This window comes from Ahaetulla prasina, chromosome 8 (genome assembly GCF_028640845.1).
Source record: "Ahaetulla prasina isolate Xishuangbanna chromosome 8, ASM2864084v1, whole genome shotgun sequence".
Taxonomy (NCBI): Eukaryota; Metazoa; Chordata; class Lepidosauria; order Squamata; family Colubridae; genus Ahaetulla; species Ahaetulla prasina.
The window spans coordinates 56,435,847-56,498,868 of NC_080546.1; the positions used below are offsets into that span (position 1 = coordinate 56,435,847).

The 63,022-nt window shown below is 38.7% G+C and overlaps 1 protein-coding gene across 1 annotated transcript; it reads left to right on the forward strand.

Moving 5' to 3' along the window:
- Positions 1-25,640: 25,640 nt before the first annotated feature.
- Positions 25,641-58,968, forward strand: AGA (aspartylglucosaminidase). Its single transcript, XM_058192998.1, has 9 exons — positions 25,641-25,885; positions 27,732-27,885; positions 41,040-41,152; positions 46,333-46,445; positions 50,427-50,544; positions 52,897-52,972; positions 55,921-56,028; positions 57,320-57,453; positions 58,053-58,968. Exons 1-9 carry the CDS (start codon positions 25,741-25,743, stop codon positions 58,151-58,153), a joined length of 1,062 nt encoding a protein of 353 aa, XP_058048981.1. The 5' UTR covers positions 25,641-25,740; the 3' UTR covers positions 58,154-58,968.
- The last annotated feature ends 4,054 nt before the right edge of the window (positions 58,969-63,022 follow it).

Consider the following 63,022-nt stretch of genomic DNA (forward strand, 5'->3'; position numbering starts at 1 on the left):
CATGTGGCCAGCATGACCATATACCAAGGCATACGAAACACTTTTACTTTTCCATCAAAGTGGTACCTATTTATTTACTAGCATTTGCATGCTTTCAGACTGTTTAGTTGGCAGGAGCTGGGGCAAGAACAGGAACTCATCCTATCATGTGTTCTCAAATTGCCAAGCTTCCAGTGGACAAACCCAGCATTTTAAAAACTAGAACATCGCTTTGCTTTGTTTTGCCTCTATCAAGCATCATGATATAGTTCATTCAATTTTGTTCCTTACTTTGTCTTCCCTGTTCCATGCAGCTACCTTTCTTCCTTAACCTTTTTCTATTCTCTGCTTTTTCTATTTTTTCTGGAACAGCAGAATGTGTATGTTTGTGGGCATGTATCTAAAAATAGTTGCATCTGAAAAAGATAATAGATTGTGAATCTATGCATAAATGGTTGAACCAATTAATTTTATAAACGGAATATCTTATTTCGCAGCCAATTAATCAGTAATTCTTAATTCATTTAATTTTAATTTATTTTGTCCTAGCTCAATTCTTGCTTGAAAAGTGATCTCTAAAGAAGATCATATAGTAGATCTTATTCTCAGATTTTGCCCTTGTAACTCCTAACAACAATAGATCTAGTCTAACTTTTATAAAATGTATTTAAACAGTTTGGGTATTATGTATTTCTTGATGTATTGTAAAATTGATCACTCTGTTTGATTCTGCCTTGTACAGAATAAGCCTTGTCTGTTTTCTTTTTGAAGCCACTAGAATTGGTGGGGATTACCATTTCTGAGGCCCACCTTTCATTATTTAACTCAATACTGGATAAAGAAGCACTTCTCTTTATTGATCTTGAATCTCCCTATACTTATTTTCAAGAAAACAGGAGATTGGCTGATAGCAATCACTTACTAAGAAAGAAGAACAAGAAAAGAGAGAAGTGTGGTGTAATGATTAATGTTTAGAGATCAGAAGCTGGAAGACTTAGGTTCATATCATTTTTGGTCATAGAAGCTCACTGAGTCCAAGTCCTTCTTTGTCAGTTTAATTGTCTCAACTTTGGGAAGAAAAACTGTAGGAGGGATGCTATGTACCTTTTTGCTGAGCTCCTGGAAGAAAGGTAGAATATAAATCAAATGAATAAACAATAAAATAAACATATGTAACAATGATGCTTTAGATCCGATCTTGTTCTGGAATTGAGCCAAAGCGTGTTTGACTTGTGCTTATAAGACTCATGCTTATACTTATATATATTGTTGTGTTTGACAAATAAATAAAAATGGTGGCTGTCTCTTTTACACTTTGATTCGCCTTGAGCAATGTGGGAATCTCATTCTAGTCCAAGTAAGACATGCACTGACAGGAATCAAGGAGAAGCACATAGTTAGTATAAGCTTTCATTCCCTTATATTTTGAAAACTATTGATCTAATGTGAAGCTGGTTTTTCTCACCAGTTCTACATCTTCCACTTACATGCCTGAGGTTTTAGTAGCTGCTCTTGTTAGAGATGCATGACATCCTAAATAGATTTGTTTGCATACTGTGCTATACTGCTCCCATGAAATGCAGAAAAAGGTTTGCAAATTGTGTTTCTAGGTGCAATATGCCATGACATCCAAAGATACTTTTCCTCCCTACACACTCAAAGAGGAATCATATATTTCATTAAATATGTCCTGACACAGCTTGATCAGCAGGCAAGCAAAAACAAACTTAAACAACAACCCACTTTAGTCCTGACCTCAGATCAATGACCGACCTGACATTCTGCTTCTCTGCTGGTAAAGTGCATTCTAAAACTGCAGGGAAAAGCAATGTGGCACAGTGATTTATAATCATAGTTCTGAACAAATGAAAGCCCACCACTTTTACACTTGAGTAAAAATTAGGCTGGGACAATGGGGAACCAAAAACTCATTTGGATACATGTGGAGTTCAAAAACGCATCCCCTGGATCTTAAAATCAATGTGGTATCTAATTGGTAGGCAGTACAGAGATCTCCATGCTGAAACATGTGATGACCAGCTACTGTGCATACTTAAAGTTACAGTAGTGAAATTACTCTCAATGCCACAGTCCTCAGGAGAGTGGAGCAACTGATACCCGAAAGCTGTGAATTACAGTCATTCAGACAGACTGTCACAAAGCACGAATTAACATTTTGGTATCTGCAAGGCAGAAGTCTCAAACTTGCTACACTTCTAAGCTAATGACAGGACTTTTCTTCTCCTAGAATGCACGTGATCTCTAAAGAAAAACCCTAAATTAAAGTCTACTCCAGAACACGTCCAGAATACAAAATAAAATTAAAATTAAAAAATAGAAAGAGGGGGACTTTCAGGCACCATGTTAACAGTATTATTACTGCAATTATGAGAATTAGTTGAAATATATCACAGTTGATATATTTACAAACAGCCAGAAGAATGAAATCACATGTCAAAAAGGTAAGCAGGACATCAGGAAAAAATAAATCAGAATTCGAAACACAGACAAAACTAGCATTAGCTATTAGAGTACATATATAAAGTATTAGTTAGAAATAACACAGAGAACAAGCAAAAAACTGCATGATAAAATGGATGCAAAACTTCAAAGTAAAAGTCACAACATACCAATGGGAAAATTATGAACTAAATTTATAAATTAATTCCAGAATATAACTGAAAGGAAAATTGGTACAAAACATTTTATAGATGGTATTCAACTCCATCAATATTTAAGATACCAGCATCTAAGAAAAGGAGGGGCAATAAGATTGTAAAAATCTGTTGAAAAGAAGGTTTGAAATCATTAATATGTTGTTTAACTATAGAGCTTTTTTCTTCATCCTCTCTTTTTTTCTTGCAGTTTCTTTTTTTATTTCAAATTTGCTTTTTATACTATAAAAATAGTATAAATTCAATATAATATTTAAGATAGACAGATGATAAAGATGATAAATGTCAGAAATGTCATGAAACAGAAGGAATGTTTTATCACATGTGATGAACATGTATAAAACCCAAAAGTACTGGAAAGACAGACATAGTATAATACAGATAATTTGAAATGAAACCACAGTTTTTCTGATTAGCTGTAATCTCAGAAAAAAAATTAACAATAAACATTTAATGACATATATACTTAAAGCAGTAAGAATAACTTTCAGTCAACATTGGAAGGAAGACCCAATTGTAACAATATATAATTAGCAACTTAAAGCTGGAAAATATGTAGCAATGGAATTGTATCTGTTCATATTTGTATGTATAGGTTGGTACACATATAGGTTGGAGGGGAGGGGCAGAGAGAGAGGAGGGAGGGAGGGAGGGAGAGAGAAAGAGAGGGAGAAATACAAGTTTAACTAAATTTAAGCAAGAATGATTCCCATATATACAACACATTACACAGTATGGCAAATATAATCACTTCTAAGGGGGACTCAAAAAGCCAATCGGGTTTTTTTTTCTCTTTTTCTTTTTTTTTATTTAATTGTTGTTAAATTTGCTTGGTTTTTTTTTTTTCTTCCATTAATATGTGTGTAAATGTATACACAAAATATAATTAAAAAATAATATTAAGTAATGTTTAAGATTGGAACCTCTATTATACAGCACATACTTCAATGTGAATCATACTGATCTTTTTTCAGTTTTATACTCAACTTTTGATGATGAAACTAAATACAACTAAATTGTAACTAGCATTGACAAAATATTTTTTTCTCTTCCCTATTCTCAGTACTCTATAATAGAATGTTAGCAATATTTAATCATATTATGTAAACGCCACTGTATTGAAACAGTACAATGTATCAAGATTTCTAACAGCATAATTACAATTTTAAAAAGCTATTAAGGCTCATCTTTTCCTTTGCTGAGGCTATTTTCAGGTACAAAGAGCCTGAAAGTAGCCAGTCTGTATAAGATAAGGTGAACCAGATGCCACTACTGTTTCTGTCGCAAAATAATTTTAACTATTATTTCTAGTACCGATGCCAACTTTTCCATTGGGCTGCCTATATCTTTTCCTCCTCATCTATCTCGTCTACAATACCAAGACAAAAATATAATAATCCAAAATTATAAACAGCATCCAATGCAGGTTTCATTATTTACTATTTTTTCTAATGAAAGATAGGTAGCAGCAATTCAGCAATAATGTCACCAGAAGAACAAATATTGAAGTGATCACTTCATAATATTTCCTAAGCAAATCTGTGTTTTTTCACTTTCTCAATCCCACACACAAACTTACTAAAATTCATATACCTTTGCAGGGATGGGAAGATTTCATTAGGCAAGGGAAACAGACTTTTCACCTGAATGCTCTTATATACTAATTTATGGCATAAACTATTTGCAAAACAAATTTATCTAGTCACATTTATTTTGCCCCAAGTTACACAACTTGGGATTCAAACCCTGGTCTATCATGTCAAAAATGGTGTTCTAACCATCACATCCTATACCTGCTGTCTCTATATAACAAATTTGCTTTGTGGGAAGAATGAGTTTGCACTTGAATAATGTTGTTGTTGTTGTTGTTGTTGTTATAAAGAACTTAGCAGAAGAACATATGAGACTGGAACTAGAATTACAGAAAAAAACCAAACAAGAAGATTTTAAAAAATCAAATGGACCTAGTAAAACATAAAATAAATTTACTAGAGAAAGAAGAATTGGCACAAAAAAAATCAAAAATGCTAAACAGAACTTTTTTGAAAACCCAAATAAACCAGGAAGGTGGTTGGCATACAAATTAAAAACTGAGAAAGAGAAGAAATTGGTACATAGGTTGGTAGATGAGAAAGGAACTTTATAATACCAAAACAAGGATAAAAAAATAATTCAAGATGATTATGAAACGTTGTATGAACAAGAGAAAGTTTCAGAAGAGAAAATTAAAGAATATTGGAAAAAGCGGAACTACTACTACTAAAGTACTAGAAAAAGTAAAAGCTATGTTAAATGAATGAATATCAATGATGGAATTGTTAGAAGTGATTTAAGAGAGAAAATAGCAATAAAACACCAAGACCAGATGGGATTGTTGTTGAAGAAAAGGCTAAAAACCCTCTCCCCTAATATCTTTATATTAAGATGCTAAAATTTAGAAGCATATAGGCCTTGATACTAGCGTATAGATGGTACAATTGAAGGAGTGACCTTTGCACAGGCCTAGTGGGAAAGAACCTCCTGTGGGGTTTTTTCTGTGCAGAATAAAGTCTTTGAAATCTCCACCTCCGTATCTGTTTCATTGAGCGTGGCACACCAGGTACGAACCCAGCTTTTTGGGACAACAGTTAAGCATTTACCTATATGTAGCATGCCATGGCAAACTTGAGCACACATGCTTCATATACAATAGCAATAGCACTTAGACTTATATACCTGCTTTACAGTCCTCTCTAAGCGGTTTACAGAATCAGCATATTGCCCTCAACAATTTGGGTCCTCATTTCGCCCACCTTGGAAGGATGGAAGGCTGAATCAACCTTGAGCCTGATGAGATTTGAACTGTCAGATTGCAGGCAGCCAGCCAGCAGTCAGCAGAAGTAGCCTGCAGTACTGCACACTAACCACTGCACCACCGTGGCTCAAGATATTAGAATTGTAGCAAAATTAATGCCCAAGCTGGGCTGTGCAGCAAGCTCTCTTCTGCTTCCTTTATCACCAATCAAAAATAAGATCTGTATTAGGGCTGATGCTTTTTACCTTTTTAAAAAATATTTCAGGCTTAAAGATGATATTTTTAGGAATAGAAAAAAAATGGAAAAAGCTCTCCCTCAACTGGGTAGATAGACAAATACAATATTAGCTCAGCTTTCGGTCTAGAGTAATGTAATATGCAGTTTAAGTATGTAGTGATATACACGGGGATAGCTATCACAAAACCAATCCTACTATTATAGATAATGAGCCAGATGTCAGTTTTCATTTGGCTGCTCATGCTATAAGAGAGGGCATTAGATAACTAAACCTTTGGTGTTTTCCATCAAACTCTGCTTAAGATCTTAATTGATTTTTATGATGTTTATCTTGACTTTCCTCCAAGACTTCAATGCAACATGCATTGTATTCCTTTTTCCAATTAAATCTTCATAACATCAGTCATGTATGGTTAATTATTCTGAAACTGGTCCAATGAGCCAGGAAGCTTCTATAGTTGAGTATGGAATTGAACTTAGTCCAACATTTTTATTCTCCAAACCATCAAGAATATAAAAAAAGTAAAAATATTTTTCCCAGATGCCATTTACCAAACTAGGAATCCTCCAACATGTGCTTAAGTGTTTGGTTCCCTAACTGAAGAAATTGTAATGTGTTTCTCTTAAATCTCATTCTACTAGTTTCTGTTCATTTCCTAATCTATCCAGATTAAATTTAGTTTAAATCTGTTGTTTAGGTTATTAGAATTGTGATCAAGTTTTTAAAAGCCGTTATTTTGTCAGGAAGGCAAAGTGGAAATATGCCGTATTAGTCTCCACTAAATAGAAGGTATATCATAGCATTCTAGCTTTATTTAAGACAACATTAGCAGTACTAATAAAGTTTAAATCCTCTTCTCTTGAGCTGATTTAAAAAAAAAATACAAGTAATCCTCATTTAATTAACCTAAGTGTCAGTAAGTGACACGGTCATTAAGCAAAATGTCACTTAGCAACAGCTATTATGGCAATCCCAGTTGCTGTCATTGAGAGAATCCTGTGCAGTCATTAAGTAGAATCTATCCAAATCAAAGTGGTTCTTGAAAACCCTCCCTTTCCCCCATCTGTCCTTTTGCCCATCCACCTTCCCAATGCTATCATTTGCCCTCACTAGCCAACCCTGCCTGCCACCACACCAATCAGGACTGCTGCCCTGTGTGCCACTACCAGTCAATCTTTTTGTGCTGCCTTTTTTTTTTTTTTGCTCCAGCCTCCTTTTGTGCAGTGGTTGACTCCTTCTTTTGCAAAAGGAGGCTCTGCCCAGCATGTGAAAGGAAGACCCAGGTGACACGTGAAAGAAGTTAGTGAATGAAAGAAGGACCAGTACTGATACTTGAAATTGTTAATGAATGGACATTGAGTGAGGACTGCCTGTATCAACTATTGTACTTAGGGCTTACAGATAGAATCCATACTGAAGAGTTCTGCTTCAGAAGAAGCACTTTAAACACAGGATTGCCATCAAAAAGGAAAGTTGCTTGTGTAGCCTGGGCTCAGCTGATAGTGGCACATAGAATAGAATAGAATAGAATAGAATAGAATAGAATAGAATAGAATAGAATAGAATTGAATTGAATTTTTATTGGCCAAGTGTGATTGGACACACAAGGAATTTGTCTTGGTGCATATGCTCTCAGTGCACATAAAAGAAAAGATACATTCATCAAGGTACAACATTTACAACACAATTGATGGTCAATATATCAATATAAATCATAAGGATTGCCAGCAACAAGTTATAGTCATACAGTCATAAATGGGCCTCTGGTGGCTCAACAGGCTAATGCAGCCTGTTATTAACAGCAACTGCCTACAATATTGCAGGTTCAAGTCCCACCAGGCCCAAGGTTGATTCAGCCTTCCATCCTTTATAAGGTAGGTAAAATGAGGACCCAAATTGTTGGGGGGCAATAAGTTGACTTTGTATATAGTATACAAATGGATGAAGACTATTGCCTGACATAGTGTAAGCCGCCCTGAGTCTTCGGAGAAGGGCAGGATATAAATGCAAATAAATTTTTTTTAAAAAAATGGAAAGAGATTGGTGATGGGAACTATGAGAAGATTAATAGTAGTGCAGATTCAGTAAATAGTTTGACAGTGTTGATGGAATTATTTGTTTAGCAGAGTGATGGCTTTAGTGATGGATTGTTTAGGTGAGATTCTGCCAAATACCAGAGGACAAATTGTCATCATTATTACTACCATCAATGGTACATCAATCCTTTTGACTGTACCGTGGAGAATAGAGTTCTCCATAAAGCACTGTTAAATTTTTACACTATTTTCTCATAAATTTTTATTTATTCTTTTATCTGTCTTATTGTATTTAATCTGATTGTTTTGATATGCATGTTGGATCTGTGACCTGTAATAAACAAATTCATTTGCTTAGCTGGCTAGTTCCCTCATGGGTCATCTGCATTTCTGCTTAACTTTCCATCTACCAAATGATCCAAATCATGAATAAAAAATATTAAATAGTACAAATCCACAAACAAAGTAATCATACATGAATAGAGGCTCCAGCTCCTCAGCAGTAGTCATTGAGCAAAAGACATTTTCCACATACAGATAAAGAGCTCCTGTAAGGGAAAAGTCAAGAAGCATAGCATCCTTGTTGTGACCCAGGTTCCCAGACTCAGATTCCTGGAGGAGGAGGAGCTGGCAAGGCCTGCTTCCCCTGGGCCCTCTCCCTCCCTGGCACTGACCCAGGAGGAGGAGGAGGGGCTGGCAAGGCCTGGTTCCCCTGGGCCTTCTTCTGATTTGGCAACACCCCAAGAACAATCTTGGCTCGATGTGAGACTGCGCAGACGTGACCGGCGCGCGCAGCAGAGGAAGCTTTGGAACAGGCTCAGGGAATGATGAGTCACGGAGCGACACCCACAGGGTATAAAAGCAGGAGGCGGAGCTTCTTGGCTTTTTGTGTTGGTCAAAGCAGTGAATTTGCGCAGGCAAACTGTTTCATGGATGGAAGAATCTGTTCATGAGTGACTCTTGCTTTATCTATAATTTTCTAGTTATCTCCAGAGATTTTGGCAGGCGCGTGGGGAGACGTGGCCAGAACATCTCTGTGCCAGAAGGAATCCAGCCAAGTGTAAATAAACTTGAAGAAGGCCTTTGACTGACTTTTTGTTGGTAGTGTTGGGAGGGGGAAACAGAACAATCCTAATGGGTGGTTTTCTCTCAGCCATTCAGTCCCTCCCTGACTGACTGAGGAAATAGAACAGTGGAGTGTCAATTCCAGAGCTGGCAGAGTGAGACCTCCTTCTTGCAATAGTATGGAAAAGGACCAAGAAGAATACTAGCAGAGGTGAAATTCAGCAGGTTCTGACAGATTCTGGAGAACTGGTAGCGGAATTTTTGAGTAGTTTGGAGAACCGGCAAATACTACCTCTGGCTGGCCCCAGAGTGGGGAGGGAATGGAGATTTTGTGGTATCCTTCCCCTGCCACACTCACCAAGCCTCGCCCACCAAGCCACCTCCTTCCTCCAGGAGTGGAGAGGGAATGGAGATTTTGCAGTATCCTTCCCCTGGAGTGGGGTGGAAATGGAGATTTTGCAGTTTCCTTCCCCTGCCATGCCCACCGTGCCATGCTCATCAAGCCACACCACGCCCACCAAGCCACGCCCACAGAACTGGTAATACAATTTTTTGAATTCCACCACTGAATACTGGGACTGTCTTTTGTTACTTGATGTCATTGGACCAGTGGTTGGTTGCCCCCAGTTTGGACCGGTAGTAAAATTGGCATGAGGCTCCGCCCACTGACACAAATGTCATCAAAACTCTTCTGCGCATGCTCAGAAGAGCGTGCATGTGCATGCGTGTAGCAAGTGCGTGTGCGCATGCACGATACGAACTGGTAGTAAAGGTAAGTAGAACCCACCCCTGAATTGGACTGCTGAAAAAGACTAATCCTGAGTTTCCTTAGCCGAAAGGTATGGTACCCACTTCTGGAGAGTTTCTAGAGTGGGAGGCAAAATGCTAATGTACCATTTTAGTCATACACAAAACAGGGCAGATACTATTGTGCATTTACACAAAAAAATGACTAGTCTCTTTGTCCTACAACCCCTCCATCAATCCTGCATTCTATAGTTCACATGAAGTGGAAATATGTTTGCGAAGTCCTAATAAACCTTTTTAAGTTACTCTTCAGGATATTGGACATTACTGGCAAAAATGTTAGGGGAATTAAAATCCAGAGTACTCAGCAACTGCACAACTTTTATAAAAGGTTAAGTACAAGTAGCTTTAAACCATTATATTTCTAAAAGAACTAATCAATAAGCACTGGAAACTTGATCATGTACCACAAGCCTAGTCTAACAGTAATTAACGGGCCAGACACATCAAGGCCACTGAGGAATTAAAACTTCATTTGACAATTGCAATAGGGGCTCAATTCACCAATGTAATATAGGCCTAATTGAAACAATTTGACAAAGCATTAATTCCAAACTAACACTGGGAATGGAAAGCCAATGTTGCAAAGTCCTCAAAATAGCTTCTAAACATAAACACTATGTTTGTTTTGTCTTAGAATCAGAAATGAAAAATTTAAAACAACCCTTTAACAAGCAAAATCACATATTTCAGAAAACAGAAAAATAGTTACAGAAGCATAGGCAATCATTTATTTTCCTACAAATCTAAATTTAAAACAAAACAACCTGCAAACAATTTTTACATCTGTTTCTTCTGCAGCATTTTACACTTAATATTTTATATTTAATATCAAAATGGGATCTTGGAAAATAACACTGCACTTTAATGCTACCGTGTAATAATCTGGGTTGCTACAGAAGAGCTCAGGAAGTTGAATCCTTGCAGTCAGAACAGCTCAATAGAATTCAATGAAGTTGATTTCCAGATGAGCGCATTATAATTATGGGATGGAAGCACACTCACAACTGAATTACATTTTAGCCTGCTGCATTTCTTTTTCAGGATGTTCCTTTCACTCTACTCACAGTTTATCATTTTTCTTCCTAACAGATACTATACATTGTGTTTACCGACCATGTGCAGCCTTGAACAGGTTATTTCTTTAGCTCGAGGCTGCTGCTTAAATATTACATACTTCTCTCTTGCCTCTCAGAAGTCTTTGTCTAAATTGCAGTTCCTTCTGCTTCAAAAGGGTTAGGGTTGCTCAGGGTTGAACTGTGTAGTTCCTGGTGCCCTCCAACTTTGGTTACTTGTTTGCAGACATTTTATTACCCTACTAGGTAACATGATCAGTGTGAGTGTGTATGGAGTTTACACTTTGTTTTTATAGAATATCTTACCCTGCCAGTATTGGTGGGGATATGGTTTTCTCCTTGGTAGTTTCTTGATTAAAGTATTGATGCTCTGTTCATTGAATAGAGAATTGATTCATTTAAAGGGGTACACTCACACACACTGATAATGTTACCTAGTCAGATAGTGAAATGTCTGGAAACAAACAAGCTCAAAGAACACCAAGGATTTCACAGTTCCTTTGATTTTTTTTTAAAATAATGTTTATTTCCATTTTCCAACATCATATTTATGTACAAACTATTATCCATCATTAATCATTAATTTTTATTTATTACTAATTCAGGCCTGCCCGATTGCCACTTCCTTTCTTCACAACCTCCCTCTCTACCCTCTACTACTTTCCCATCCTTCATCTCCTTCACTTTACTACTTCCTCTCCTCCTTCTCCACTCCTCCCTTCTTCCACCCTATCTAACCTTCTTATTCCCCTCCTCCTTCTCTACTCTTTCCTACCTACTTTCTTCCCTCCTTCTACTTCTCTCTCCTTTTCTTTCTGAAATGGCAGTCGAGCATCCCCAATATCATTTTAAATTTTAATTTCATATCTTCAAAAATTACTGTACATTAATAATCAATCCATGTATCATTTTCCCCCCCTTTCCCCCCCCCTTTCCCTCCCCAGACATCCCAGAGCAAATACCGGGTATTATGACCAACAATCACAAGCTAAAGTATACAAAATATACATAACCTCCCACCTTTAAAAATTTGAAACTTTAGATCCCCTCACAATAAAAATAAAGAGATAGGAAAGAATAATAAAAAGAAAAGAAGAAAAGAAAAGAAGCAATACCAACTTCACATATTACTTCTTCTTACAGTCCATTTTTAAAATTAATCCATCTTCTCAAATTCAATTATTTTTTCCACTTGTATATTCCTTCAAATTTCATAAATCCATTTCTCAAATTACAGTCCATCTTCTCGAACTCAAATTTTCATCACTTATATATTTCTTCAATTGCCATAACATTTAATGTCCGTTCTTCTTACAGTCCATTTTAAAAATTAGTCCATCTTCTAAAATTCAAATTTTTTTCACCCACTTGTATATTCCTTCAAATTTCATGTCCATTTCTTAAATTACAATCCAGCTTCTCAAATTCAATTTTTTATCACTTATATATTTCTTCAATTGTCATAACATTTAATATCCAATCTTCCAATACTAATCCCAATCAAATATCATTTCGAATATAATCTCTCAAATATAATATTTCCAGCTTAACTTCATAACTTTTACTATCTATAAACGTGTCAATTAAAACAAATAATCATTTAAACTACATCCACAATATAACAGCAAACAATTAAAATCATTACATCCACATTATCTAAATTCATAAATTTCACTTTCCATCCTTCACAATTAAATAATATCATCCCATAGATTTATACCATACAAATAGCAAATAACAAAAATCCTATAATTTATATCCTAAACAAATCAATTCCAAAAATTAACCATAATCATCATATTCACATCTTAAACATTCCTACCCTCTCCCATTCTATTTTCCATCATTTCCAAACCAATTAACTTAGCATCTAACAACAAAGGATTCCCACTCTTTAAAACATTAATATAAAAATGTCTCGCTTTCATAACTGGATTAAGAAAATACTTTCTGCCTCTAAAATTCACTGACAAACCCATTGGAACTTATAAAATATATCTGACGTTTCTTAAACTCATCCACTAAAAAAGCAAATTCTCTTCTCTTTCTTAACATTTTAGGAGGAATTTCCTTCATCATTTTTATATCTTGTCCCAATATTTGAAATTTATTTTTATAAAAGGCTTGCAAAATTTCATACCTAACCTTTTTAGTTGTAAAATAAATAACCACATCCCTCGGTACTCTATTTTGTCTTGCCCACCAAGAATTAACACGATAAATTCTTTCAATATTAATCTCAAAATCTTCTGGCTCCACACCCTTTATCTGAGCAAAGGCTTGCGTAAAAATCTCTTTTAAATTTTCCTTCCTATTTTGCTTCAAACCCCTCACCCTTATAGCATATTCCATTAATCTATATTGTAATATTACTCTTTCTTCATCTGCCCTATCTACCTTTGCCTGTATATCTTCCATCTTATTATCTAAGTTCCAATTGTTTTGATTCTTTTGAATTTCCTCTATTTTCCTTTGCAACTCTAAATTAGCTTTATTAATTTCTGCAAGATCATCTTCCATCTGAATACAAGAGCTTAATATTTGCGCAATTGCATCCTTTACCATTTTCATTTCCCTCTTCTGCTCTTCCACCACTTCCTTAAAATCCAACATCTCTTTCTCTATTTCATCAAATTTTTGATCTATTTCTAAAAAATGACTCTCCAAAAACTCCTGTAAAGAATTTCTTAATTCCTTTTTGATTTCTTCTTTTAATTTTTGAATCTGAACTGAAGAAGTTCAAAGTTTTTAATGACTTTTGGTACTATTTGCTTAAAAGCCATTTTTTAAAAATATAACCTAAAAACAGACCAAAAAAAAATAATTCAAAAAGAAACATTCAAAAAACTTTTCTTCTAAATCACTATAATCCCAAAGAAGAATAAAAAATATAAATCATAAAATTCTCGTTTCTTCCATTTAATCAGTATCTTCCTATATATCTTCTAATTCGACACTAGCTATTAGTAAGCATTTCTTTAACTTTCGTTTCTAGTACACACATTCCACAAAACCGCCATTTGCTTTCTTCTCTCCTATCTTCGCAGCAAATATATCCTCAGGGGCTTGCAGTCTTCTTACAAACAAGTGCTAGAACTCCAGTTTCTGCTCCGTCCACGTTACAATCCATCATAAATCAATTCCTGCCGTGGAAATTGGACGCTACGTTTTATCTGCCATGAAAGGCAGATACCCTCCCCCAGCCAGGAGCTTATCAGGCTATGGAAGGAGAGCTCCCCGCAAGCCTCGGAAGCTTTTTCTGTGGCTATATTTGGGTGTCTCAACTTCAGCCTGAATGCTCATCTCTCCCTCTTTGCCCGAGGGAAGAGATTTCCAAGCTGTTGGACCAGATTTACGATGTCCTGACAGCTCTACAGACTAGGGAGTTAGCAGCCTAATCAAAGCTGCTTCTCAACGAGCGGAGCCATAGTCAGTTCCTTTGATTTTTCTCAGCTACATTTGTCTGAAGGCAGGGGGGGAGGGTTCTGTTCCAGGACTAGGGGCTGTCCAATCTGTACGGTAAGTGGGAGAGGCAGATATGGTGGAGGGGGGGCCGTATCGAGTGTTGGGAGCACGTGCTCGATGTTTGACGGCGATCACGTGCTCCGGCCCCTCAGTCCCTACCCGTTCCTCAGGCGGCCATGATCCTCAGAGCCTGGATCTTTGGTTGATGTTATGTAATGCCCGGTCCGTGGCTAATAAAGCCCCCCTGGTTTGCGATCTTATTCAGGGGAGTCCATGGACCTTATGGGCATTACGGAGACCTGGTTGGGTCCGGAGGGGTTCCCCTCGTTGAGCTGTGCCTCCAGGTTTCGAGCATTTCATCAGCCGAGGCCCAAGGTAGGGGTGGGGGTGGCGGTTGTCATTAAGGAAGATCTAGAACCGAGGGAGGCCACTGTTCCTCAGATTGCCGGTTGTGAATCTCTCTATGTGAGGTGGGGCCATAGGAATCAGTTGGGCTTGTTGATCGCGTACCTGGCTCCTTGCTGCGTGACCACAGCCCTGCCCGAGCTGTTGGAGGTACTTGCCTCTGTGGCGGTTGAGACCCCCAGACTTATAGTCATGGGGGATTTCAACTTGCCATCGGCTGGCTTGCTATCGACTGCAGATATATTCCAGGCTTCCATGACGGCCTTGGACCTGATTCGGGTAAATGATGGCCCCACGCACATGGGGGGAGGCACACTGGACCTGATTTATATCTCTGGTCAGTGGTTAAATGATCTGGAATTAGATGATTTAGTAACAGAACCGATGTCATGGTCCGATCATTTTCTCCTTCGACTAGACTTCCGAACCGCCATCCACCATCGCAGGGAGACGGAACCTATACGGTGGTTCCGTCCCAGGCGCCTGATGGACCCTGAGAGGTTCCGGATGGAGCTTGGGCCATTCCCTGAGGATCTGGCCCACGGCACGACTGAGGAACTAGTTGCGGCCTGGGAGCGGGCCGCGGCTGGGGCCTTGGACCGTGTCGTGCCTTTGCGACCTCTGACCCGGCGCAGATCTCGTTTGGCCCCTTGGTTCTCCGAGGGGCTGAGGGAGATGAAACGCTGGAGAAGACGTCTAGAGAGCACCTGGAGGTCCAGCCGTTCCGAAGCTGATCGGACACTAGTTAGGTCCTATTCTAGGACCTACCTAGTGGCAATGAGGGAGGCGAGGCGCTCATATGCCTCCACCCTCATTGCGTCGGCAGATAACCGCCCGGCCGCCCTGTTTCGGGTGACCCGCTCCCTCCTTCATCAGGAGGTGCGGGATGACCCGTTGCAGGGACGTGCTGAGGAGTTTAGTGGTTATCTATACGATAAAATCGCTCAGCTCCGGGATGGTCTGGACCGAAATTGGGATGATCCAAGCAAGGGAGAGGAGACACGTCTTGTTGAGTCCATTTGGGATGAGTTATTGTTATTGTGTGGAAGCCGTATGGGTCTGGATGGGGAGAAACAGGCTCAAGCTTAATCCCTCCAAGACGGAGTGGCTGTGGATGCCGGCACCCCGATTCAGTCAGCTGCAGCCGTGGCTGACTGTTGGAGGCGAGTTATTGGCCCCAAAGGATAGGGTGCGCAACTTAGGTGTCCTCCTGGATGAACGGCTGTCGTTTGAAGATCATTTGACGGCCGTCTCCAGGGGGGCCTTCCACCAGGTTCGCCTGGTTCGGCAGTTGCGCCCCTTCCTTGACCGGGATGCCTTGTGCACGGTCACTCATGTGCTCGTTACCTCTCGCTTGGATTATTGTAATGCTCTCTACATGGGGCTCCCCTTGAAGGGCACTCGGAGGCTACAGTTAGTCCAGAATGCAGCTGCACGGGTGATAGAAGGAGCTCCGCGTAGCTCCCATATAACACCGCTCCTGCGCAGACTGCACTGGCTACCTGTGGCCTTTCGAGTGCACTTTAAGGTGTTGGTTACTACCTTTAAAGCGCTCCATGGCTTAGGGCCTGGGTACTTACGGGACCACCTGCTGTTACCACATGCCTCCCACCGACCCGTACGCTCTCACAGAGAGGGACTTCTCAGGGTGCCGTCCGCCAAGCAATGTCGGCTGGCGGCCCCCAGGGGAAGGTCCTTCTCTGTGGGGGCTCCCACCCTCTGGAACGAACTTCCCCCGGGTTTACGCCAAATACCTGACCTTCGGACATTCCGTCGCGAACTGAAGACACATCTTTTTATTCGCGCGGGGCTGGCTTAAATTGATTTTAACAAATTTTTAAATTCTTAGAAATTAATTTTAAATGGGGTTTTTTAGCTTATTATATATTTTACTTCTCAGGCCAATTTTAAAATAAGTTTTTTAACTGCATTTTAAATTTGTATATTGTACCGTCTGTTTTATTCTTGCCTGTACACCGCCCTGAGTCCTTCGGGAGAAGGGCGGTATAGAAATCAAATAAATAAATAAATAAAAATAAATAATTAAATGATACAGTAGTATAAAAGGTAAAAGGTGAAGCATAATTGCCTAATGCCAGGGATGATCAAAGCCCTCAAAGGAGTCATGTCCAGGCCTCAACAGTCTGGAGTATTATGGTGGCTCAAATAATCAACTTGGTAGAACATGTCTAAAAATATCAACAACAAAAGCTTTATATGGTATGTGGATTATCCATCCCCATGATAGAGAAAATTCTGGAATTATAGCAGAATATTTCGCCAATAAATGCAGCAGAAATTGATGGAAAAAAATGCATAGAAGTGTAATGAGGTTAATTATATCATACAGCATTCTACTGCCCTACATACTGTATATGTGTGCCATTCAACATAGCATTATGGTTATATGAATTTGAGTACAAATCAGTTTGAGATCCAAATAACGTGTGCATATATAGGCTTTATTATTTTCATTAATATAAACTAAAATGATTTTTAGTTCAGCAAGTTTTACCACATTATATTATTCTCATATTTAAATAATCTAAGTTTCAGTTCCAATACAGAGAAGTTACTCTACAAAAAGGGTGAATTTCCCTCCTTCCCCATAAGTAAAATTTCTGGAGCAGAGTTGATTACTAAGTTTTTTATGAACAATGAATGGAAATATTCAGCCAAGCAGAGATGCACTTTCTGTTCATATTAAAATGCCACTCAATGAGAAATCCCAATGGGGTGATTTGAGTGGAATAATATGCACCCCTCTATTTTAGTTGTCATGGGTAGATATGAATTCAAACTCTCCAGCTGAGATTCAGTCAAGCAGAACCAGGCACCAGATGGTTATCTGTGTAATATCCTGACATATGTGTTCCTGGTTACACAGCTGTTCTTGAAATTTGAAAGGAATATTTAAAAAGCACAAATGTAGAATATTAAAAAGGTAACTAAAGAGACAGAGTAGTGGCTGTCTCCAAGTCCTCAATAATAATATACCTACTGGTCCTGTCTACAAGGCTTTTTCCCATCGTAGAAGTGTACTAAATCTTAGTAATATACTACAGCTTCCATTTGCAATGGTCCCTCCGGGTAATCATTATACTATGGTTTTCCCCACAGATGAATGAGAAGAGCGCTGCTTCTATTTTAAAGCCTGAGTGTTTTGAAAATGAATCCTAATAGATTTCAAAGCCAAGCTGCAAGAAGTGAAGGGATTTTTCAAAAGCAGCTTTTAGGCTACCTTCAATGATTCCGACAAGCCTGTGAGCTTTTTCTGAATCCCTCATGCTGAGTACCGAAATATGTATAGCATTATATTTAACCATTTTTAATCAATAGATTAATCAATAGATTTTCTTGACCTTAGTTGCATAAGAATGTAGATTTAGATACTGAAATCCATTTCTAAATAGAAACAAATTATTTGTAGTTTCCTTCAGACACATCCAAGCTACTTTCTGTTCAGCAGATGGCAAAGTATATTCTATACTGCACTATAACTGGCATGATAGTAATTACTGTATGTATTCTCTGTCTTCCTATGTAACACACACCAACACTTTTATAGAAAATGGATCTTTATAGAAGATATTTCAGAAACATGGTGCATAACAAACTGATGTGATTAAGCCTAAGGCTGCAAGTCTAAGCATGGTTATTTAAGAATATTCCTCACTGAACTCAGTGATACTTAAAGAAAATGTGCCTAGAACTAAATTGTATCATTATGGCAAATGATTTCCCCGTTCTTAAAGCATTTTTCTTACAATCTATAAGCAAGAAAAACAGGTGCCAGACCAACTTATCACTATCAATTTAAAATACTCCTATATGTCAACCAAATTTAGCCTTTTGGTTTTGAGAGAGGACAGACATAATCAAGTCCTATGAAACTAAATATCAAATATCCAACCAGGGATAGGAAGATCCTCTCTAAGCAGAGGTTTTAAAAAGCAGGGGCATCTTCATTTGGCCTTTTAGCCTTTTCTCTCATGAGAGGGACTAACATCTTTTTCCTTTCCAACTTACAAGCAGAAACTTGGAATCAGAGCATGGAGATCTGTTAAAAATATAGCAACCTAGGGAATAGTAGAGTAAATGTGCAATACACTTGGGAGAAGGGGGATTTTTATGTTATGAAAATGATTTCAACTGTATGCTTTTGTTATGCATTGTAATTATTTATTTGCTCTGCCATTGTTTCCCTACAAGTCATATCCCTGATTTTCTCCAATAATAGATCTTGGTTGAAGTCTCTGAGAATTTCATTAAACATTTAACAGGCTGCAATTTTATAAAGGGGAGCTGTCCTTTTTGCCTACTATTATACTATAAAAGAGCAAGCTTCTGTTTTCAGAAGAAATTAATGAGATGAAAGTTTGTTTCACCAGTTCAAATAAAAATTGGCTGGATCAGTTCAAATGTTTATTGTGACACATTGCAAGTTTTATTATTACCAATAGTACAGCCTCAGAAGAAAACAGACTGGCCATTATCACCTCTCTATATATAGCAATTTGCTGCACAATGAGATTTATCTGTAGAAGTGCCTGGGCAATGGAAAATAGAAGATATTATTCTTAGAACTTGAAATAAGACTAAGTAAATATTTACACAAGCATCTAACCACAATACAAACAAGTCCTGATAGCCACTTTTACCTTCTATTTCTTCAGGACATGTGTCTCATCTTATTGTTGTCCTATACTCCAGCCAAATCATCTTCAGATGGCCTGCTCTTAAAACAGTTTCCCCTTTTGGCATAAACAAATAGAATAAGAAAGTTGGAAGGGACCATGGGGGTCTTCTAGTCCAACCCCCTGCTCAGGCAGGAAACCTTATACCATTTCAGACAAATGGTTGTCCAATCTCTTCTTAAAAACTTCCAGTGTTGGAGCATTCACAACTTCTGGAGCCAAGTCATTCCACTGATATATTGTTTTGTCAGGAAATTTCTCTTTCTACGTTGCTTCTCGTTTCCATCCATTGCTTCTTGTCCTGCCTTCATGTGCTCTGGATAATATCTTGACTCCCTCTTCTTTGTGAAAACTCCTGAGATGTCACCTAAGATGTCATCGCTAGCCCTTCTTTTCACTAACTAGACACACTCAATTCCTGCTATGTTTTATCCTCCAGACTCTTAATCATCTTTGCTGCTTTTCTCTGTACTCTTTCTAGAGCCTCAAAATCTTTTTTATACCATGGCGACCAAAATTGGATGCAGTATTCCAAATATGGTCTTACCAAGGCATTATAGAGTGGCATTAACACTTTACATAATCTTGACTCTATCACTCTGTTAAGGCAGCCTAGAATTGCATTGGCTTTTTTGCCAGCTGCAGCACACTGCTGGTTCATATTTAAGTGATTGTCCATTAGAATTTTTTTTATTGGCCAAGTGTGATTGGACACACAAGGAATTTGTCTTGGTGCATATGCTCTCAGTGTACATAAAAGATATGTTCATCAAGGTACAACATTTACAACACAAATGATGGTCAATATATCAATATAAATCATAAGGATTGCCAGCAACAAAGTTACAATCATACAGTCATAAGTGGAAAGAGATGGGTGATGGGAATGATGAGAAGATTAATAGTAGTGCAGATTTAGTAAATAGTTTGACAATGTTGAGGGAATTATTTGTTTAGCAGAGTGATGGCCTTCGGGAAAAAACTGTTCTTGTGTCTAGTTGTTCTGGTGTGCAGTGCTCTATAGCGTCGTTTTGAGGGTAGGAGTTGAAACAGTTTATGTCCAGGATGTGAGGGATCTGTAAATATTGTCATGGCCGTCTTCTTGATTCGTGCAGTATACATTAGAACTCCAAGATCCCTCTTACTTTATACTTTTGAGCCAAGTACCACCTATCCTATACTTGCCATAGCAATTTTACTCTGGATTTAATCAGATGTATTTCACCAGAAATTTTGAGGGAGGGGGCAAATGAACTCCCTAAAAGGTGGACATCAATTAGTTATTTTAGGCTGGTATAGGTAGATATACCTTCTCCTTTCTAGTCTCTTCCAGGTCCATTCTGCTATAGGAAGGGGAAGTTCAGCAGCGGTCTGAATTGGTAAGGAGCCACATTTATCCATTCTCTGCCATTTTATGGCACGGCTACCCAGGCTTTTGATGCTAAACAAATTATAAAGAAACCTGAGACCAAAGCATCCTTGTGCACTGCTATGGCAATTCCCAAGTTCTGTTCTTTTGATAAGTTTATGCAGTATGGGCAATTCCCTTCCCCCTATTTATTTAAAATGTAAAAACACACATCATATGCACTAGGAATTTCCTATTACTCATATTTCAGTAAAGCAGAGATACTCAGTCATAGGCTGGATGCAGCTGCAAATTTCTTCTACTTGATTTAGAGTCTTACTGCCCTGATTTGGCAGAAAAACAGAAATTAATGGGTTGACTAGTAGAAGTTTAAATGCATTTCCCTAAATATTAAAAAATGATTAATTAAAAACACAGGTCCACCAAAAGCAAGAGTAAAAGAAATACCCAAAGTATTCTCTGGTAAGTTTACAATTTAATTATCACAATTTCTTTAGTCCTTGGAGACTATTAAGAAGAGTGTGGGGTTTTTGTGGCCATAAAAGCATTTATTTTCTCCAACAAATGTACCCAGTCTAAAGAAAGGCTATGACAAGAGACTTAAGTATGGTTTGGAGAATATATATAATACATAATTTTATATTGGGACAATGGTTTGCTGTGTCACAGTTACTTTCATGGATAGAGCTTTATTATAGTGACCAGATATCCCGCTTTTGGCAGGACAGTCACGCTTTTTAATAATTTGTCCCACGTCCCACGGCAATTCCAAAAAGTCCCTTTTTTTTTTTTGTTTCACTCCCATTCTGAAAATGGGAGGCGGCAATGCAAGAGGAGGAGGCGGAGAAGGGGGATTGGCAGAGAAGGGGGCGCGAGAGGGAGGAGAGATGCTGCTTGACTTGACCCGAGAGGAAGAGAAGACCCAAGAGGAGAGCCGAGGAGAGCCGAGCCTACCTGGAAGAGCCGAGAGGAGAGCCGAGCCTGCCTGGAAGAGCGGAGAAGCAGCAGCCACTCCTCCTCCTTCAGGCAGGTAGCAAGACTCAGCAGGCATGCGCAGCCTCCCCTCCCACCCCGTCAATGGTGTCCCGCTTTGCCATCGCTGAAATCTAGTCACTTTAGGCTTTATAGAAGTCCCTGATTACATTGCAGGTTACTCTGAGTCTTAGAAGAGACTGTTATAAAGTTTAACTACCTGCTTTAAGCAACTTTGTATTTCAATCAGATTTCAGACAATACTTAAAACTACTTTCTTTCTTCAAACAGTAAAGAAAAATAGCTTAACAAACCAGAAGATCTTAATGGCAAATATCCAAGGGTCAGAAGGAAAACTCACCTTATACTAACTGGTATAAAATAAAGTTTAAACTTTCACTAAGTATTCAAAATGTCTTACAAATATGAGTGTATAAGTTGGATGATTTAACTAGAAAATAACTTGAAAAATAATTTGGAAGTCAGAGGTTATGAGACAAGTTGCAGCAGTTGTCCAAAGTCCTTATTATTGTAATGCATGGCATTGTGAAAACTATATAAAGTTGTAAATAAATGTAATAATAAAAATCAATTGTAGCAATATAAAGTGCTCTGTTAGAAAGTGGGTATGAAAACTTTGGAGTGGGTTATTCTTACAATTATTAAAGAGGAATATATTAAACACTCTTGAAGCAAAAAAGCAAGACACATTAAAGTACTGTGATAAAAACATATTTTTATGAATATGTAAATAATTACACAGAACAATTCTCTATATGAAAAACCACAGAATATAATAACAGATACAAAGTATTATTCTTTATTGCAGTTCAAGACTTTTGGCTACAATCTTACATTTACTTCCCTGAAATAAAACTATGTTCAACTTACTGAACATTACAAATTTTATAGTAATAAATTCCAGTTATAAAATAAATTACCGTATGTCGCAGCACTTTCAGAATAAATAGCTCATTGAATTTAAATCATGTAGTCTTTTCTAATTCCAGCAAGGTAGAAATTAATGTCCCTGATACTTCTCAAGGAAAAGGTGTTAATACACACTTTTTGTAATGTAATAATACATTATTGCTGAAAAGCTCTTATCTTAATGAAGATCAGTCTTGTTTTCACAAATTACCATACCTGCACATATTCTTATATAGGATGAGAGCTAAAGTCCCCTGAACAGACAGGAGAGGCTGGCTTAAATATTAAATTTGTTTCACATTTTCTGTGACATTGGTTAACATGTAGATTTTTTTAATAAGAAAATTATCCCCACTTTTAGTTTAAAACAGTAAAATTCGCACTGAAGACCCAAATACAATTTTATTTCTTTGGAATAAATTATACCTAGCAGCAATCATAAAAGAATAAGCTAATATCAAAATACAGCTAGCATGACAATAATTCTCAAATATAATTGGACTAAGTTTCAGATTTGAATAACTGCTTATTGCTTAGTAAGTCAAACCTTTACATTTTATTTTTAAAAACTATTGTTTAGATCTCCTATTATCTATTAATGTTCCAAATGTTGGAAATCCTGTATTAAATTAAAATACATAAAACCATATAAAATAAATAGCATGTAATAAATTGAAATTGTTTCTTAAAGTAAGAATTACAGAAAGCATTTTTTAATTAGTAAACATGTTGTATGTAAGTCTAAGTGCTATTGCTATGTCTATCTCCATAACCCACCCTAGTGGACTCCATCAGAGATTAGCAAAAAAAAATCCCTCCTCATTCTGCAATTGTTGCACAAATGCTAACAAAACAACTGCTATGAAACAATTCATAGCAAAATATGAATTCAGCAGCATCAAATATCTTAAACTTGAATAAGGAAATTTAGCTTGTGCTCATGAAATAATATATGAAAGTCCAGTGTTTTCATTTGGCTTAGGTTCCCTGCTTTTAGAAAAGGCATCTAGAGCTATATTTGCAGATGATTTTTCAGGCTCTTCAGACTAGAATGAAGTACAGGCTTCCTTCCTAAATAAAATGGTTGTAAATAAACATTGTAGGGTCTATTCAGTGGACTTCACTTAGAAAATAGGAATAAATCAAAGGGCAGATATTATAGACTGCTGTCTCTAAAGTTATGATCACTATTAGCCTAAAATTTATGTTTCTAAATGAGACATTTGTTAAGTGAATTTTGCCCCATTTTACAACCTTTCTTGCCACAATTAAGTGATTCACTGCAGTTAAGTTCGTAACATGGTTGTCAAGTGAATCTGGCTTCCTCACTGACTTTGCTCCTCCAAAAGTCGCAGAAGGTGATCACATGACCCTGGGACACTGCAACCGTCATAAAGATGAGTCAGTTGCCAAGCATCTGAATTTTGATCATGTGATGATGGTAATGCTGCAATGGTCGAAAGTGTGAAAAAATGTGAAAAATGGTCATAAGTCACTTTTTTCAGTGCTGCTGCAATTTTGAATGGTCACTAAATGAACTGTTGTAAGTCGAGGATTACTTGTATGCTATCCACCAAACACCACAGAAGCCATTACATTCATGCTTATGAACTTCCAGAAAATCTTGGAAGGATGGGATGCCTTGTTAAGTAGCATATTCTTTACCATGTTCAAACAGAAAATATAAAAAAAGTTTTGCACTTGCTAATAATTTGGCTGTATTTTTAGGTGCCAGTTAATCAGTTATAAAATTTATTTTACAGTTGGTTCAAATTGGTTTCTGTAAAAGATATCTGGCTATTTCATCACACAGACTTTTGGTATCTTTTCAATAAAGATTTCTGTTGAAACAAGTAGATAATTTTAGTTGGTAAATGGTTTCCTCAGCTAAAGTAATGTTTGAATATAACAAACAATAGATCTTTTTTGTTTGACAGAAATCACAACATATTGTAATTTTTTTAAAAGACCAAGCCTACAATACAATAGATTAGGTGCAACTCAGTACAGCCAGTATATTTATCCAAAGGGATAGCAAACTACTCAGGACTCGCATTAAGGTAACTCTGCACATAAACTGACTATAAAATGTAACTACTATGCAGATAATCTTCATCTAGCAACCACAATTGGAACCCACAACTTGTTCCTCAAGGCACACTGTTAAGTGGAAAAATCAGGTGTAAACAACTGTTTCGGATTTTATTCACTCAGGTGCTGGGATAATTAGCAAAAAGAGAAATAATTCTTGTATTTATATTCATTAAGAGAAAAGGATTACAAAACAGAGAGAGAGAGATGAAGAGAGACACTGATGGTCGTAAATGTGGACATTGGTCATAGAATTATTTTCTCATTACTATCATAACTTCAAATGGTTGCTGCCTGAGAGTCATTAAACAAGGTCACCAATAATCATTAATGATCCATATAATTATATATAATTTATTACAATGGCATGTACAAACCATCCACAAGTGATTGCAAGTGGCTCAGAAATAAACCAACACTTCTGCTCTGCTCTTAACATGGTTTGAAATTCTTTCGACCATTCTGTTTTATCTGTTGTAATTGGAAGCTGACTCTTGCAACTGCAGTATTATCTTTTGAATTTTTCTCTCTAGGCCAGTATAATTAGTCCTATTGGTATTGCTTAGACCTTCAGATGATCAACTAAATAAATGGCCATCTTGTTACTCTATGTGCCAAATGCATTCATATGCAGAACCCAATTTTCTCAGTAAGTATGCAGCTTTAGAACCTAATAGAACACTATTTGGTTCACAGATCAACTAAACTGTAATTTATTTTGCTTGATACTGGCTTAGCATGCTGTGTGTATTCAGTCAGAATTGATGTTTTAGTTATTCAAAGGTGGTTTATATAAGGCATAGTTAAGCAATTATGGCTTAATTAGTAGTGCATCAACTCAATTACAACCCAATCTTTCCTCCAATCTGCAATGATTGTCACTCTGCTTTCACAACCTCAACCTCTGAGAAGCATCAGAGGGAAAACAGGAGCGCTTCCGCCGTCCAAACGAGGCTCGAAGCGGCTGCCAACGTGAACATCCAAACGCGCAGCTCTAGCGAACTCTTCCTGGTCTATTCCCTGCGCATGCGTCCCTCTTGCCCTTGGTCACGAGAAGCGAGAGAAACAGAAAGGCGAAAGGAATCCGTTTGGGGCTGGGCGGCCGAGAGACGGCGTTCAATCCTCGACTTGGTTCTTGCCATGGGACGCGACAGCCGATGCCCGGAATGCTGCTGGTTCTTAGTGTTGTTGCACGGGGTGGCGGGCTTGGCCGCAGCAAACGCTGGGACGCCTCCTCTGCCTTTGGTCATCAACACCTGGGCATTTAAGAATGCCAACGAAATAGGTGCTGCTACTTTTTCTTCTGTCCTTGGTTGGGGAGCCATCAGCGTGGCCCTATTTTTCACTTTCAACTTTCCGAAAGTTTTGTATCCTCGTTTATCTGCTTGCTCCCTCCTACTGCATTTAGACTTCCCTCTAGGCCAGTGCTTCTCAATTATTTTCTGTCATGCCCCCCTAGGAAGAAGAAAACATTTTTCGCGCCCCCCGCGCGACTGTAAAGTATCATAAACACGGGGCTTAGCTTGTTATGACAGTGTTTGCCGAGGTCAAACGCGCCCCCCTTTACGGAGCCTCGCGCCTCCCCTGGGGGGCGCGCCCCACTATTTGAGAAGCACTGCTCTAGGCTGATGCTGTTAATAGTGTAATATAACGTCATCAAGCTGCCTTATAAATGATTACCGTATACTTCAGGGAGAATTTTTTCCCCCGTATTACTTGGCATGTGTTTGGTTTGCACTGAAAATAGATTTCACGTTTAAGTACCTGCATCTTTACATGCTGATCAAAATGCTACTGATTATTGCTCTCTTTAGAGCAGGGGTCTCCAACCTTGGCAACTTTAAGACTTGCGGACTTCCAACTCCCAGCAAAGCTGGCTGAGGAACTTCGGGAGTTGTAATCCACAAGTCTTAAAGTTGCCAAGGTTGGAGACCCATGGTTAAGAGCCTGTTTGGTTAGTGGTTAAGATACCTGGCTAGAACCTGGGAGATTGCCAATTCTAATGCTGCTTTAGGCAAAAGCCACCTGAGTGACCTTGGGCCCGTCACTTTCTCTTAGCCCTAAGAAGGCAGCAATGGTAAATCACTGCTGAATAGCCTTGCCAAGAACACTGAAGGAACTTTCCAGGCAGTCTCCGAGAATTGGACATGATTGAAAAGGCGAGAATTCTCTTTTTATATTATGTATATCGATGTAATACAGATTAACAACTCTTAGAGATAATGACCCCATTCCCTGGCAGTTGCTAAAATAATGTATACACTAACTTGTACATTTGATGTGTAGATCTTTTGGTGAAATAAAATTGATCTTGGTTATTCTCAAAAAGATAAACAGCAGCATAGAATCTGTTTAATACTTAAAGGGAAAGCTATCATTGGAAGATTTTAAAATACATCTCAGGAGATAATAATGGTAAGTCATTCTATACATTGTTGCCAAGAAATAAAATTGTCATGAATTGAGCTTCAAGAAAACTTCTTAAATAAGATTTTACATTTTGATGAATTGAGCATTTTGATTTGCAGTTGTTGCTCATAGTAATTAGTAGGGAAAGCATAACTATCTTTGTTAGCCTTAATTACTATAATGAGACCTACTTGGGGTGAATATTTCAAAGATTGTGTTGTTGTTAATATAAGTAATGTTAAAATATTCCTGGATCTAAATTTAGTTTAGCATGTGTTTTGTAACAAAGCTGAAAGAAAAAAAAGTGACTCCATAAAATCAAATAGCCCTTTTTAATTCTAGTTTACTAATGGCAGATTTTAAAGAGAACATATAAGTAACCAAGAAGTTATCCAATCTTGTTCCAATTAGGTTACTTTTTTATGACTCAAAACTGAAGTACTTTGAATGGTTATTCCTTAGATTCAGACTATAAATTTGTGCTTACTTACCTTTGAATAGTACTTATAAGAAAAATCCTGCACATTTCTATTGACAACTTTTGATGAATTCATATGATTTTTGACATGTGTATTTATATTGAGCCAGTTGCATGTTTGACATGTGTATTTATATTGAGCTAGTTGCATGTTGTAAGACTAGGTGTAAAATTTACATGCTTTTCTTGTTAGAGAAGTGCATTCAACCAGCTGTAATAAGTGTTTATGTGCTTTTGTTTGCAGCTTGGAATGTCTTACAAGCAGGAGGTTCGGAACTTGATGCAGTAGAAAAAGGTTGTGGGCAGTGTGAAATAGAACAGTGTGATGGAAGTGTAGGATATGGTGGAAATCCAGATGAACATGGAGAAACAACTTTGGATGCCATGATTATGAATGGGTAAGACATCCTACAAACAGTAGAGGTTTTTTCCGAATTCAGTAATTTCTGAAAGGAGGAATGGAGAGCCTGAGCCGCCTTCTCCATGATGAAACAATTTCTTGCCATATTAAGATGGAAACACTGGAAGACTAATGGTAGGCCCTAAGACAAGCATATCTCAATTTTTTTTTAAATGAAATCCTCCATGCCCACGATCCAGAAGAGTGATATGGCCCCACCTAATTTGTGGCCTTCTGCAAACACTTGTTAAGCAAATGTCTTGCTTGTTCACCAACAAGTTTCCCATTTCTGTTTTATAGATTTAAAACTGAACTGCAGATATACCATAATAGAGCAACCAATTCTATGTTAATGGCCAACTCCATTAAACAGCACGATAGCAAAAGCTGCTGAAATCAGACATTCATGTGTGCATCTAAGAATCAGGATATTGTGTTTGGTATTAGAGGACAATTGGATGGCTGAGACTTGCTATTTATTGACATAGGTCAAAGTGTTCTGCTTAAGTGAACACGCCAAAGGGAGTATTTAGATTTTATTTATACTGTATAGTAAAGCCCTACTCTTTACTTAAACTTTTATTATGTGCCATCAAGTCCAATGTAGAATTTTAATAACCACGTAGATTTTTTCCCATCACAATCTATCCCTAACCTGGTCTTTCCAACAGTGCCTATCACTATAACTGAGTTTGTTTTTGCTGATGGCCATCCTCTTTGTCCTTCCACCTTTCCCAGAATTACAAAGTAGGAATATCCAAAGTAGTATAGCTTGAGCCAGGTCATTTGTGCTTTGAGCGAGAAATTTGTGCTGATTTGTTTGGTAATCCTTTTTCTTAATTATCCATGGTGTTATAATGAATTTTCCCCAACACCCAGATTTTAAAAGCATTATTTTTTCTTTGGCCTGCTTCTTCAAAATCCAATTTTCATTTCCATAGTGTTACAAGGAATATCATTGCCCATAATATTATGATTTTTGTAAATAAAAAAAATCGGATTCTCTGATGTGTTTATAAGCCCTTCATGTCTATTGTACCAGGTGCTAGTTTGCAGAATATTTCTGGACTGTTTGTTCCTTTACTGTCAATAGTCATTCCAAAAACAGAGGTTTTATAGCTGCTCAGTATCTTTGTCAATTCTGATTATTCTACCTGTTTGGTTTTTATATTTTAGTCTCATTGCTATTGCTATGTCTATCTCCATAACCCACCCTAGTGGACTCCATCAGAGATTAGCAAAAATCCTCCTCATTCTGCAATTGTTGCACAAATGCTAACAAAACAACTGCTATGAAACAATTCATAGCAAAATATGAATTCAGCAGCATCAAATATCTTAAACTTGAATAAGGAAATTTAGCTTGTGCTCATGAAATAATATATGAAAGTCCAGTGTTTTCATTTGGCTTAGGTTCCTGCTTTTAGAAAAGGCATCTAGAGCTATATTTGCAGATGATTTTCAGGCTCTTCAGACTAGAATGAAGTACAGGCTTCCTTCCTAAATAAAATGGTTGTAAATAAAAAAATCGGATTCTCTGATGTGTTTATAAGCCCTTCATGTCTATTGTACCAGGTGCTAGTTTGCAGAATATTTCTGGACTGTTTGTTCCTTTACTGTCAATAGTCATTCCAAAAACAGAGGTTTTATAGCTGCTCAGTATCTTTGTCAATTCTGATTATTCTACCTGTTTGGTTTTTATATTTTAGTCTCATTTATTCAGTGTCCTCCTTGACTTATGATTCCGCAGATTACCTACAGAGCTTGCAGTTTCTTTTTATTTTGGCTATTGGAGTAATGATAATCTAATCAGCAAAATTTATTTTACAGTTGGTTCAAATTGGTTTCTGTAAAAGATATCTGGCTATTTCATCACACAGACTTTTGGTATCTTTTCAATAAAGGTTTCTGTTGAAACAAGTAGATAATTTTAGTTGGTAAATGGTTTCCTCAGCTAAAGTAATGTTTGAATATAACAAACAATAGATCTTTTTTGTTTGACAGAAATCACAACATATTGTAATTTTTTTAAAAGACCAAGCCTACAATACAATAGATTAGGTGCAACTCAGTACAGCCAGTATATTTATCCAAAGGGATAGCAAACTACTCAGGACTCGCATTAAGGTAACTCTGCACATAAACTGACTATAAAATGTAACTACTATGCAGATAATCTTCATCTAGCAACCACAATTGGAACCCACAACTTGTTCCTCAAGGCACACTGTTAAGTGGAAAAATCAGGTGTAAACAACTGTTTCGGATTTTATTCACTCAGGTGCTGGGATAATTAGCAAAAAGAGAAATAATTCTTGTATTTATATTCATTAAGAGAAAAGGATTACAAAACAGAGAGAGAGAGATGAAGAGAGACACTGATGGTCGTAAATGTGGACATTGGTCATAGAATTATTTTCTCATTACTATCATAACTTCAAATGGTTGCTGCCTGAGAGTCATTAAACAAGGTCACCAATAATCATTAATGATCCATATAATTATATATAATTTATTACAATGGCATGTACAAACCATCCACAAGTGATTGCAAGTGGCTCAGAAATAAACCAACACTTTTGCTCTGCTCTTAACATGGTTTGAAATTCTTTCGACCATTCTGTTTTATCTGTTGTAATTGGAAGCTGACTCTTGCAACTGCAGTATTATCTTTTGAATTTTTCTCTCTAGGCCAGTATAATTAGTCCTATTGGTATTGCTTAGACCTTCAGATGATCAACTAAATAAATGGCCATCTTGTTACTCTATGTGCCAAATGCATTCATATGCAGAACCCAATTTTCTCAGTAAGTATGCAGCTTTAGAACCTAATAGAACACTATTTGGTTCACAGATCAACTAAACTGTAATTTATTTTGCTTGATACTGGCTTAGCATGCTGTGTGTATTCAGTCAGAATTGATGTTTTAGTTATTCAAAGGTGGTTTATATAAGGCATAGTTAAGCAATTATGGCTTAATTAGTAGTGCATCAACTCAATTACAACCCAATCTTTCCTCCAATCTGCAATGATTGTCACTCTGCTTTCACAACCTCAACCTCTGAGAAGCATCAGAGGGAAAACAGGAGCGCTTCCGCCGTCCAAACGAGGCTCGAAGCGGCTGCCAACGTGAACATCCGAACGCGCAGCTCTAGCGAACTCTTCCTGGTCTATTCCCTGCGCATGCGTCCCTCTTGCCCTTGGTCACGAGAAGCGAGAGAAACAGAAAGGCGAAAGGAATCCGTTTGGGGCTGGGCGGCCGAGAGACGGCGTTCAATCCTCGACTTGGTTCTTGCCATGGGACGCGACAGCCGATGCCCGGAATGCTGCTGGTTCTTAGTGTTGTTGCACGGGGTGGCGGGCTTGGCCGCAGCAAACGCTGGGACGCCTCCTCTGCCTTTGGTCATCAACACCTGGGCATTTAAGAATGCCAACGAAATAGGTGCTGCTACTTTTTCTTCTGTCCTTGGTTGGGGAGCCATCAGCGTGGCCCTATTTTTCACTTTCAACTTTCCGAAAGTTTTGTATCCTCGTTTATCTGCTTGCTCCCTCCTACTGCATTTAGACTTCCCTCTAGGCCAGTGCTTCTCAATTATTTTCTGTCATGCCCCCCTAGGAAGAAGAAAACATTCTTCGCGCCCCCCGCGCGACTGTAATAAACACGGGGCTTAGCTTGTTATGACAGTGTTTGCCGAGGTCAAACGCGCCCCCCTTTACGGAGCCTCGCGCCCCCCCTGGGGGGCGCCCCCCTGTTGAGAAGCACTGCTCTAGGCTGATGCTGTTAATAGTGTAATATAACGTCATCAAGCTGCCTTATAAATGATTACCGTATACTTCAGGGAGAATTTTTTCCCCCGTATTACTTGGCATGTGTTTGGTTTGCACTGAAAATAGATTTCACGTTTAAGTACCTGCATCTTTACATGCTGATCAAAATGCTACTGATTATTGCTCTCTTTAGAGCAGGGGTCTCCAACCTTGGCAACTTTAAGACTTGCGGACTTCCAACTCCCAGCAAAGCTGGCTGAGGAACTTCGGGAGTTGTAATCCACAAGTCTTAAAGTTGCCAAGGTTGGAGACCCATGGTTAAGAGCCTGTTTGGTTAGTGGTTAAGATACCTGGCTAGAACCTGGGAGATTGCCAATTCTAATGCTGCTTTAGGCAAAAGCCACCTGAGTGACCTTGGGCCCGTCACTTTCTCTTAGCCCTAAGAAGGCAGCAATGGTAAATCACTGCTGAATAGCCTTGCCAAGAACACTGAAGGAACTTTCCAGGCAGTCTCCGAGAATTGGACATGATTGAAAAGGCGAGAATTCTCTCTTTATATTATGTATATCGATGTAATACAGATTAAAAGTCATGAAAACCTTTGAAAGGCTAGTGCTTTCCTACCTGAAAACCATCACGAATCCGCTTTTAGACCCCTTGCAATTTGCATACCGAGCAAATAGATCAACAGATGATGCTGTTAATATGGCTCTGCACTACATCCTACAACATCTTGAGTCTCCAAAGACCTATGCAAGGGTCCTCTTTGTAGACTTTAGTTCAGCATTCAATACCATCATTCCAGACATTCTTCTAACTAAGCTAAACCAGCTACAGGTACCGGAACAGACTTGTAAGTGGATCACAAGCTTCCTAACAAACAGGAAGCAGCAGGTGAAGCTAAGCAAGATCACATCAAATACCTGTACAATTAGCACAGGGGCCCCCCAAGGCTGTGTGCTCTCCCCACTTCTCTTCTCTCTGTATACCAATGACTGCATCTCCAATGATCCATCTGTTAAGCTACTGAAGTTCGCAGATGACACAACAGTGATTGGTCTCATTCGAGACAATGACGAATCCGCATATAGACGAGAGGTCGAACGACTAGCCTTGTGGTGCAACCAAAACAATCTGGAACTGAACACACTCAAAACCGTAGAAATGGTGGTAGACTTTAGGAAAAACCCTTCCATACTTCCACCTCTCACAATACTTGACAACACAGTATCAACAGTAGAAACCTTCAAATTTCTGGGTTCTATCATATCGCAAGATCTCAAATGGACAGCTAACATCAAAACATCATTAAAAAAGGACAACAAAGAATGTTCTTTCTGCGCCAACTCAGTAAGCTCAAACTGCCCAAGGAGCTGCTGATCCAATTCTACAGAGGAATTATTGAGTCTGTCATTTGCACCTCTATAACTGTCTGGTTCGGTTCTGCAACCCAACAAGAAAAACACAGACTTCAGAGGATAATTAGAACTGCAGAAAAATAATTGCTACCAACTTGCCTTCCATTGAGGACCTGTATACTGCACGAATCAAGAAGAGGGCCGTGAAAATATTTGCAGATCCCTCGCATCCTGGACATAAACTGTTTCAACTCCTACCCTCAAAACGACGCTATAGAGCACTGCACACCAGAACAACTAGACACAAGAACAGTTTTTCCCGAAGGCCATCACTCTGCTAAACAAATAATTCCCTCAACACTGTCAGACTATTTACTGAATCTGCAGTAATATTAATCGTTTCATAGTTCCCATCACCAATCTCTTTCCACTTATGACTGTATGACTATAACTTGTTGCTGGCAATCCTTATGATTTATATTGATATATTATCATCAATTGTGTTGTAAATGTTGTACCTTGATGAACGTATCTTTTCTTTTATGTACACTGAGAGCATATGCACCAAGACAAATTCCTTGTGTGTCCAATCACACTTGGCCAATAAAATTCTATTCTATTCTATTCTATTCTAACAACTCTTAGAGATAATGACCCCATTCCCTGGCAGTTGCTAAAATAATGTATACACTAACTTGTACATTTGATGTGTAGATCTTTTGGTGAAATAAAATTGATCTTGGTTATTCTCAAAAAGATAAACAGCAGCATAGAATCTGTTTAATACTTAAAGGGAAAGCTATCATTGGAAGATTTTAAAATACATCTCAGGAGATAATAATGGTAAGTCATTCTATACATTGTTGCCAAGAAATAAAATTGTCATGAATTGAGCTTCAAGAAAACTTCTTAAATAAGATTTTACATTTTGATGAATTGAGCATTTTGATTTGCAGTTGTTGCTCATAGTAATTAGTAGGGAAAGCATAACTATCTTTGTTAGCCTTAATTACTATAATGAGACCTACTTGGGGTGAATATTTCAAAGATTGTGTTGTTGTTAATATAAGTAATGTTAAAAGATTCCTGGATCTAAATTTAGTTTAGCATGTGTTTTGTAACAAAGCTGAAAGGAAAAAAAGTGACTCCATAAAATCAAATAGCCCTTTTTAATTCTAGTTTACTAATGGCAGATTTTAAAGAGAACATATAAGTAACCAAGAAGTTATCCAATCTTGTTCCAATTAGGTTACTTTTTTATGACTCAAAACTGAAGTACTTTGAATGGTTATTCCTTAGATTCAGACTATAAATTTGTGCTTACTTACCTTTGAATAGTACTTATAAGAAAAATCCTGCACATTTCTATTGACAACTTTTGATGAATTCATATGATTTTTGACATGTGTATTTATATTGAGCCAGTTGCATGTTTGACATGTGTATTTATATTGAGCTAGTTGCATGTTGTAAGACTAGGTGTAAAATTTACATGCTTTTCTTGTTAGAGAAGTGCATTCAACCAGCTGTAATAAGTGTTTATGTGCTTTTGTTTGCAGCTTGGAATGTCTTACAAGCAGGAGGTTCGAACTTGATGCAGTAGAAAAGGTTGTGGGCAGTGTGAAATAGAACAGTGTGATGGAAGTGTAGGATATGGTGGAAATCCAGATGAACATGGAGAAACAACTTTGGATGCCATGATTATGAATGGGTAAGACATCCTACAAACAGTAGAGGTTTTCAATTCAGTAATTTCTGAAAGGAGGAATGGAGAGCCTGAGCCGCCTTCTCCATGATGAAACAATTTCTTGCCATATTAAGATGGAAACACTGGAAGACTAATGGTAGGCCCTAAGACAAGCATATCTCAATTTTTTTTTAAATGAAATCCTCCATGCCCACGATCCAGAAGAGTGATATGGCCCCACCTAATTTGTGGCCTTCTGCAAACACTTGTTAAGCAAATGTCTTGCTTGTTCACCAACAAGTTTCCCATTTCTGTTTTATAGATTTAAAACTGAACTGCAGATATACCATAATAGAGCAACCAATTCTATGTTAATGGCCAACTCCATTAAACAGCACGATAGCAAAAGCTGCTGAAATCAGACATTCATGTGTGCATCTAAGAATCAGGATATTGTGTTTGGTATTAGAGGACAATTGGATGGCTGAGACTTGCTATTTATTGACATAGGTCAAAGTGTTCTGCTTAAGTGAACACGCCAAAGGGAGTATTTAGATTTTATTTATACTGTATAGTAAAGCCCTACTCTTTACTTAAACTTTGATTATGTGCCATCAAGTCCAATGTAGAATTTTAATAACCACGTAGATTTTTTCCCATCACAATCTATCCCTAACCTGGTCTTTCCAACAGTGCCTATCACTATAACTGAGTTTGTTTTTGCTGATGGCCATCCTCTTTGTCCTTCCACCTTTCCCAGAATTACAAAGTAGGAATATCCAAAGTAGTATAGCTTGAGCCAGGTCATTTGTGCTTTGAGCGAGAAATTTGTGCTGATTTGTTTGGTAATCCTTTTTCTTAATTATCCATGGTGTTATAATGAATTTTCCCCAACACCCAGATTTTAAAAGCATTATTTTTTCTTTGGCCTGCTTCTTCAAAATCCAATTTTCATTTCCATAGTGTTACAAGGAATATCATTGCCCATAATATTATGATTTTTGTAAATAAAAAAAATCGGATTCTCTGATGTGTTTATAAGCCCTTCATGTCTATTGTACCAGGTGCTAGTTTGCAGAATATTTCTGGACTGTTTGTTCCTTTACTGTCAATAGTCATTCCAAAAACAGAGGTTTTATAGCTGCTCAGTATCTTTGTCAATTCTGATTATTCTACCTGTTTGGTTTTTATATTTTAGTCTCATTTATTCAGTGTCCTCCTTGACTTATGATTCCGCAGATTACCTACAGAGCTTGCAGTTTCTTTTTATTTTTGGCTATTGGAGTAATGATAATCTAATCAGCAAAATTTATTTCTGCAACTTTGTTAGAGTTTGCAGCAATCCAACCAGCACACAAGTAAATAATTCAGCAGGATTCATTTATAGAAGAAATTTGTTAATATACAATAATATAAAGTATGATGCATGTATACAATACCCATGTAGCTCTTGCAATGTGGTAGCAAGGACAAGAAGTAGAAGTCTGAACCAGAAATCACAGAAGCACAGAATTTATATATATACCCGTGAAAACCTACGAAAATATATTATATTATATTATATTATATTATATTATATTATATTATATTATATTATATTATATTATATTATATTATATTATATTATATTATATTATATTATATTTATTATATTATATTATTATATTATATTATTATATTTATTGCGGCCTGGGAACGGGCCGCGGCGGGGGCCTTAGACCGAATCGTGCCTTTGCGGCCTCTGACCCGGCGCAGGGCCCAACCGGCTCCTTGGTTCTCCGAGGAGCTGAGGGGGATGAAGCGCCGGAGAAGACGCCTAGAGAGTTCCTGGAGGTCTAGCCGTTCGGAAGCTGATCGGACACTAGTGAAGTACTATACTAGGACTTACCTAGTGGCATTGAGGGAAGCGAGGCGTAGCTACGCCTCCTCCCTCATTGCATCGGCAGATAACCGCCCGGCCGCCCTGTTTCGGGTGACTCGCTCCCTCCTTCATCAGGGGGAGCGGGATGACCCGTTGCAGGGACGGGCTGAGGAGTTTAACGGTTATCTATACGATAAAATCGTTCAGCTTCGGGATGGTCTGGACCAAGATTGCGGTGATGCGGGTGAGATGCTCGAGGGTGGTCTTGGCGACATTATTTGGGATGAGTTTGACCCTGTGGCTCCCGAGGACATGGACAGGTTGCTGGGTAGGTTGAATGCCACCACGTGTTTACTGGACCCGTGCCCCTCCTGGCTGGTGCTGGCCACTCGGGAGGTGACACGAGGCTGGCTCAGGCGATTACGATCGCTTCTTTGGTGGAGGTGTCTTCCGGGCCGCCTTGAAAGAGGCGGTGGTGAGGCCCCTCCTTAAGAAGCCTTCCCTGGACCCGGCTGTTTTAGGTAATTATCGTCCGGTCTCCAACCTTCGCTTTGCGGCGAAGGTTGTAGAGAGTATGGTGGCATATCAGCTTCCCTTGCACCTGGATGAAACTGTCTATCTAGACCCGTTCCAGTCCGGTTTCCGACCCGGTTACAGCACGGAGACGGCTTTGGTCGCGTTGGTAGATGATCTCTGGAGGGCTTGTTGTTCCTCTGCCCTGGTCCTATTAGACCTGTCAGCGGCTTTCGATACCATCGACCATGGTATCCTGCTGCGCCGGTTGGGGGGATTGGGAGTGGGAGGCACCGCCATCGGTGGTTCTCCTCCTATCTCTCCGACCGGTCGCAGTCGGTGTTGACAGGGGGCAGAGGTCGCCCCGAGGCGCCTCACTTGTGGGTGCCGCAGGGTCGATTCTCTCGCCTTCTGTTTAACATCTACATGAAACCGCTGGGTGAGATCATCAGTGGTTTCGTGTGAAGTATCAGCTGTATGCGGATGATACTCAGCTGTACTTTTCTACACCGAACCACCCCAGCGAAGCTATCAAGTGCTGTCCCGGTGTCTGGAGGCCGACGGGTCTGGATGGGGAGAAACAGGCTCAAGCTCAATCCCGCCAAGACAGAGTGGCTGTGGATGCGGCATCCCGGTACAGTCAGCTAAATCCCGGCTGAACATCGGTGGCGAGTCATTGGCCCCGATGGAGAGGGTCCGCAACTTAGGCGTCCTCCTGGATGAACGGCTGTCTCTAGAAAAGCATTTGACGGCCCTCTCCAGGAGAGCGTTCTACCAGGTTCGCCTGGTACGCCAGTTGCGCCCCTTTCTGGACCGGGATGCCCTATCCACGGTTACTCACGCACTCGTGACGTCTCGCCTGGATTACTGCAATGCTCTCTACATGGGGCTCCCCTTGAGGGGCATCCGGAGGCTACAGTTAGTCCAGAATGCAGCTGCGCGGGTGATAGATGGAGCCCCTCGTGGCTCCCATATGACACCTATCCTGCGCAGACTGCACTGGCTTCCTGTGGCCCTCCGGGTGCGCTTCAAGGTTTTGGTGACCACCTTTAAAGCGCCCCATGGCATTGGGCCGGGTTATTTACGGGACCGCCTACTGCGACCGAATACCTCCCACCGTCCCGTGCGCTCTCACAGAGAGGGTCTCCTCAGGGTGCCGTCAGCGAGGCAATGTCGTCTGGCGACGCCCAGGGGAAGGGCCTTCTCTGTGGGGGCTCCCACCCTCTGGAACGATCTACCCCGGACTTCGTCAGCTGGACCTTCGACCTTCCGCTGGCTTAAAACATACTTATTTAATTGTGCAGGACTGAGCTAGATTTTAAATTTTGGGTTTTAAATTGGGTTTTATTTCTATTTTTAATTGGACGGGCTTTAGAATAAGTTTTTTAAATGTTTTATATTGTATTTATATTCTTTTATCTGTTTTTAGTGCCTGTAAACCGCCCTGAGTCCTTCGGGAGAAGGGCGGTATACAAATGTAAATAATAAATAAATAATAAATAAATAAATAAATAAATAAATAAATAAATAAATATTATATTATTATATTTATTATATTATATTATATTATATTATATTATATTATATTATATTATATTATATTATATTATATTATATTATATTATATTTATTATATTATATTATTATATTTATTATATTATATTATATTATATTATATTATATTATATTATATTATATTATATTATATTATATTATATTATATTATATTTATTATATTATATTATACACACACACACACACCACTACTTAAGCTAAGCCATGCCCGGGCTCCAAGCGATCTCCCATGGCTCACAACAGATCCTGTTTCTTAGTCACCAAACAGTTTCCATTGGCTGACTTGTTGTTACGGCTATCCCACCTCATAATTTCTTAAAACCATGTTCATTTTTTCCAATCCTGCTTTGCTTAATGCATATGTTTAGTGCATAGGTTGAATAAATAAAGGAGTATATGTATATATATATATATATATATATATATATATATATATATATATATATATATATCCATGTTTTTCAGACTCCTTTTTCATAATGTATATGTCTAGTACATAGGTTGAATAAATAAAGGAGTATATATATCCATGACTCCTTTTCCAGAACATATCATTGTAATACAGGTCAGAAAGTCCCAGTATAGGCAAACCATAGTGAAACATGACCGTCAGATTGGCAAAGTTTTCTTGGTGAAAATAGTAGACTGATTTATCATTAATAATATGAATTGATGCCCTTGCAATTATCTTTAAATGTGATCATCTGCCTCCAGTGTCTTCCTATATTAGTGATGGTGAACCTTTGATGTCACCGTGTGCCGGCCTGCATGCCAGTAGTGGCACATGAAACCATCCCGCAAGGTATGCGCAGCCCTGCTGGCCTTCGCACACGCAGGAGCACCGATACCAGAAAGAGCGGCAGTCCATCATGCATGCGCGAGCTGGCACCCAAACATCAAATACCGGCATGGACACGTGCCTGATGAACAGCTGTCCATCGCGCATGCGCGTGACATCAACCCGGAAGTTCATGCACCGGCCTGCGTATGCATGACGGAATGCTGCTCTTCCAGGTTTTGCCGCTCCTGCGTGTATGACAGCCAGCTGAGTGGCGCGCGTGGGATCACAGGAATGTGGAATAGGAGCCACCAAGGCCGCACATTCTTCGTGGGATGGTTTTACATACCACTTCCGGCACGCGTGCCATATTGTTACTATACTGTACTTTAGGTGCCTCCTTCCTTTAGCAGTGCTGCTGGGTTGATCTCATGCCTTGGATAATCCTGTTTGGATTATATATTCTAAGCATGTACGACTGGTGTTCTTCACTCATCCTTCCCAGGAGCAGACCTCCTGCAATGATGAAGTAGCACAGCAGGACTCAGGGAAGGGAGGTGTCCTAAATTAATCATTCTTCAAATGTATATTCCCTCATACTATGCTTTGATCTGTGAAAGTGTAACAAGAATCTGTTTTCTCTTAAACAATCATACAAAACTATATTGAAGTTATTCTCCTCAATTTTTGCTATAATAAAGTGATTTGACCATCTTTAACTTCAATCTTTGAAAACTGTTTCCACAAAAACTTTCCTAGTAACAGAGAGTCACACGCAAATATTTAGTAGCATGTTACATGGTTTTAGATTGTTGTTACATTACATACTGCGTCATCACCATCCATATTGGAACAAGATAGTTTTTCACTACAAAATGGTTCCTTCTCGAGTACCGCATTCCATAGTGTAGGTAGTATAATAATCTGAATTCTTGTTTTTTGACCCAAACATTCTTAAATTCTCTGTAAGTATTTTTAAAAATTCAAATAGTACCCCACAGGGCAAAAATCTTAAGTATCTTAAGGAGATAATCAACCAATAAGAGTATCTAGTTTAGAGTGCTTTGAAATGGATATTGCATCTTGGGTGGTAAATTTATATGTGAGAATACATGTGGTGCATAGCAAATATTTCTTCCTCTGATATATGTACTGGTGAGTTTCTATAAAGTATTTTAGAGAGGAGAAAGATAAACTTGTTTCATGGATGGCAGCCTTGCAGTTTTGAAAAGATCAAAGAAACCTGCTGATATTAGCAAAATACTTTTTAATTTAAAGTTTTCAATCCAATGTGGACTTTGTATTCTCTGCTATTAAAACTCTTTTGGTTTTAGTTTATCCAAACGCTGCATATGATAATCCATATGATTAGAGCTAAATGTGTTTTTAGTTGGAGCAGATGTCAGTAGCATGCACTTATCCAGATTGCAGCCTACAAGCATAAACTATTTATTAGTTAGCAGACTAGCAGCCTGAAAACGATTAATGAATATAAATTTATCTATATACATTTTTTCATTAATACCTACAGTTTGACATAACTGATATTGTTTTCTGTATTTTGAGGGTAGCACTTTAAATATTTGTTACTTGTTTTTGTTTATGATCTAGTAACACAATGCAGGTTGGAGCAGTAGCGGATCTCAGACGCATTAAAAATGCTATTGGTGTTGCACGGAAAGTGATAGAACATACTAAGCACACTTTTCTAGTTGGCGAGTCAGGTACGGTAATTTTGTTGTTGTTGCTGCTGATTAAAGAAAAGAATATAAGTACTTTTGTTTCCACATGGAAACCGCTTCTGAATTTCGTGCTTGATGTGGAAAAGAATGTAACTGAGTTTGGGTTCTATAGATTAGATTGATAGATCTTTATAGAAATGACTTGTTCATATTATTATGGAAAAGCAAAAAGCTGTGATTTGTTGTTAATGCCCTATTCTACTGCAACAGAGAAAGTTGGAAGTCAATGGTTCTTTTTCTTTTCTTTTCCTACCTTTCTCTCTCCCCTTTCCCCTCCCCTCTCACTGCTCTTTTCTTTACTTTTGTATTTTGCATTTCATAATACTTTATAACCTAATAAAAAATGTTTAGGAAAAAAAAAAGAACCCCAGTGGACAAATGAATTGAACATAATGATGATGATTTTTTTGTTTTTGTTCCAGTTTTCTGACCAGATGACACACATAAAAAACCAACAGTAAAATATTGGTTCTTCTAGGTGAAAGCAAAATAATGAAAAACAGGCCACAAGCTACATGTAGCTCAGTCTGGGCTACTAGTACCTTGTTAGCATTTCTGTTTGAATAATGATGATAATAAATTATATTATTATATAATTTGGAGGTGGAGCTAACAGAAGAGGCAAGCTTGCCTGGCCTTTGTGGGCAGCTGGATCTGCTCATATGGACACTAGTACTGTGGAGTGTGGCAGGCTGCTGCTGGGATTTTCAGATAATTAACTGGCTTGTGGGAGCTTTGAACTGCTACTGGTCTTTATGTGCCAGGGACTTCAGGAGACATTGCAGGACTAGACAGCTGAGAGAATACTCAGTGCAGCATAGCATGCCTTTAGGCTGGTCTTCTGACTATTCCTGGAAATCTTTGGAATGTTTTGTAATCTGATCTTGGGAGGCTATTTGGACTCGGTCTGTGGGGATAAAGTTGGGTGAGAGTCCCTTTTCCCTGGGTGAAAGTTGGGGGTGTGTGGAGGAGTGGTGTCCTGCCATGGGTGAAATCCAGCAGGTTCTGACAGGTTCTGGAGAACCGGTAACAGAAATTTTGAGTAGTTCGGAGAACCAGCAAATGCCACCTCTGGCTGTCCCCAGAGTGGGGTGGGAATGGAGATTTTGCAGTATCTTTCCCCTGCCATGCCCACCAAACCACCCACAGAACCGGTAGTAAAAAAAAATTGAATTTCACCACTGCTCCCTGCTTGGGGGGTGAAAGCAATTGGGCAGTATGCTGTTCGTGTACTGAATGGATATATTGCACGTGTGTTGGTGCAGTAAGGAAGGGGGTGGTGTGTGCTTGAGGTTGCTGAGAGCAAGTGCTATAGTACCTGTTGGGCTCATCTAGCCCTGACTGTCAGTTGGAGGAGGTTCCCTTTTTATATCAAGAAAGAGTGTGGAAGATGGGGATAGAATGGTTTGTAGAGAAGGCAGGGGAGGGCGGTTTATTTCAGGGTTGTCGGATAACAGGCGATACAGGAGACAAGAGGAAGAGAAGACTGATTGTATCAATGAAACCTGGCTGGGTCCAGAGGGAGGTGTTCCCTTCTCAGAAATGTGCCCAATAAGATATCGAATATGGCACCAGCCTAGACCTCGGCCATGGAGGTGGTGTAGCTGTTGTTATCAGAGACTCTCCGGCAGCCTCTAGGGGCATTGTTCCAGAAGTGCCCAGCTATGAGATCCTTTTTCTTAGGTTAGACACAAGGGATCAAGTGGTATTGCTGCTGCAGTACCAGCCTCCCTCTCTGGGCTCCTGGATTGGTGGTAGAATTTTCCAGGCTTATAGTTCTGGAGGACTTATACCTGGCATCACTGGGAGTGGGATCAGAGGTAGCCCGGGATTTCATGAAAACCATGATTTCCATGGGCCTGTCCCAGGGCCCAACTAGAAAGCATGGTCACACACCCCATTTGGTGTTCTTGTTTGAGCAGTGCCTATGTGACCTGCAGTTGGTGGACCTGTCTTTGGTCCCCTGTCAGATCACAGTCTGGTGGCAATGAGCTTCTCAAGAACTGTACCCTCCCTCTAGAGAGACAGGATCTATTAGATTGTTCTGCCCCCAGTGACTAATGGACATGGATGGGTTCCTTCTCCAGAAGGACCTGGGGGCTATAACCTCAGATCTGCTACACAGTCCTGCTGAGCTCTTAGTTATTGTCTAGAATAGGAAGGTGACTGAGGCACTAGATAGGATTCCACCTATGGGACATCTCCTCACCTGTAGGCCTCTTGTCGTCCGTGGTATATGGAGGAACTGAGAGGGATGAAATGGATAAAAAGACATCTAGAGCACCACTGGCGGAAGACAAAGAATGAACTCAATTGAACATGGGAAAGAGCTGCTATTAAGGCCTACCTTATGGTGATTCAGGAAGTGAAGTATAAGTACTTCTTCGCACTAATTGTATCTGCAGATAATCAGCAATCCTCTTTAAGGCAAGCTGTCTCTTCCTGGGTAAGGAGAATATGGAGGTCCACCTAAAGGGTCACACTGAGGAATTTGCTGATTTCCTGGAAATCATAATTGCTCAACTTCATCCCAGTTAGATGCTGGCATGATTGCTGGTCCGGTAGAGGCACCAGAGGCAGAAGGTTCTTGCCCTGTTATCTGGGAATGGTTTGACCTTGAGGAAGCAGACATGATCTTAAGGAGTATGTGCGCAAGCACCTGTGTTTTAGACCCATGCCCCTCCTGGTTTGTGAAAGCTTCCTGGGAGGTGACATATGATGGGATTCTGGCGGTGATTAATGTTTCTCTACAGGAGGGGGTAGTGCCCCAACACTTTAGGGAGGCTATTGTCCACCGTCTTAAGAAGCCATTGCTGGATTCTATCCTGTTGGATAGTTTCTGGCCTGTTTCCGATCTTCCCGTTTTGGGGGAAGGTTGTTAGAAGGTGATTGTGATTGGCAGCTTCAGAGGTTACTGGATAAAACAAACTTCAGAGGTTACTGGATGAAACAAATTATCTAGACCCTTACCAGTCAGGTTTCAGGCCTGGATATGGGATGGAAACTGCACTGGTCGCGCTTTTTGATGATCTCTGGAGGGAATGGGATGGGGTAGTGCAGCCGTCCTTGGTCTACTTGACCTCTTGGCGGCCTTCAATATCATCGACTAGGGTATCCTTCTGGAGTGGCTTCAGGGATTGGAAGTGAGAGGCTCTGTGCTATCCTGGTTCACTTCCTTTGTGGCCACTCGGAGTTAGTCTTAATGGGAAGTAAAAGGTCCAGCCCTTGTCCATTGCTTTGCGGGGTCTTGCAGGGCTCAGTACTCCCTCCGCTTCTGTTTAACATCTACATGAAGTCATTGGGTGACATCATTCATCACCATCGACTGAGATATCATCAATAGACTGATGACACATGGCTGTATGTCTCAGCCCGTAGTGAATTAAGCAACGCCGTGACCTCATTCTCGCAGTGCTAGAAGGTATTAGGGGCTGGATGGAGAGCAACGGGTTGAAACTGAATCCTGGCAAGTGTTCCGTTTCCCTCCCCCTAATACTCCCAGCAAAGAGTCCGTCAGAGGCCTTCTTTTTTCCTTTTATTTACATAGATACATGTCCTGGCCACGTCTACCCACGGGCCTGCCAAGTTTCTGGAGATAACGAGGAAATTATAGATAAGGCCAGAATTACTCACGAATATATTCTTCCCTCCATTGAGACAGTTAGCTCGCGCCAATTCATTACTTTGTCCAAGACAAAAAACCAGGAAGTCCCGCCTCCTATTTATAGTCTCTGCAGATGTCACTGCATGACAATCATGACTTGGCTTCCTCCCAACGCTGTTTCTGCTGCGCGCGTCGGTCACGCCTCCGCAGCCTTGCATCACTCCAAAACTGTTCTTGGGGCGTTGCCAAATCAGAAGAAGGCTCCAGAGAATCAGGCCCCTCCTCCTCCCTTTGAGTGGGTGCCAGGGAGGGAGAGGGCTCAAGAGAAGCAGGGCTTGCCAGGTCTTCTCCCTCACTTTCTGAATCATCCGAGTCCAGGAGTCTGGGTCCAGGAACCTGGGTCACAACAGCAAGACTGAATGGCTCTGGGTTTGGGTTTTTGTCCATGGACCCTAACCCATGTGTGTAATCTGGGACTTTTCTTGGATTTGTGACTCTTGGTCAAAGAGGAGTTATAGCCAGGAGGGACTTTGCGCAGCTGCAGGTTGTGCACCAGGTATGCCCTTTCTTGGACGAACAATGCCTACTCATGGTTACACATGCCCTAGTCATCTCCCATCCTGACTATTGCAACATGCTCTACTTGGAGCTGCCCTTGAAAAGCATCCGAAAGCTCCAGTTGGTGCAAAATGCAGATATCTCGGCGTGCACATGTGTCACCTCTGCTGCAGGAATGATATTGGTTGCTGACTTGCTTCCGGATACAATTCAAGGTGCTGCTTGTCATCTTTAAAGCCCTTCATGATGTAGACCAGTTTATCTCCAGTACCATCTCTTGCCTGTCACGTCCACCTGACCTAGTAGAGCAGGAAGACAAGGAATGTTGCGAGTCCTGTCCCCTAAATTTGCAGGATCCAGAAGAACGGCCTTTTCTTTGGAACACCATCCATGCAGAAATTAGACCTCCCCCTTTTGGGTAGTCTTTCAGAAGGCCCTGAAGATATGGTTGTGCCAGCAGGGCTGGAGAACCCAAAGTGCGATGGAACCCATCAATTGGCTTACTGAATTGTACTGTAGCCGGGTGTGTGTGTTATTTTTTTTTTTTGTATGTTTATTTTTTCTATATTGTGCTTTTATTGTTTGTAAGCCACCTGAAGTCACTGTAAGCGAGTATGCAGCTATATACATTTTCTAAATAAATAAAAATAAAAGACATATTATTAAATAAGCAATGAATGGGTTTAGTTTTGGCAGTCATGAAATCTCAAGCAGGAACTTGTATGGTCTGTGTCTGTAAAGGGATAGCACATTACATTTTCTTGTGTCTTTTCTGGGAGATAGAACATGTAGTCTCTCAGCATCCATTAGTCTGTGACCAATAAATAGAACATGTAGTCTCTCAGCATCCATTAGTCTGTGACCAATAAATGAGAAGAAAATGTGCAACAGTATAACAATTTAAAAATTCTATACTTTAGGTTCATGTGCTGTACATTATGATTGTGGTCAAATATTAATTACCGGAATACTTACACTTGTTTTTTTTCTTTCTACAAAGCTTCACTCTTTGCAGAAAGCATGGGATTTCCAAGTGAAGATTTAACTACGTCGAACTCTGTTTCAATGTATATAAAGTGGCTCAATCAAAACTGCCAGCCAAATTTCTGGAAGGTAAAATATGTAAAAATAAATGTTACTGTTGTTTGTCATAAAAAATATTTCAAATCTTATGATCGTCACTTTGAGACAAAATGATTGACTACAATGCACTTTGCTGAATATAATATTTCTGAGTCACCAGAAAAGGCCATTTTGATGATATAATTCAATATTTTGTAGTAGTTTTTAAAATTTCAAACATTGCATATAGGAAATGAGAAGTCTATGTAAAAGTGAAGCCAGTACATTTAATACTTCTTAACAGCCATGTTGTATCATATCATAAAAACTATTTTGTATTTTTCGATGATCAAGAAGATGAGAAGGGGGCAGGGACAAAAGGTTTATTTACTTAAATAATTGTCTATTAAACATTTTCAATAGTTTGTTGTACTTGGTATTAACCAATAGCATTTCTGTTTTGTTTTCTTTAATAGCAAGAAAGAAAGAAAAGAAAAATTGAAAGTAGACTTTTTATCATAAGAGTAGTTCCAGGGTATATTGGGAAATTTTAAAGACTGAATGCTGTAGAAGATTCCTATTGGACCAAACAAAGGCCTACCTTGATTTTCTCTCCAGGCATTATCTTTCTCACTAATAGGTAAAACACAAGGAAAATTAAGTTATAACCCAGCTTTCCTTTCCGCAATTGGCATTCAAAGTTCTTTAACCTTTGATATTAAAAGCAGAGTTTTAATTTCCTGACTAGGATCATACAAATTGTCAATACTTTAAGTTAATGAATGAGATACAAACAGTAACTTAAGTTTAGGAATGTTTCTGTACCTGCTCCATCTCCAGTGAGCAGGAAAACAGCAGGGTTATAAAAATAACAGCATCAGACCATTTCAGCTCCCAAATAAGGTTGCCTACAGAAATTCTATTTTCTTTGGCAGTAGTAAACAGTATAACCACTGGATAATAATATGGCAAATCAGTCTGTGTTCAAGAATGAGAAAACACTTTATTGCCACTTTAACGTGGAAACAAATGAGAATGGATGCCTTAAAGTTGGCCTCAGACAGTATCTCCCAGTTAGTTGGCCATTGTGATCCTTGTAATGGTTGCAGAGCTTTACTAGTCTTCCAGTATGTAAAATGTGAAAACATTTTCCAGCAACAATATACAGTAATTGACTTACAAAAGGTCATTTAATGATCATTCAAAGTTACAACATCACTGAAAAAAGTGACATAACCATTTTTCACACTTATGACGGTTGCAGCATTCCCATAGTCACGTGATATTTATGCCCTTTGCAGTGTCCTGGGGTCATGTGATCACCTTTTACAACCTTCTGACAAGCAAAGTCAATGGGGAAACCAGAATCGCTTAACAACCATGTTACTAACTTAACTGCAGTGATTCCAATATCTCAGGGGTTGCCACAAAGAAGAGGGAGTCGGGCTGTTCTCCAAAGCACCTGAGGGTAGAACAAGAAGCAATGGGTGGAAACTGATCAAGGAAAGTAGCAACTTAGAACTAAGGAGAAATTTCCTGACAGTTAGAACAATTAATAAGTGGAACGACTTGCCTGCAGAAGTTGTGAATGCTCCATCACTGGAAATTTTTAAGAAAATGTTGGATAACCATCTGACTGAGATGGTATAGGGTTTCCTGCCTGGGCAGGGGGTTGGACTAGAAGGCCTCCAAGGTCCCTTCCAACTCTGTTGTTGTTGTTGTTATTCACTTGACAATTGTGGCAAGAAAGGTCATAAAATGGGACAAAACTCACTTAACAAATGTCTCCCTTAGCAACATAAATTTGGGGCTCAATTGTATGTGATTTGAGGACTACTTGTAATTAGGAAACTTCCCTAAATGTATAATGTTTCCAAAGAGTTAAACAGATTTGAAATAATTTACAGGAGCCAAAAATTTTACATTTCTTCAACCTTCAGTTAAAGCAACATTATCTTGATTTTATTTTACTGGAAGCTTCTCTTCTGATTGATATTTTAATCTATTTTATATATTCCCTGGGGTTACTTTAGATCACAGGTGTCAAACTCTGGGTGTTACATTGTTATCATGTGGCATTTCGTGACTTTTTTCCCTTTATGGAGCTGGGGTGGGCATGTTGTGACCAAGGCCCAAGTAGGTAGTAAGAAACTCAGTCCGTGAAAAAACAAACAAACAAACTTTATTCGAACAGCTGAGAATTACTTCATTCCCAGCGTCGTTCAACTCAAAACAAATGCCTCCCAACACAAATTCCTCAATCCTATCGCAAACCTTGGTCCAATTAGGCAAACTGCCAAAGGCCTTGGCAAACGTTCAGCAATCACAAAAACAAATGCAAGACAGACGAAGCAGAAGATGAAGCAGAAGACGCAGCTACCAATGTCGTTTTCCGGCAAGGCTCAAATGCCGGTGCTGGTCTGTTTTAAGCCTTATGGAAGGGGCCAATCATCTCTTGGCCCTACTCCCGAGTTGTCCTTTTTGCTTGAGCTGCTCTTGCCTTCTGGCAGCTCTTCCCATGTGTGTATTAGGAACAGGCTCCTCACTACTATCAAGCTCTGGAGGCTCTGGAGTCTGCACCTCACTTCCCGATGGCCCTGGCCTCACCTCAGCTTCATCGCTGTCTGACTCCATTGCCAGCTCCATAGGCTCCTGATGGACCACAACAGGGCATGGGCTGTGGGCGACGCATTCAGCCTGCGGGCACCAGTTTGACACCCCTGCTTTAGATCCTGTATTTTATGATCGCATGGGAATGAGTGGAGGAGCTTTATATGGCCACATATATTACTTTGCTAAAATAACTGAAATGACCAATCATTTCCAAGTAGATGGCAGCATTTAATTGACTTTTTGTTTACTCAAAAAGGAGGGCTGGATGCTTTTGAATGGGAAACCAAGAGGCAGCTAGAGAGTTTTTAAAAATCCAGAACAAATCAAGAAACTGTACTGCTCCCAAGAAAATAATATGAACATGTATATGAAATCAGTTTTAAAAAGTGAGCATTTCTGAGTTTTTATCTCTCTACCTCAACCCATCTCTTTTGTTCTGTATGGCTGTTGCAGCAGAGCCAGCTTCATTAGGCCCTATAATTCAAACTCAGATTGGGTAGTACTGGTACATGTTAGGCTGTGCATGTACCGTATATATTATAACTGTTTAGTGGATTAATTTTGACATACCCTTATAATCCTAGATATTACTAGGATAGTCAATGCCCGAGGGCCTTTTATGTCTTGCATCTAATCAGCTCCATAGGTAGTCTTAGCCAATATTGTTGAGTGTAACAAATGTCACATTCGGGCTGTGTTCTGTAAATTACCCTTCAAAAAGCAGAAGCAGTGCTGTATAGTGGAAATCTAGGACATATGCTAAGGAAGTTAAGACACAAGACCTTATAAATGTTGCAAGAGAACTTTGTGATTAAGCTAACCTCTTCATTACCTTCCTTATGAAAGCAGGAAAGTGGGGTATTGTATTTTGCATTTAGTACCTGAATTGCATGTAAAGTGGGAATAAAATATGCTGAATTATGAGGTTTAAATCTTACAGAAACTAGCACTGTAGTTATATATGAAGTTGTCTCATCACAATCAGTAGGGATGCTCATAAGGTCTAGGAGGAACTCATCTTAAATTACAGTTGTAGGGGCAAGACATATGCTGAGGGATTTTTTTGCACATAGAATCTTGATATATTTCATTTCTCTTCTGGGTATTCGTCTTAGGACATATTTGCAAATCACAAAGCAACAGGAGATCTGAACATTTTTGAAACTGAAGTGTTTTTACTACGTACTGAGTTGCTCCAATGGAGATATATGCTTTATCTGTTCTTTGTTTAATGCCTCTGAACTGCAATAATTTGCTTTAGATGAAAGTTCTTTGTCCTTGGCATATACAAGCCTATATTTTTCTTTCAGCGAGGAAATTTAGTTCTTTTCTCATTTTCAAAGTCTAGGAAAAATACCATAGGTTTTTTGAAATACCTCTTCATTAAATATTTTAATATGAATAAAACTTTGATTACAGAATGTTACACCAGATGCTTCAAAATCATGTGGCCCCTACAAACAGACTGCAGAGTTCAGTAAAAAAGAACAAACCACTTCAGTCAGAAGAATTGAAGTTCATAACCACGATACTATTGGTATAGCAACTATTCATACTTTTATACTTGTGTTTGTTGCAGCTAAAATCCCATGCACAAGTAAATATCAGTTGTGTATAAAGTAATGGACATAATACAACGGACATCTACCAGGAAATGGATAGTGTTACTGATTTTGCGATTTATGTGTTGAAATCCGCTTGATGCTTATTGTAGGCATCTGGCATGTTCTTCTCTAATTAGTTTTAGAGTATTATATTTGGTTTTCAACCCTTAGCCTTCCCTCCTCAAATATAATGATAATGGACTTTAGATCCACTTATTGGGGTGTACAGATGCACACAGCCTAAAGAGAAGTTTTTATTAGCAAAGCTGGGTTGTGATCTTGAAATGTGAAATGTAGGTTCATTTTCAAGAGCAATTTTTTTGTTTTTGCCTACTTAAAACATTCAGCAAGAGTATCCTTTAAAACAAAATGAAAGATTTCATGTTGGATGTTCTGAAACTCTGCAGCCAAATGAAACTTGGGGATTTGGACAGAATTAACTTCACATTTTAAAAAATTCACTCAAATGAGTAGGAGGGGAACTATCTGTGTATTTGGATTTAGTCTCTGCCATCTGTGTAGCAATTAAATATGAAATTTACAAAAGCACTGGAGTGACTTGGGAGTGTACATCTCATTGCCAGACACTTAAGGCAACACTTCAAGTGTGATGATTACACTCGTCATCATTTAGCAATTAGCATTTATGAAATGTCAAATGCTAAGTTTCTTACTAAGCAAAAGGTATGACCTCGTAAGCGCTTCCACTTTGGGAGCTTACCTGAGCCAGTCATATTTTTCACTAAGCACAGTGGTGCGCATGAAGAGTAGCAGAAACAGGGTATGCTAGTGTATCTTAAATTAGATATTTTGTCTACTCTAGGCAAGTTGCCCACTGGACAGATAGAATGTGATTAGATTCTTGTATTCATTCAGTAGTAAGACATGATTCTCTCACTGCTGTTATATGAGCAACATAGAGATATTAGCAGAAATGAGGTACCGTATATACTCGAATATAAGCCGATCCGAGTATAAGCCGAGGTCCCCAATTTTACCCCAAAAACTGGGGTAAACTGGGGACTCGAGTATAAGCCGAGGGTGGGAAATGAGGCACCTACCGGTTGGGGAAACCCTCCCTCCCTCAGCTGAGAAGGCTGGCGGCCCCTGCCCCGCCTCTCACTGCACCGCAGGGCTTCCCGCCGTCCGGTAAAATGTGAAAAAGAAAAAAACTCGAGTATAAGCCGTATATACTCGAGTATGTCGAGGGCTTAAAAAAAAACTCGAGTATAAGCCGTATAGACCCGAGTATAAGCCGAGGGGACGTTTTTCAGCACAAAAAACGTGCTGAAAAACTCGGCTTATACTCGAGTATATACGGTAAGTTCCTTAAACTCTGTATTTTCACAAAAACGTAAAGCAAATTATTAGAATGGCTCCTTGGGAAAAAAAAAATCAAGATTTAAATCTACTACAGGGATATTGGCCACAATGTGAATTTAAGTTGTGTTAGAGGAAAAAAACATCGAAGTGCTAGACTCATCATCTCGCATGCACTTAAAATCTTAAGTATAGAACAGTAATAAGAATATCAAATGTATTTGAATATATAGAAACACCAGTAGACACATTAAAAACCTAAGCAACTCTACCTATAGGGGAATAGCAAATTAGTAATCACTTTACAACAAAAATAAGTTAAACTCTACAAAACCTAAAAATATATAACAAAATTATGCAATATATATCAAAGAAATCCATCAACCGGATGATACCAGAAATTACAAATCCTAACTCAATTTATTAAAATTTAATAATTATATCAACCTCTCCTCCCCTACTCCCCAGCCCGGGGTAGTTTCTAAAACCAGTTCCGTCATTTCCCAATTATTGGAGCAGAATATATTAAGTGATTTATTTAGAGAATGTAGAATCATCTAATCATTCAGTTGCACCATAATAAAATATTGTGAGCAGAAATCTATGTTCAGATAATCTTGATGGAGCTTAATGTTTCTAACTTAATTGGCCAGAATTTGAAGATAGAGCAATCTTAATGGTCATGTGTCTTCTCTGATGTAAGATTATCTTTTGGCTAGTGGAATGTCTTCTGCCTTATTTTTCTGAGAGGCCTCTGGAAGAAAGATAATTTCCAACTGTGATCGATCCAAGCATGTTGAAAAAATTTGTAGCTGCCATCTGCACAGAACATCTAATGTCCTGTTGTATATAGTCATAAAATAATGGAAGCCCTCTCCATTTTGAAGAATGGGTAACTTAGTATCCTCATTAAATGAGGAAAAGCGTCATCAAAATGCTTCTTATCAATTCTTTTTCATTTGTAGGTATGATTGTAATTGGTCAGGATGGAAGTATTGCTGTAGGGACCTCTACAAATGGTGCAAATCACAAAATCCAGGGGTTTGTATAATTGTCTATAAATCTTGGCTCTATATATAAAGTATATTTTATTTAGTGTGATGCAAATATTTTCCAACAATGTGTTTATCAACTATTTGTGTAATAGGGATCACTTTTATTTGGTGGTTTAAGCTAGAGGTCGGGTTTTTTCTATGTTGTCATCTTTTATTTACTTCTTAGTAACATATTTATTTTAGTAGTGAGCATTTTTAATAAAATTTCTACTCCCTAATGATGAATAAGTACTTGAGATAAACATCTCCAGTTCTCAAGCCTTGAAATTGTTAGAACATAGAAATGTTACAATGTTCTTAATTATAGACCACCTCAATTTTCTTTTTCTTGAAATATATATATTTAAAATATATTTATTTTATGACAGTTGGGTTTGAAATAGTGTACTGTTGTCAAGATTTGCTATTGTTGTTGTAAAATAAATTGTATGATATAGTCAGGTGATGATACGTTATTTATTTATTTATAAAATGTATTGGCCACCCATCTTACAATAGGGTAACTCTGGGCACATTACAGTTACATCTAAGATAAAATATAAAAATCAAACCTTATAACCAAAGAGACATGGGGAGGGTATGGGGCGAAGTGGGATCTGTTATTACTCAATGAATCATCTCCATTGTGCTGTTCCCCCACTGGGGCCCAAGTCGACAGACATAGCCACATCTTTAGGCCAGTGGTAAAATCTGAACCAGTTTACTACCGGTTCGCTGGCCGTGCATGTGTGATGTGTGCGCACACGCACAGTACACACCAAAAGGAGGCTTGGGAAGGTAAGTAGAACAGTGAGGGGGGAATCAGCTGTGCTGCACAGTTTAGCTTTGCTAGAAAGCAGGATTTCCTGCTTTCTAGCAAAGCTAAACTGCGCGGCACAGCTGATCGTTGGAAATACCAGTTCGAAGGAACCGGTAGCTTTTTTTTTAAAACCAGTTCGTCCAAACCGGTAGGTTTTATCATCACCGGTTTACCCAAACTGGAGCAAACCAGTAGCATTTCATCCCTGCTTTAGGCCCTTACGAAAAGATGGGAGAGTTGGAGCCAATCTCACATCAGGGGGCAAGATATTCTACACCAGACATGTCAAGCTCAAGGCCCGTGGTCACATCTAGCCCTTGATGTGTTTAGATCTGGCCCACAGGGCCACCCTGGAGACAGTGAGAGACAAGACCCCACAACCTCGGCTCTGGCCCAGCCCAACCTGGCTGCGTGCTCCTCCTGGGCCTCTATGCCCCACCCATTCCTCAACAGCCCCCTCTCCCAAATAAGCTTGGAGCCCTATTTTCTTTCCCCATGACAGTTGTCCTGTGCCTCTCCTGCTGTTGCCTCCATGGGGGTAAGCAGACACATTGACAGCTGTGATCACTGCCAGGCTGCTTCTTTATTATCTTCCTCAGGCTGAGCCAAGGCTGCTGGGGGCGGCTTGAAGAGGAGGAATAGGAGGATGAACAGGAGCCCAGCTCCTGCAGAACCAACGGCACTGACGCTGGCGCTGCTGCTGGGCCCCCAAAAAGGAGGGTGGAGAAATTGAGGTCACCATAATTTTTGCCCCTTCCCCGTCTTAGCTGCATCTTAGGATGGTGGCAGTGGGGAAAGTTATGAGTAGTAGCCAGAGAGAGCTGTAGGGGAGGCCGAAAGAGCACCACTTAACCTCTTCCACTTCCCCTCCAGGGAGCGCTTGGCTTCCTAGGCGGCCCTTCTGCAGGCGTTCAACCGCCACATTGTGCTTGCAGCAGAGGCATCAACAGGGAGCATAGGCAGGGCATATGTGCACTTTCCAGACCACATTCCAGCCTACATTCACCAGCTGCCTTCATCTGCCAGCCTGTCCCAGACTGGTCCCCTTCAGATGTGGTCTGTTGGGTTATGGATTTCTCTCCCCACCTCCTGTCCCTGAGCAGCAAAGCTGGCTTTTGCGTGTAGGTATTCTTAAACACTTTCCATGTTTATATTGCAAAATAAAATGGCCTCTCCAGGTAGCTGGCTCAGCTCATTTCCTTCTTTCCCTCTCTCCTTTTGTTCTTTCCTTTTTTCCTCCTTTCCTTCCTTCTTTTCCTCCTTTTCTTCCTTTCTTCTTTCCTCCCTTTTCCCTTCCCTCTCTCTTTTGTTAGGCTGCTGCAGAGGAAGGCCCCACCACACTCCTCCAGCCAAGGAAGCCCTCATACGGTCACACATACACCCACACCCAGCCCATTCCAAGCTTCGAGACTTTTATCCTGAGCTTGCAAAGTGCCAATCATGCCTGGGCTTGGAAAGAAGATCCTCTTCTTCCTCTGTGGATAAAAGTCCCCAAAGTTGGAATGATGTTTGTGTGTGTGCACATGGCTACCAGAAGTTTGGGTAGGCAAGGAACTTGTGGGGCAACAAATTGTTCCCACATCAAGTTAGAGTTAGCCAGTGAGACTTGTTCTGTCCCGACCCCACAGTCCCAAGTCAGCTGTGCCATGCCCACCCAGCCACACCCACTATGCCTGCCCAGCCAAGCCCAACCAGCCACTGTGTGTCGTCCTAGTCTTATATGCAACTGGCCCTTTGAGGACAACCATAATGCTGATGTGGCCCTCAATGAAATTGAGTTTGACACTCCTGTTCTACACAAATAATACATTATACCTCTGAAATCCCCGGACCACATATGCTGCTCTGACTCACTTCATGAATCATGGGAGCCTGCTGTGACCACACTTGCTAAGTGATTAGATATTTATAGATTTGAAACATGAAATGTCCTCCTTTAAAAAAAAGTATTTTAGAATATACTGTACATTCTAAAATGGGTTGGAATAATATAAATATCCCCAAGTGCTTTCCAAAATCTTTTTATCATGGCCCCACCTGTCTGATTTTTAAATACACTAGTTGTTCCTTTACTCAGAATAAAGCTGCTCTTATATTTTAAAAATGAACTTATTGCATGTTATTTTCTTCCTTAGTCGAGTAGGAGACTCTCCAATAGCTGGAGCAGGGGCATATGCTGATAGTACAGCTGGAGCTGCAGCTGCTACTGGTAATGGAGATATCATGATGCGCTTCTTGCCCAGGTTTTTATACATTATTAACCTTTGAATATAGTTTTGAATATGCTTGAATATTTTTTTTTTACACAAGTAGTCAAATGCAAAAGTGAAAAGGAATCAATCACTTTAATTTATAAACTTAGAACATTTCAATTAAGATTTAATAGATTGTTTTTAAAATGCCATTCTTCGTTGATCACATTTATATCCTGCCACAATCTAAATTGATTTTGGGGTATGTTTTAAAGTGAAGCCAACTTAAATCAGCTTATTATAGTGCTGTCTCTGCACTGAAGTTCTAATTCACTATTCTACAGTATCTTACTTTGGAAAGAGGCATATTTAATAGCAATAGCACTTAGACTTGTATACCGCTTCACAGTGCTTTACAGTCCTCTCTAAGCCGTTTACAGAGTCAGCCTATTACCCCAACAATCTGGGTCCTCATTTCATATTTGTGATAGTTACAGCACCATTCTTTTTCATATTATATTGAATTATTCCTTCATTTTCAGATAGGAAGTAGTGAAACAAGCTTGGATTAAATTGTAGCACAACTGAATTGCTGTAATCATTAAACATCAGTCAATTTAGAAATATTGGGTGCAGTAGTTACTCTTAATGGTGCCCCATTAAAAGAGTTGATTTAGGATTTGTGATCCACCTAAAAGGAAACTGCTGCAGCAGGTAGAAAGCAAGGCCAAAGGTCTCTTGCCCGGCTTTTGCTGGTGTGCCAATTATTATTCTACCTGGACTAGTCTGGCAGTAGTATTTAATTCCATGATTGCCGCTCAGCTGCAGTACTGTAAAAGTTGCTCTGTATAAAATTGCCTTTGATTTGGAACAAACAATTAATACAGAATATGGGCATGGACACCAGGTTCTCACCAAGCAATTAAAAATGAAATGTATTATAAATAATATCAATAACAAAAACTAGTACAATTGTACTTGTACCTTAATATCCTTAAATGTGATATTAAAACAGTTACACTGAATGGTTAAAAACGGGGCAGATAATTTAAATAATATTCACAATAAGATGTTAGTTTATTTAAAAATAGTTTTAATAGATTTCACTATTTCTTTGATGCCAAAATAGGTGGGTTCCAAGGATAGAATATCCATGCAAATTTAGGTGTAGTTCTGGTTGCTGTTGCTTCATATCTCAGAAGATGAGAGGATTGGAAGAAGAATCTCCTTGTTGTAGGGGGAAATTCTCAATGAAGAAACAAAAGATTGTTTTGTAAGCTAAAATGCACTTATTTGGACACTGAAGGATGTGGATTGTCAGTTCATTTTTCTGTCTTTGTAGTTATCAAGCAGTGGAATATATGCGACTGGGACTGGACCCCACGATGGCATGTCAGAAGGTTATTTCTAGAATCAAGAAATATCACCCTTATTTCTTTGGTGCTGTTATTTGTGCCAACACAAGTGGAAGCTATGGTACTTCTTTTAGTTTTTCTTAGCATAGAACAATTTCTAAGTTAATATAGGTATGGTTGTATTTACAATATCTATTGGTCATGCTAGCATTGATATGAAAGCTAAATGAAATGTTCACGTACTTTTTCGGAAGGTAGCATCAGACCGAGGCCCACTTCAAAGCAATCAAAGATCAGTCATGCTGGGTGTCTCATTAGTAAACCCTTGGATCACTGAGGAGTGTAATTTTGCTAATCAGTATGGCCTGTTGGGCTAGGTTGCTTAGTGTAGTTCTTTTATCTCTGATTTCCCGCAGTTCATATTTGAAAGATTAAATATACAAAGGTTCATTAAATTCACCAATATTAAGATGTAAATTGAAATAAAGTTGCAATTATACTTTTAAGAGATATGAAGTCTATCGAACTTCTTTGAGGCGGATTTCTTTTTAAAAGTGAAAAGATTTATGAGAGAAAATTCAATAATGGTTTAACTAACTCTATAAAGAAATCATTACATCACAATAGAAAAGTACAATCCCTAAATGTTAAAAGTACCAGGAGGCAAATTAATGCAATAGCCATTGTTTATTCTCTCAACTTTTCTTTTTCCTGCCACAGGTGCTGCCTGCAATAGAGTCCCAGGATTCACACAGTTCCATTTTATGGCTTCTAACCCTATTCTAAAGCAGCCATCGGAGCAAATAATAGACTGCATTTAACTTTTTTTCCATTTCTTCTTCTCTTAATGGAAGTCCCTAAACTCAACCCAATGGAAGAAATGAAGAATCTCAATTTAATCTGAATATACTCTTGGAATTAAACTGCACTGCATTCAGTAGAAATTATTTCTGTCTAAATTTGTTATACAAATAAATGAGTAGATTAGGTTCAATCAAGTTGAACAAAACCATAAAACTTTTCTCAATGACATTCTGAGCTACTTTTTGCAGTAATATTCATTTTTAAAGATACGTTGCAAAATTGGAGAACTTAATGATTTTTCCCTTAAGTTAACTCTCAGTTCTCTATTTTGCATAATATTCTAATGTAAGAGAAGCTAATCCTCAAATAAACAGAATGTAGTCATTGCTTAAATTGTTTACTATTTTACCCTTAAAATAAATTCTTGTGTAGACTTCAAAAAACAAGATTCAATAAATTCCATTTTTCTTTACAATACTGTGTCAGCCCTGGAGGCCATCTTTTTCTTTGGATTTTCAGGGCTGCCACACTTAGTGCTGTGGGAAACTGGGAGTGGGATTGCATGGAGTGGTGGAGATATCTAATCATAATCACATTCCTTTCTCTGAAAGTCAAGGACATTTGGCCTGCACCTGGAGTGGTGTGACTGGGAGGCATCTCCAGTTGGGATGGTGTATTGATTGGACCATGTAATGGACATGTGGGTATTTGTGGGTACAGGGGAAGGGACTTGGACTTTCTTTTGTGTGGGGAAGCTTTCTGGAAGCTTTCAGATTTGGGTTTTCCCAGATATGCCAATGTGATATCTCTAATAAAATGGAATTTTGAGGAACTTCTAGCCTCGGAGTCTTCTTTCATTGGTGGAGTGTTACTTGGAACCCTGACATTCTGTATGAAATATTTTTCCTGCTATTAAAGTTGGACCATGAACCCAGTAATGGGTTTCAATTTAATTTTCTACCAGTTCACATGTGTGCTCTCGCGCTCACAACGCTTTTGCACATGAACGGGTGGGCGATGTTTCCCACCACCGCTACTGGTTCGCCCAACCCGGAACAAACCAGTAGCAACCCACCACTGCATGTACCCCATAACATTCTATGTCATTCCCACTCCTCTCAAATATTAAACATTGTCTTGCCACAATCTATTTAATTACCATAATTTGTGTTGAGTAACCATAAACCAGTAATTACTGTTCAGCCTGACCTACATTGCAGTAATGGGCAAAATCAATGTTGGCTTGTGGCTTTCAAAAGAAAAGTATGGTCTAATTGTGAAAGATTGTGGGGAAACCAGAAAATCTGGGAGAAGTCAATTGAGGAATTATATCCTAAATGGTAAAACTTCTAGAAGATGTCTTTAAAAAACCACTCAAAACAGATTCAACCATAATTCCAGGTTGATTAGAAGATGGGCTTTGGTCGCTCTCATCCAGGTGATATGGCCAAAGTACTAGCTTTTGTGTCACTCACTGATTATGAGTTGAACCTGAAGGATCACCCTTTTTTCCTGCGTTTCTACCCGTCAAACTAACGTGCTGCAGATCCTGTCAGCCAAAGAATGCCGGGCTGATGGGGACTAGAAGACGAGTTTTTTCTGCAGCGGCCCCTGCTCTATGGAACATCCTCCCTTTGGAGATTAGGATTAGCTCCTACCTGTTAACTTTTTGTAAGATTTAAAAACCTGGCTCAACTTCACGCACCAAGGGCCCCGCTTCCTGACTATATTTTTAATGGGCCAGATATTTTGCTCTTTTATACACTTTGATTTAGAACTTTAAAAGTTCTCTACTTTTTTATTGTTATTGTTTTTTTAATACCCTGTTTCCCTGAAAATAAGACATCCCCAGATAATAAACCCAATTGGACTTTTGAGCGCATGTGCTAAGTCTCCCCCCGAAAATAAGCTCTCACCGAAAAAACGCAGAGCTGGAAATCAAGTAAGACGGCAAGAGGAGCCCCATCTTGCTCCATGCATCCCAAAATAATAAGACCTCCCTGAAAATAAGGCCAAGCACTTATTTCAGTATTCAAAAAATATAAGACAGAGTCTTATTTTCGGGGAAACGCAGTAGCAATATATGTTTTGAACTGTAAGCTGCCCAGAGTAATTTACTGAGACAGCTGTAGCAATCAAATAAATAAAAACATTAGATACACTAGTGGTTTGTTGGTTTGTTTTTGGGAAGTTTTTTGCCGATCAGTTGAATTATGAGAATTATGAGACAAAAAAAATAGAAAAGAGAACCACATAAGTGTCTTGTAAGATTTTTTTCTCTTTAGCTCCTCAAATCCATTTTTTAAAAATAGGCCTACCAATATTTCAATAGGAGAAGCATTATTCAAAGGTCTTTGGGGACTATCAACACAGACACTTAGTAGAAACATACATGTAAAAGGCATTACAAGATTTTGTCCCAGGGTGCAACTATATCAATGGGATAATTATTTTGATTTTTTTTTTTAAAAAAATAGACTCACATGCTTATAAATAATTGTCAAATATTGAATGAGATCATAAGGTATAAATAAAATGCATGCTGCTCTTCTCCTTTCTTTCCCATTAGTTGTGTTTATTGGAGGTGATATGGGTTTAAGTGAAAATACCTGGATGATACCCAGGTACTGTCTATCTTTAAGACTACTAGTTTGGAGTTGGAAATGTGGCTTCTGTGGACCATTTATATCTCTAAATGGTTCCCACTAACCCTCAACATTAAAAACGTATTATATGTTCCCTTTAAAATGGCTGAAAAAATCACTTTACACAATTTTAAAGAAAAGATTTAGGTGATTATTACGTTTTCCTTTTTGTCGGTATTATGTTTCAATGAGATCAATAATTAGAAAAAACTAAAAAGAGCTTCAAGTGAGTGAATATCAGCTACTATATAGCTGATATGTGAATCCTTAAAACAAATTATGTTCTAATTCTATTATTCACAAAGAAAGCAGTATAATAAATTGTAAAGAATAATTTTTTTTACTTTACATATTTAGCTAGTAAAACAAAGTCATGATTTTCTGAAACAAATTTAATTTAAAAATCCAAATTCTTATAATAAAAAGTTGTTTTTCCATTTGTTTTAATTTTTTAATCAGATCCTGAGCAGCTAATCACATTTTATTACACTAAACCAAAAAGGATAAACCCAGATTTAAAAAACAAAAAACACTTATGGTTCAATATATGTATATTAATACTAAATATAATCTTTCCCAGCCTGGCATTTTCCAGAAGTATTGAGGCCAGAACTTCTATTGTGTTAGCCTTTTGACCATGACCTGATAAATTCATCATTTTCAATGATTTTAAACAGCATGTCTTATCTTGTTCTAAATAAGGTTCTGTATTTTTCCTCTTTTTTTTTTGGTTACGATTTTATAGTACTTTGATGCCTTGGGGGCGTCAAAAAGGTAATTCTGAAATAATTTTTAATCAGTATAACCATGTATTGACTTGCAAGATTTGGTGAATGTTAGCACTTTAACAGAGTCATTGTAGAAATAGATCATAATAGCTTTTATACATTTCTTGGAATTTTTCCTTTATGCCACTTATGAACAGCAAACCTATTTGTAATTGTAGGTAAGCACATTCTTTTGAATTCACTATATGGATTTGCCCTAAGGAGCCAATTATTTAGTTACTTTGAATCTCCATTTTTATTTATTGTGGAACGGAAAAGGTTTAGGTTCTCTTGCATTAAAAAAGAAAAAGAACAAAATTGCCTTGTGTAAAATAGTGGAGAAAATTATTGTTCATGAAGGCTTTTAAGGATGAGAAACTACCAACTCTATTATTACCTTATTCCTTTTAACCTTCCTGAAATAAGTACTTTTCAAGTAGTACTTCACATTGTGGAACAATACAGATTTCCGTATCTCTTAATGGACTTTATGCCACAACTTTCACAATACTACATTCAGTGACAATAATTTTGTCTTTGCCCACAATTAATTACGTTAGAATTTTGCTTCAGTGTACTTTAGGGAACCAATTAAAGGAAAATAAAAATGGCTAGTGGAATTATAATTTGTTTTTAATACTAAAGGAAAGCAAAAGTTTTGTAACTCAGTGGTAGAATATTTTGTATAAAAGAAATGCCGCCCTCATTTTCTGTTATTCCCATACTGGACTGGAAAAAAATTCAGAATTGAACTTATTTAATGTTGCCAAGAAAACTTCAGAAACTTGTCCAGATAATCATCAGGAGTCAAGCTTGACTTAAAGAAACAATCAATTATTCAATCTCATTTAGGGTACGCATTGGTCTAACTTAGTGTGATGTTGATTTTCATAGTGAAAATACTTGATATGTAACAAGCATTGCAGTGTACCTGCATACATGTATAGTTAATTTATAAATACATGTTTAACATGTTCTTCAAATGTGCATAGTACTTCAACCCTATCCACCATAACAAAATGAGATTGTGCCCATGGCAGCTGTCCAAGGTTTACTTTAAATCTGAGAATTAATGGAGATTTGAACCAGTTATTCTTATCCTATTCCAACTTTGAAAGGCATTGCCATATATCCAGGGGTGAAATCTAAAAAATTTCCCTACTGGTTCTGTGGGCGTGGCTTAATTGGTGGGCATGGCTTGGTGGTCAGATGACTGGGTGGGCATGGCCAATAACAATAAATAATAAAAATAATAAATAAAGTATACAAAACAATAAGAGGTACCAAAAATCAACTTTCACAGTCTACACACACACAACGCAACACAACTGACTCACACACAATGTAAAAGCAGCTGTACTTCACCCAAAATGGCCCCTGAAACAAGCAGGAACCTCACACAGCCACAAAAGCTCAAAAACCAACTTTCACACTTTACACACAACACAAAACAACTGACTCTCTCTCTCTCACA

Excerpts from the sequence above, each read along its gene's own strand:
- AGA (XM_058192998.1), top strand. The coding sequence starts at position 25,741 with ATGGGACGCGACAGCCGATGCCCGGAATGCTGCTGGTTCTTAGTGTTG. Across the intron at positions 50,545-52,896 it reads TCATAACCACGATACTATTG|GTATGATTGTAATTGGTCAG; the intron begins GTATAGCAACTA and ends TTTCATTTGTAG. Across the intron at positions 56,029-57,319 it reads ATGATGCGCTTCTTGCCCAG|TTATCAAGCAGTGGAATATA; the intron begins GTTTTTATACAT and ends CTGTCTTTGTAG.